At 34.8% G+C, this 72,089-nt stretch overlaps 2 protein-coding genes and 3 long non-coding RNA genes across 5 annotated transcripts; 4 read left to right on the forward strand and 1 right to left on the reverse strand.

Annotated features, from left to right (window-relative positions):
* Positions 1–10,059: 10,059 nt before the first annotated feature.
* LOC110939012 (GDSL esterase/lipase At4g16230) lies at positions 10,060–12,368 on the forward strand. The gene is made up of 5 exons (XM_022180926.1): positions 10,060–10,419; positions 10,559–10,689; positions 10,982–11,227; positions 11,608–11,863; positions 12,023–12,368. The coding sequence occupies exons 1-5, from the start codon at positions 10,161–10,163 to the stop codon at positions 12,244–12,246; spliced, it is 1,116 nt and encodes a 371-aa protein (XP_022036618.1). The 5' UTR covers positions 10,060–10,160; the 3' UTR covers positions 12,247–12,368.
* A 21,370-nt stretch (positions 12,369–33,738) lies between these two features.
* On the reverse strand, positions 33,739–34,292 carry LOC110939011. The gene is made up of 3 exons (XR_002591889.2): positions 34,229–34,292; positions 34,012–34,101; positions 33,739–33,922 (listed from the first exon to the last, which is right to left on the reverse strand). It is a non-coding gene; the product is annotated as an uncharacterized LOC110939011 (long non-coding RNA).
* Positions 34,293–45,515: 11,223 nt separating this feature from the next.
* LOC110940977 lies at positions 45,516–48,546 on the forward strand. The gene is made up of 3 exons (XR_004892819.1): positions 45,516–45,705; positions 47,033–48,128; positions 48,283–48,546. It is a non-coding gene; the product is annotated as an uncharacterized LOC110940977 (long non-coding RNA).
* Positions 48,547–50,465: 1,919 nt separating this feature from the next.
* Positions 50,466–54,422, forward strand: LOC110940976. Its single transcript, XR_004892820.1, has 3 exons — positions 50,466–51,582; positions 52,909–54,004; positions 54,159–54,422. It is a non-coding gene; the product is annotated as an uncharacterized LOC110940976 (long non-coding RNA).
* A 1,208-nt stretch (positions 54,423–55,630) lies between these two features.
* Positions 55,631–56,296, forward strand: LOC110940974 (calcium-binding protein CP1). Its single transcript, XM_022182551.2, has one exon. The coding sequence runs from the start codon at positions 55,704–55,706 to the stop codon at positions 56,145–56,147; it is 444 nt and encodes a 147-aa protein (XP_022038243.1). The 5' UTR covers positions 55,631–55,703; the 3' UTR covers positions 56,148–56,296.
* The last annotated feature ends 15,793 nt before the right edge of the window (positions 56,297–72,089 follow it).

The raw sequence follows: 72,089 nt of genomic DNA on the forward strand, positions 1-72,089 counted from the left end.
GATTTTGATATAGGTCGTGTTTAGGTTAGGTTTTCTTTTGTTAATCATTGATGACCTTTAATTTTGTTAACCATCTGTTATTTGATACTCCATACATCCACTTGCAAACTCAACATCATACAGAAGGGTAACCAGAATAACAACAGTTTTATGATGTTAGATTCTTGAATATTCCATACAAGTGTTTCTTTTGATATAATGCATATAACAGACTAGCAGTTTCTAGCGATTTTGACATGTATAATCTTGAGTTTGTTGTTAATTTTGTTTGTTTATTCTCTGTGTTTATTCAAGGTCTGCATCTCCTTCTCGTTCAGGATTAGAGCCTCGTCCACCAGTATGTATCCCAAGTTAATGTTTTTGCTTTCCTGTTAACTGTGTCGTAGTTTCACACCCTTGTTCTCTTATTTATATTACGAATTAAAGTTGATTGAAGCATATGACAGACTATCAGTTTTTTTTTATTTTTGTCATCTACAAGTTATGAATCCTTGGTTATTCTGATTCGCATTTAGAGTATTGTTAGCTATTTGACTATTTTACAGTTTTCGCATTCAGAAAATGGATGAAAACCATCCAAATGTTGTTTGTTGTGAAACACCACCTAACAAGGTTAGATCAAAATTTAAGTGGGATGATATTACGTTCAAGGAGTTTATCAATGCACGCGTGCTTGAAGTTGAAAGAGGGAATAAACCCACTACGTCCTTTACTAAGGCTGGGTGGGTGAATATATTACAAACCATGAACGAAAAAACAGGTAAAACCCTTGATAAAAAACAAATGACAAACAAATGGGATAGCATGAAAAAAGAATGGAAGATTTATGACCGCCTGACATTGTGTTTTGTGTTATCGTTTGACATTATGTGATATCGTTTGACATTGTGTTTTATTTCTACCTTTAATATTTATGCTATCTTTTGACATTGTGGTTTATTTCTACTTTTTATATAATGTATTATTGTTTACATTTTTGTATTAATAGGATGGACAGTGATGACTCCGATTCGTATGACGGTGATGAAGAAAATTTTGTGGATGAGGATATAGAATTCAAAAGGTTATGTGGAATAGCTGTCCAAGGGATAATAATAGCTCGTGACTTTCATAATACAAGAAGGCCATGTCACACGTCGGGTCAAACAGGCCACATGTATATTAATGATCCTAGACGGTGTTATGAAATATTTAGGCTGCACGTGCCAGTTTTTAGACAGTTATGCAGAGATCTTGTTACGAATTACGGATTGAAACAAACCCGTAATGTGTCTGTCGAGGAGTCGGTCGGAATCTTCTTGATGACTTTGGCTCATGGGTGTACAAATAGGTTTGTCCAAGAATCTTTTAATCATTCTGGAGAAACCATTCATAGACATTTCCATGCAGTGTTGGCGGTCGTGCTAAAGATGAGTGCTGACATCATCAAGCCATCCGCAAACTATAATGATGATGTACCTGCTCATATATTAAATAATCCTCGGTATTATCCAATATTCAAGGATTGCATTGGGGCTATTGATGGGACTCACGTGAGGGCATCAGTTCGATCGAAGGACCAACCGAAATACATTGGTCGAAAAGGATATGCGACACAAAATATAATGGCTGTTTGTGATTTTAACATGTGCTTTACATTCGTATGGGCTGGATGGGAGGGTAGTGCACATGACACCCGAATCTTCAATGAAGCCTTACGGAGGCCGGAGCTTAATTTCCCACATCTAATGGGTGGTTAGTATAATGCAATTTTTATGTTTTTAATACTTGTTTGAAATGACAAACAACTGTTTTTTATATTTGTAGACAAATATTACGTTGTTGATGCCGGATACCCAAATACTAATGGGTATCTTGCTCCATACAAAGGTCAAAGCATTCGTTATCATATACCAGAATTTCAATGTGGACAGAGTAGTGCTATGCGTGCTCCTCGCGGACCAAAAGAGACATTTAACTATCACCACTCGTCATTGCGGAATATTATTGAGCGGACCTTTGGAATGTGGAAAGCTAGGTGGGCGTTATTGAGAGATATGCATGTTAATTACACATACGAGCACCAAGTGAGTATTGTGATATCATCGATAGCGGTCCATAACTTTATTAGAAAGACCAGTAGCTTTGATTAAGCATTTAACACGGCCCAACAAGAATCTTACATTCCTCGTGGTACTAGTAATGCACTTCATGAAGAAGTTCCGTCTACAAATCGTACGAATGATGTTTGTATGTATATGCAAGCGAGAAGAGATGTTATTGCGCTAGATATAATGGAATCACGGACATGAGCATATTATGATATTAGTGTGTCATTATGTGGATTTTTATGTTTTTTTAGGAATCGGAATGTAATATTATTATGGTCTAATCAGGAAATTATAAAATATGTAATCGAATTTTATGTTACATGTTTCGTAAAATGTTTTTCAATAACCTAGAGAGGAAAAAAAAATTAAATAAGCTAAACCAAACAATTTTTAAAGGAATGCCCTTTTTGGTCATTTTACATGAACAAGTTAAACCAAACACTCTATAAAAAAGCTACTTATTAACTTATTGGCTTACAAGCTAACCCAAACACTTTTTTAGAAATTCCTTTTAACAAAAGTCCTTTTAACAAAAGTCCTTTTGTAAAAAGTCCTTTTCTTCAAAATAAGCTAACCCAAACACCCTCAACATATAAATTTTATACCCCTTATTTCAGATATCTCTCTCTCTCTTTCACACCAACCACCACCATCACATACACACCACACCACCACCACCTACACTCCTCCATTTCCATTTCGAATATTCTCTCAAATAGGTAACCAAAATCATCATCAAACAACAAATGTCATCTACAATCTAAATCAGGTAAACGAAAAACTCAAAATCCCCAAATATTCATATAAAAATAAATAATCACCATTTCTTAAAATCCCCAAATATTTATGTTGTTACAAATCTGACTTAGTTACAATGTGTAGCGATTATGGATACTGGTGTAGCAGGGTTGGATGTTCGAATTGGATGGTGGTTTAACGGATGATGGTGTGACGGAGGTAGATGATGGTTTGCGGCGGTGATGTATGTTGGTGTGGCGGAGGTGGATGGTTGGAGGTGATGGTGGTTTGCAGCGGTGATGGATACTGGTGTAGCGGGGGTGGATGTTCGAATTGGATGGTGATGGTGGTTTGCGATTGGTTGTGCCTAGTAATTGCTGGTGGTGGTGAGGATGGAGGTTCGTACAGACAGGGGCGGACCTAACTAACACACATCGGGTTCCCAGGAACCCATTCGGTTTTTAATTTTTAGTGTAAATATATATAACAAACTGAAAAGTAACCCATAAACAAAAAACTTTGGTTCTCCACTGGTTAAGTCTGTTTTATTCTTCCTCAGAAACCCGGGTTCGAATCTCGTATGAGGCATCATTAATCATTTTTGTTCCTTTTTTTTCTATTTTTATTTTTTCCTTTAATGTAAAACCCATTTAGGGTTACAACAAAACAAGTTAACAACCCAAAAAAAACATGAGCGAACAAGATCAGGTCTTTCCCATCTGCACCTCAGCGGCGCCTCCACCTTCAGCGAATCAGCAACCACCTACACCTCCGCCGACACCGGCCGCCGTCCTCCTCCACCGACTCTAAACAACATCAGGTCTTTCCCATCTCTTTTACATCTGCAAAGGTTTTGATTTTTGATTTAGTTGAATTGAGAATCCGAGTAGGTTTGCAGTGTTAAACCCAAATTTGAAGTAGAAATGAGTTTATTTGGAGCCCTAGTTAGAAATTTGGTGTGTGATTTGCTTTTGGTATGTAGAATTGGAAACGGTGAGCTTTGATTGTGAACTAGACATCAATGTGCTTTTAGGTTTATTTGTTCTTTTTTTATTTACAAACCCCAAATTTATTTAGGGTTAAACTATAAAAACGCATGTTTGTATCTCTAACTTGTGGATGATTAGCAAAATTTGGGTATCATCTCATTAACCTAAAATTGTTTGTATTGAGAATGCATAGAACCTACTTTAGCCATTATGCTCAGTATTACATTTTTCTATATTTTAGATGAAAGGAATTGTAGGCAACTTGTGTATACATTATTTCTGATTCTCAGCAAATGGATTCGGTTTTTGATTATTTTTTAGTTGTTTTCAAAAATTACATGAAGTGAACACACCAGTTTGATTCTTCAATGCAACAACATTTGGGTATGGTTTTATGGGTTCTGAAATTATTGAAAAGTAGGGGTCAACACAACAATTTCTTCATCTTGTCATGCTTAGACTATTGGAGGAGAGTTAGCTTAGTCATTTGGTTCACTAACTTCCAAAGATGATAGGGAAAAAGTGACTTTAGTGATAAAACCCGACCCAGCCGGACTTGACTCAAATTACTTTTCTAAAAGTTTATTAGAAATCACTTTAGAGAAATGTGTTTCTATGGAGACCAAGATAGATAATAGAATAGAAATCTTTAGCGATAAAGCCCGACCCGACCCAAAAATTCTAACGTCAGGTTGAATGAAATTCGAGCACCTAAAAAAGTGAACCTAGTGGAAAAAATCCTGGATCCGCCACTGCGTACAGAGCGCCGCCTTGGGCTAGAGTGGAGCTTGGTATTGTGTGACGTTGATAGGGTTTTTCTCCGACATCTAGTATGTGTGTTGTTGCTATGTGGTGGCGGTGGCAGGTGGGTTGCGGTGGCCGGTGGGGTAAGTAGTGCTGGTGGTGGTAGGGTATTTAGAGAGAGTGGGTGTGTGGTGTTTATGTGTGTGTATATATAATATTTCTTTTAAACCTAATTGTTTTATTAATTAATTTTCATGATTAATTATTTAGTATGTAGGGTAAAATGACCAAAAAAACCCTTATGTAGGGTCCGCTTGGTGATGCCGGGTTAACATGGTTGCATTTTATAATAAATAGTGTCGGTTTTTAGTATATTAATTGTATTAAGTTGTGTGTCTATTACATACTTAGCGTGTATTGATGTTTTCGTGCTTAATAGGTGTTAAAGAGGGTTACAAGAGTGAACCAGTTGAAAACGCGAGCTTGACAAGTCAACGCGTGGATTGAAACTAAAAAAGTCAACCAGGACAGGCCCCGTGACACGCGGCATCTTTGTGGATCAACTCCGCGACCCACCTAAGCCATCCAGAATCAAGTCAGTAAAAAAAAATCGTGTCAGTCAAGTTATTCACCCTTGTGACATGCGGGGGTTTACCTATTTGCTCCGCAACACGTGAAGATGATCAAGTTCAAGAAAAATATGGAAGTAGGCTAAGAACATGCATTTAAGGATCGATCTTTCATTCATTCATGCAGCCGTCAGTATACAAACATCAGGAATGAATCAAGCATCTCTCTTTCATTATTCTTTTGATCTAATCAACCATTGAAGTTCGTTCGATGATATCTAACCTATTCGTGATGACAACTGATGCAGTAAGGATCACCATGCGTGGCTAAACTTCTTGTGACTTCCGCCCTGATGAACGATTATTCGGTTTGATGTATTTATTTGTTTTCTGATTCGTAAAACTAGTATATCTTGACTATTTGTGTTGGTGATTTGATAAACATTTATTGTATTTGAATTATTTGTCGTTTATCAAGCGTATTGGCAACATACTTGCGTTGTTAGCGGGTTGGTAATTTTGTGGGTAGTTGATACAATTAAACGAGTTGTTAGGTTGAATGGTGAATGTTAAAAACTATCTTTAACTATTAATCAAAACCATTAATTCCAAGGCCATGTCTATGTTGTGTTTTGAATCAGTAAACGGATTTTTATGTTAAAACGGATATTCGGGATTCCAGGTGGAGGTTACTTCTTCTCATCTTGATAACACTTTTTGTGACAAATCGTGTTTTCTTTGCAATTGAACAAACAAACCCCCAATTTAGATAGTTTAATTTTTAATTAATTTCTTTGACGCTAACCACAAATTCCCCATGGATACGATACCCTACTTACGCTATCTACGTAGTTTAATTAGGTTTTTGATTGACCCTAATGACAATCTTCAAAATGGCGCCGTTGCCGGGGAATTCGTGCGCTTAGCGTTAGTTTAGAATTAGTTGTTTTTATTGTTTTTGAAAAAATCTAAAAAACCCAAAAATATTTCTTTTTGTTTATTCTTGTTTAGTTCAGTATTACGCTCTGTTTTCTTGTGTGCAGGTGATTTCTTATTGCATGCATACTAGGTTTTCAGGAAGATCTTCACCGCTTTTGTTCGATCCTGAAATTGAAAAGACCGCACGCCAAAATCTACTTCTTCGTTCCGCATTCCGCATTGAAAGGAAAAGCAATTTCCACAATGAATTAGTTAGAAAACCAATCGACCCCAAAGCAGTAAACACCACAACAAGCACCAATTACCAAGATGCCACCAATGCCACCACCCCGTTTACATCTGAGCCACAAAATCAATCCCACAATCAAACTCAAACTCAACAAACTCCACCCATTGCACCACCATCAAATATAACCACCCAACCAACATCTGCTCCAACTTGAGACTTTCACGTGATTGGTGGACCACTTTACTCGTTAGAAAGCCGATTACCACCACAGCACAATCCGTCGCGGACCGTGAATCAACCGAATTTAGTGCCACACCCGAAGTGGTCGGGTGTGATGTTTGACCAAGTGGACAACATGGCTAGAACGGATACATGGGATGACGGGTATGGAGATGAAGAGTGGGGAATAAACGAGGGTTACAATCAAAGGAGCTATTGGAAATGAAGGTGGGTGGCGGTGGCCGGTGGGGTAAGTAGTGGTGGCGGTGGTAGGGTATTTAGAGAGAGGGGGTGTGTGGTGTTTATGTGTGTGTATATATAATATTTCTTTTAAACCTAATTGTTTTATTAATTAATTTTCATGATTAATTATTTAGTATTTAGGGTAAAATGACCAAAAAAACCCTTATGTAGGGTCCGCTTGGTGATGTTGGGTTAACATGGTTGCATTTTTTAATAAACAATGTTGGCTTTTTGTATATTAATTGTATTAAGTCGTGTGTCTATTATATACTTAGCGTGTATTGATGTTTTCGTGCTTAATAGGTGTTAACGAGGGTTGCAAGAGTGAACAAGTTGAAAATGCGAGCTTGGCAAGTCAACGCATGGATTGAAACTGAAAAAGTCAACGAGGACAAGCCCCGCGATACGCGGCATCTTTGTGGATCACCTCCGCGACCCGCCTAAGCCATCCAGAATCAAGTCGGTCAAAGTAAATCGTGTCAGTCAAGCTATTCACCCCCACGACACACGGGGGGTTTGCCTATTTGCTCCACGGCGCGTGCGGTGATGATTAAGTTCGAGAAAAAATATGGAAGTCGGCTAAGAACATGTATTTAAGGATCCATCTTTCACTCATTCATTCATGCAGCCGTCATTATACGAACATCAGGGACGAATCAAGCATCTCTCTTTCATTATTCTTTTGATCTAATCAACCATTTAAGTCCGTTCGATGATATCTAACCTATTCGGGATGACAACTGATGCGGTAAGGATCACTATGCGCGGCTAAACTTCTTGTGCTTCCGCCCTGATGAACGATTATTCGGTTTGATGTATTTATTTGTTTTCTGATTCGTAAAACTAGTATATCTTGTCCAAAACCAGCCCAAAACCATGCCCAAAACCAGCAACAGAAAAACACCCTTCAGCCTCACTTACGGCTCGAAAGTGGTTATCCCAGCTGAAATAGGCCTCCCTTCACCACCTATGCTCGCCATAAACTCCATCGATAACGAGGTTGAAAGCCGACTCGACTTAAACTTACTTGAAGAAAGGCGCGAAAAACGCGGCCATCAATGAAGAAAAATTTAAGTCCCAGCTCGAGAATTACTACAATGTGCGAGTCCGTGTATGTACGTTCAACCCGGGAGGTTGTGTCTTCCAGTACAATGAGGCCTCTAACATAGAGCGCATAGGAAAACTTGCCCCCAAGTGGGAAGGACCTTAGATGATACATGAAGTCCTGAGAAAAGGCACGTACAAGCTGCACAAGTTAGATGGCGACATTGTCCCACGTATGTGGAACACCAACAATGAAGAAAATGTAAAGACACAGTTGTTGTAATCAAGGCCTTGCGCCAAAACTCTTTTTATCAATACAAAGAAGTGTCTTTTTACATTGTTTCCGATTTACATCTATACAAACTAAATTACAAATGCGTGCACCACTTTGGGTATACACAAAAACATATTGGCTAACACTATAACTTCATAAACACTATCGATCTCCAAGGCGAGCTGCAACCCCTTGCACAACGCCGGATCATACATTGTTCCAGCATGAACTTGCGCTAAACTTCATTCGTGATGCCTGCACAAAGTAGTTTAATACACACAAATATTGTAACATACAGTTTAAAATCCTAAGTTATGATTTACTTGTGCCCAAAGGGCCAAAAAAATTTATGCACCATGCGCCACAGTATTGTAATGCACAATAACATGCTAAGTTACAATTTACTTATGCCCCAAGGGCCAAAAAATTACTCACCGAGCGCCAAATAACTAGTTTTTCCCCTAACCAACAAAGGTTAAGGGAAAGATGTAACTTGTTCACGCCCATATAGGGCCAAATCCTCGGCACGTAGACCAAGCAAATGTTAAAATTGTCTGAAAACCAGCGCCTAACAAAGGCAATGTGGGGGTAAAACATGTTTATGAAGCCTACAACTTTTACATGGGTTTACAACCTATACACGACGCGCAGGCCGGATACTTCATTCCTCAGGGACATCTTCTTCTTACAACTTACAACCTGCACCCGCATCTTGGCCTTCAATAACATAAAATATCTATGGACATAGTCATCATGTTGCAACGCTTCAGTGACCAAAGCCATGACAGGAAGGCGAAGATGCTTGTATGCTACCTGCGCAGTTGCTAGTTCATCCCTAGTAGATTTCCCATGCGTGGTCGAATATTGATCGTCCCACTGAACCTTCAGCACCTCTTTCACATCCTCCGCGCACTCACGGTATCCCTCGACATAACCATCGGTGCACGCGGTGGTGTCAACTTTCACTGAGTTCAAAACCGCATTCGCCACTTACACACATCAGAACCAGGAAGTTAATATAAATTTAAAGGTGCAAGTAATGACAAAGTCCAAATACTTACAAACACAATGCCATGCTGCTGCAACCATACTAAGTTATTCATCAAATGCTCTACCAAACTCTCCGCCTGTGCGCACGCAACTTAATTGAGCCTCGTTCAAAGAGGATTGAGCAATATCTCGAGCTTCTTCTGTGGCCTCCGCACGCGCTTTCTCAGCTCCAACGTCCAACTCCAAGGATTCACATCTATCCTGGATCTCGAGCAAGTGGCGTTTCAGTTCAACAATCTCAGTATCCTTGCCCGCTAGATCTCCCTGTCGAGCAACTAAATGCTCCTTGGTCTCATCCTGCTCAAACAAACTAGCAGTGAGGTATGCAATTTCTTTATCTTTCAATATAGAAGCGGCTTCAGTTTCAACCTGGTGTTGCGCCGCACGCTCTAGGCGAGATCCAGCTTCATCCAACAAAGTTTGAAGCTCAGTGTTTTGTTTCTTTAAAGTCTCAGCTTGAGTGAGCCTTGAGATTGTTGTTATCTTCACAAATCTTAAGCATTATCACTAATTACAATTTGTTTGATAGATTTCATTCACTTTAAATTTCTATTATTTTAAAAGTTTAAAATTATAAATTAAAATCCAATTCCTAAAACATTAATTTAATCAACCTTGCAACTTGATTTGGTCCACATTTAAGTTTTGGTTCGTTTGCAGGTTGTACCCTGGTGTCGTAACTCTTTTCACATGTAATTCACAGTTTGAGTTTCCCAATGCAATAGAATTTGTTGGCGATCATCTTGTTCCTGTAATGTATATACTTTTTAAGACTTTAGCTATAGATCAGAATGGGCTTGCGAAGCGTTGAGGCACAGATTTAATGCACCCTCATTTAATGTCAATCATCTATTATCTCCCTAACCGTTTGTTTATTTCTCTATAAAAGGGTAAATATTCCTATATCTTCGTACAGCATTCATAAGTTCTAATCTGTCTGTCTAAATGCTACGTGTGTTCTAAGTGAGAAAATAATCTCATTTTTCATCTTACACAATTCACCATTTTTTGGGTTATTATCTTGTGTTAGTTATGAGACTAACAGCCATGCTTCCTTGTGAAAACTATAAAGTTAAGGTTGTTCTTGGAATGGTGGCAGTGTTGGTCTTTTCAGGAACTTGCTTGGCCGAAACACTTTCGGCTAACTTTGTTTTTGGCGATTCTTTGGTCGAAGTAGGCAACAATAACTACATTACATCTCTATCCAAGGCGAATTATGCACCAAATGGGATTGACTTTGGGATGCCAACAGGACGCTATACGAATGGAAGAACCATAGTAGACATTCTAGGTAAGTGATTTGTTTTACAAATTATTTATGTTACTTTAGACGTCACTAGAATTGAGTGTAAAGTAAAATGTTGCAATTTCCATGGGACAAGAATACTATCATGTATACATTGTTGTGATTTTTTTCTTCCTATTTTCAGGAGAGGAATTGGGTTTGCAGAAGTACACGCCGCCATACCTCGCTCCAACCACAGTCGGTCCATTACTTCTTCAGGGCGTCAATTATGCATCTGGTGGTGGAGGGATTCTAAATCAAACCGGACAGATTTTTGTAAGTATTTATTACAAGTTGGAACTATAGTCATTTCACTCATAAAAAGCAAGTATAATGCTTCACCTTCATGGTCAAATTCAGTCTCTCATTTCCATAGAGAGATTGCAACAAAATATGTCTCATTTTGAGTTAAGCTAGCTAGTGTAGTTACATATCCACATCAGATCTTTTATGGGTCATGCCACACTTCATTCTATTCTGTAAAATATGCGACGATAATGTGTAAATCTTGGATCCGGTATTGATTATAGTGGTCGAAGAATTTATATCGTACTTATATATCTTGAAGGTTGGAAGAATAAACTTGGATGCACAACTCGACAACTTTGCAAATACGAGGCACGATATAATATCAAGAATTGGGGCTCCAGCAGCACAAGATTTGTTCAATGGAGCTTTATTTTCTGTAACTATTGGTTCAAATGATTTTATAAATAACTACCTCACACCTGTTGTTTCAACAATTGAGCAAAAATTAGTTTCTCCAGAAGCATTTGTTGGAGACATGATTACAAGATTCAGAGGTCAACTTATGGTAACATCATCCTACCCAACTCTATAACTTGTGACAAAACACAAGATCATATACACCCATCTTCATTTTTCCTATTTTTTATTCAAATTGTCAAAAAGTTTAATAGGTATGAGATTTGGTTTTTGTAATCGTATTTAATGTACTAGTTTCGTATAAAAACAAAAAATAGAAAGTTTAACCGGTCTTTCTATCGCTCATTTAACCACCAAAAACCTCAACTAATATTTTATGATTTATTGACCCCAAGATCTTTGGACGTAGTTTTTAAAAGACTTAGTTTTGCTATTCAGAAAGGGGTAGCGGTGCAGCCTATTGCCTGTTTACCATATATCTCGATGTAAATTTATAACATGTGATTTAATTGATTGATATTTATTTAGAGACTCTACGATATGGGTGCTAGGAAGATTGTCGTCCCGAATGTGGGACCCATTGGATGCATTCCGTATCAAAGGGATATAACTCCGTCTGCAGGAGATAACTGTGTAGCATTGCCAAATCACCTCGCTCAACTCTTCAATTTGCAATTAAAAGGCTTGCTCCAAGAACTTAGCAACTCACTTCAAGGTTCAGCATTCATATTTGCAGATGTCTATCGTATTGTTGCGGATATTGTTAAGAATCACAAATCATATGGTAAGTGAATGGTAAAACTAAAAAAAAGACACTATTTTCAGTTTTTAGAAGATATTTTAAATAGTTGATGTCTTAATTATAAATACCACCCTTGCCAACACAAACCACCATTGCCTCTTGAATGCAAGTTTTAAGCGAATCATGTGTTTTTGTTTATAGGTTTTGACAATGCGGATTCTGCTTGTTGTTATGTGTCTGGTCAACATGGTGGTCTAGTGCCATGTGGACCGACATCTAAAGTTTGTCCTGATAGGTCAAAGTACGTTTTTTGGGATCCGTATCACCCGTCAGATGCCACAAACAGTATCATAGCCAAGCGACTTATGGATGGAGATATCGAAGATATATCCCCTTTAAACTTGAGAGCACTATTTAAATCTTGAATTAACAAAACTGTTTGTTTGCATGAAAAGCTTATTGTTTCTATGTACCATTTCTACGAATTTGTATCCGGTTGTAAATCGTTAAAGGTAAAACGAGTGTATGAAATCACATAAGTTGAATACATGTACACTATACTATATGCAGTGTTATCTATACATTTGGATTCGGTTTGAGTTTAATTAAACTAGTGGGATTCCTTCGCGCTACGCGGCGGGATTTCGATGGTATCAGTTTGTTTCGTTACGATATCGACACTCGTTGTAACTAAATGAGAAAACCCAAAAAGTTAAGTTGTGATATGCCCAAAAGATCACGTATTTTACATCGATCGAAAACCATAAAAGCAAATACAGGTTCGAATAATACTGATACGGTACTAATGTTTGGTTGATACCGGTACCAATGTTCGGTTAGAATCGTAACAATACCGTCACCCGTATAGCTTACAATATCAAAGTATACTTCATTTCAATACAACTCCGCTTCAACAAAATTTTTATTAGAATGTTGGGAGAAAATAATTAATAATAAATGTTTATATAACTTTATTAGTGCAATATTATCAAAAGTTTTGTTTATTAAATAAATATAATATTTATATTTTAAAAGTAGGGACTATATTTCCTCTTAAAAAACTGCTTAATTGCGTATTTACCCAACTTAAAATTGAAATTGCATATATCCCCTGTCTTAACTATTAAAATTGCATATATCCTCTTCCTTAACTAATAAAATTGCAAATTTACCCATTTTGATTTATTTCATTAAAAACAAGTTATATAATGACTTTTTAACCTTATTTTTACTAAATTTTTACTAGTTTCTGTAGATTTTTACTAGTTTAGCGGTTTATTTCAGTGTTTAAGTTTTAGTAAAAATAGTAAAAATGAATAAATATTAATTTTTTAAAGAATTGTGAAAAATCCACAAAGACTAGTAAAAATGAATAACTTTGTATTTTTTTAAAGTTTTAGTAAAAATAAGGGTAAAAAAGTCATTATATAACTTGTTTTAAATAAAATAAATCAAAATGGGTAAATTTGCAATTATATTAGTTAATGAAGGGGATATATGCAATTTTAATAGCTAAGGAAGGGAATATATGCAATTTTAATTTTAAGTTGGATAAATACGCAATTAAGCAGATTTTTAAGGGGAAATATGCAATTATCCCTTAAAAGTAATATATAACAACTATTAGAATTATTAGATTTACTCTTCATTAATTAATCATAGTTCACTATTCATGAGCAGTTATTATTAATATGTATAAAATTAATCATAGTTCATTAATACTATTTATGAGCAGTTATTATTAATATGAATGAATATGAATGTGTATGAAATTAATCATAATAATATAAATTAATCATAGTTCATGAATACTATTTATGAGCAGTTGTTTGTTATTAATATGTATAATGTGTATAGGATAGAGTTATTGTAAAAAGGGTGTGTTTTGTGAGAAGTGTAGGAAGGAATCTACACAATTACAATGGCAAAATTGTAAATAGTGTTTACCATTAAAATAATTAATTTTCTATATTAAGGGTATAAAGGTAAATTTAACATTTTTAAATTCAAAACTCACATGCAATGCACATGCAAGTTACCCCCGTCTTTTTTAAACGTGAATAACTTTTTATACGTAATTTTTTTTCAAATAAAATACACCATAATAACGAGTGTTTTTTATCTTTAATATGAGTACCATATTTCTATACTTATATAGAGAAAAAAAATTTTACATTTCAATCGTATGTTTTAGTCCATGGTGTTTTGTCTATGTTGTTTTAATTGTATAGTGATTAAAGGTGTTGTGTTTTACAGAAAAACACCATGAACGTATATCAGACACCATAACATTGAAAATACCATTTACATTCAATTTTGTTTTCTAAGGTGTTTTATTTTACAAGACACCATAATCTGTTTTAAATTCCTAAAATAAAACACCATAAAAAACAAGACTGAAAGATTGAATGTAAATGGTATTTGCAATGTATGGTGTCTTATATACGTTTATGGTGTTTTACTGTAAAATATAACGCCTTTATTTGCTATACAATTAAAACAACATAGAGAAAACACCATGGACTAAAACATCCGATTGAAACGTAATTTTTTTTCTCTGTATAAGTATAGCAATATGGTCCTTAAATTAAAGATAAAAAAACACTCGTTTTTATGGTTTATTTTTTTTCTTTTTTTTTAAAAAGTTACGTATAAAAAGTTATTGACCTTTTAAAACGATGGGGAAACTTCCTTGTGCATTGCATGTGAGTTTTTGAATTTTATCTTTAATTAAGTTTTTTTTTATTAAATTACTTATTTGCCTTTATTCTAATAAATTAAATAATGATATGTGTTATCATCATGTTCTTTCTTATCCGTCTCACAAATTTCATATTTTTTACAGGATCCTAAACCAATGTGTATAAAATTAATCATAATAATATAAATTAATTATAATTCATGAATACTATTTATGAGCAGTTGTTATTAATAGGTATAACTAGTGAAATTCCCCGCGCTGCGCGGCGGATAATTCGAACGTTACTGATTCGTTCTGTTTTGTAACGGGATAAGCACGATACCCGTTCAGTTCGTTACTTACCGGTGTTCTACCCGTAAATACCGGTATCATACCGGTTAGTTATCAAAATTACAAATTTAGAAGCAGAGAAGACAATGTAAAAGTGAAAAAAAAAGAAGAAAGAATAAATCACGGAAAATATTATTAAGAATAATAGATACTCAAACTTTTATTTAGCAGCAGGTAATAAAAAATTTTCTTTCTCATGAAGGGTATCGAACCCGAGACACTCACTATATTTGAATGTTCATACAACTAACTGAATTGCAAAAGTTTTTCTTAATAGTTTCGCGCAATAATAACTATAATATATACATAAAGCGGAAAAAGAGAAAAAAAAAGAAAAGAAACAACAAAGCAAGGAAAAACGATGGCAAAATGTAAATTTAAATTGAGGACAAAATCGTAATTTGGCTGGAAGGAGAAAAATAAAACTAATTGCAAAACTGTAAATCTAAATGAGGCAAAATCGTAATTTTGAACCGCGGGAAAAGTTGTAATTTTTAGTTGTGGGCAAAACCATAATTTTATTTTGAACCGGAGGTAAAAATGTAATTTTGAACTGATGGCAAAATTGTAATTGTAAAGCGGTGATAAAATCGTAAATTGGTTAGGCCAATGGGGGGGTTCCAGGCAGTGGCCTCACACTATGCCCCCATCTTGCGTCTGTACTTATACACTGGGGGCAAAATCGTACTTGTGAGGAAGAAAACAAAACTAATGGCAAAACTTTAAATTTAAACGGGGCAAAATCGTAAATTTGAACCGAGTGCGAAATTGTAATTTTTCACTGGGAGCAAAAACATAATTTTATTTTGAATTGGAGGTAAAAACGAAATTTTAAACTGATGGCAAAATCATAACTTTAAAGCGGGCAAAATCGTAATTTGACAAGGAAAGCAAACAAAACCGATGACAAAAATGTAAATTTAAATTGAGGGCAAAATCGTAACTTACCTGAGAGGAGAAAAACAAACAAATGGCGAAACTGTAAATTTAAAGGGGGTAAAATCGTATTTTGTGAACCGAGGGCAAAAGTGTAATTTCTCACTGAGGGCAAAAGCATAATTTTATTTTTAACCGGAGGAAAAAGCGTAATTTTAAACCGATGGCAAAATCATAATTTTAAAGCGGGACTAAATCGTGAATTAGTTCGTCCCCAATTTCATACTTAAGGACATATTCGTAAATTCGATATTTGAAATAATAAATATATATGTACTATTCCTCAGACTTCGTAAATACTATAGAGTAAATAATAAAAATAATAATAATAATATATTATTAAACATTTAAAACAAATACCTAAATAATAATCATTGTTAATCGTAACTTCAAATTCATATGTATAATTGGTTGGTAACATCTTCATATTGTGTAACATCAGTTATTTTTTTCATTTTGACCAATTTATTTAATTGATAAAGTGAATGTAACAATTATCCACTGTGAAATCAATGTTATAATATAATAGCTCCTACCATTAACATACGTATTTTAAGTTTTCAAATTGTCAAAGTCAAATCGTTAGTTTAAATATAATAAAGGTAAGGTTGGCTTTTCAGCAATTTCATTAAACACACACTTAAAGAGAGGAGGGATGAAATAACAACCAATCCTGAGAAACAATCAAAATCATTATTTAATAAAGAGAGGAGATATTATTTTTTTTAAATAAAACTTTATTAAAACAAACCTTCAAATCAAACGGGTAAAAGGCCAAACAAAACACCACCTTCGATCCAAACGGACAAAGGGCAAAATTACAACGTATAGAAATTTACACCACTCCTACCAACTAATATATTTACATGAAGATCTATTTTTAACGAACCCAAAACCTCTCGACTTAATCTCTACCATAATATTTTGCGAACTTCTCCTTATTTGATTGAAGACCAACTCGTTCCTACTTTTCCAAATACACCAACACGAAACAATAACCAGCCCCAGGATAATCTTTTTCGCTCTCTTTCCAACCTGAATAGAATTATGAATATTCATTAAATCTTTGAAATCGAACGCGTAGATCGGGGGAATGTTGCCCCACGCACTAACAGCCGCCCACACCCTAATAGCCACCGAACATGCAGTGATAAAAGATCCACCGTTTCCTCATACTCGTCGCAGAAATGGCACATAACCGAAGTAATATCCACGTTCCTTCTTCTCAAATTAACTCTAGTAGCAAGCTTATCCAAGTTATCTCTCCAAGCCATTATATTAAATTTGAAGGGCACCCATTTGCACCAATCGAAGTTAGGGAGATGGCTATTTCTCCTATCTGCGATTAACGCCTTTTTCATTGAATTCACCGAGAAACCTTCCGGATTGTCAACATTCCATAACCACACGTCCTTATCATTGGACAATCTCACCATGTTGATAACGTCTTGACATTCCTGCCATTCCTTAAGCTCAGTATCAGACTCGGGTTGTCTAGCCCAACTCGAAGAATAGCCATCATTTCCATGATCCGTATCAATCATGTCTGAAACCCTACACGTTTTACACAAATCCAAAGCAAACAGATGTGGCCATCTTTCCATGAAAGGATGATCGCTCAACCAGGTGTCTATCCAAAAACGGATATCAACAAATAACAACTAACTTCTGAAAAACAATCAAAATAATTATTTATATTTTTTTTATAAATATAAGATATTAAATGATTTAACTTTCTACATTAAATTATATTTTGTTCCTTATCTTATCTCTCAATTACATCTAACATGTTTTTTATAGGAATGTAAATAGTAAAAACTTATACATTATAAATGATAAATTTAGGGGCTGCTTGGCAACTTCTAAATGGGTAACTGCTGAACCAGTAAGAGGTTTAAACCATTAAGTGATGAACCAGTAAGAGGTCTGAACCATTAATCGCCTGTATAATGCTTAACCGTTCAGAGGCAAGTGTCTGACCAATTCAGATAAGAGGTCTTAACCATTCAGACTCGGTATAATGTTTAACCATTCAGAGGCAGATGTCGAAATCATTCAGATATCTGCTCGCGAATCATTAAGTGCTGAACTAGTAAGACGTCTGAACCATTAATAGTGTCATTAAAAGCTAAACAAACAGCCCTTTAGTCATATGTAAGTTTTTCTAATACATTAATACATGTAACTCTACACATAAATTCATATAGAAATGTTACTATTTATATAATATAGCTAGTATACAAGACAAAAAAGGGTTATTGGATTTTATCACCCTTAACTATTAGGTATTGGTTTTCGTCACTCTCAACTATCACTTTGCGTCCCACCACTCCCAACTTAACACTTTGTGTATTCTGTCACTCAAGTTATGTGGTTTTTGGCTCCTCTTTTGTTTTTTAGGAGCAGATGCACCTATAGTCATTAAATGTTAGCCTAATATCACCAATAACACTAGTCAAACACTAAGAAGTGTTCACCCGCGGGGTGACACAACACACAAAGTTTAAAGTTGAAAGTGGTGAGAGTCAAAGTGATAATTAGGGGTGACAACGACCAATACCCAATAGTTAAGAGTGATAAAATCCAATAATTCATTAAAAAATGACTTTCATTGTTATTCAAAGACTTTCATTGTTATTCAAAGACTTTTTGCAAAATTTATCAATCAGTGAGAAGAGAAGAAATTAATCTACACCATACATTTATATCATTAAGAGTTCTAAATGATTACTCTAACTATGAATTATGTTTACCTTTTAAATAGAAAATAAATTAAAAAGGACATGATTCTTGACATTTGGTGTAGGAGACTTAAGAGATTGTTTGTTTAGCTCTTAATAGTTCAGACCATTTTTTACTGGTTTAGTATTTAATGGTTCAGACTGTTTGTTTCACGAGCAGATATCTGAACGATTCAGTCATTTGACTCTGAATGGTTAAGCATTATACCTCTGTTGTCAAGGCTCACTCAGGCGCATGCCTAGGCCCACTTTTCAGGCCCATCCCAGCCTTCTCGCTTTGCTTCAAAAGCCCCACTTTCAGACCCTCTGGCGTGTTTTCAAGCCAAATTCCAATGAAATTCCGATCAAAAATCATTTGAACATGTTTAAACATTATAATAATCCTAAACAAACCTGGGAAATAACTAAAACAACTTAAATTAGCCCAAAAGAAGCCTAAAACATGTCTAAAATCCTTAAAAATTGTATTTTTATACTAAATGACTCGCCTAAAAAGCCCTGGCTTTTTAAGCGCCTTGCGTTGAGGCCCTAGGCTCATCCTTTGTGCCTTGAGTACGCCTTGCGCCTTTGACAACTATGCATTATACTGAGTTTGAATGGCTAAGACCTCTAATCTGAATTGGTTAGACATTTGTGTATGAACGGTTAAACATTATGCTGGCTCTTAATGGTACAAACCTCTTTTTGGTTCAACACTAGCACTTAATAGTTCAAACCTTTTACTGGTTCAGCACTTAAACATTCAGACGTTGTCAAAAAGCCCATAACTAAATTTAACGAGGGCTACTTAGTTATGAATTCTCCCAAACACTTTTTCTCCAACATTGTAACTTGTAACGTCCTCCTACTATCCATCTTCCTAAATCAAACCAAATGATGTTTTTTTTTCAAAAATTTATTGAATAATTTTTTACTATACACTGTATTATATAAGGTTTGTTTTTCACTATTGGACCACATATGTTTGGGCCAAAGGGTTCTCTTGGTGGACTGACGATCTAACTGGGCCGAACTCTTCATGTGGACCGATTTAAACCGCACACTTGAAAGCACATGTAATAGACGAATTATATTGTGTTCTAATAAATCTTATGAATAAGTTTCCTATGTGGCCCAATTGTTGTAAGGTGATATGTAATGATATGCCCTGTGTTACACAACAGATCACAATATAAATTTATATGTAGGATAGGATGAGATGCATGAACACCTTGTGTGCTACTTGACTAGTGATACGTATCAATACGTGAAATGTTTGTATACAAATCTAACTAGACGTGATAACTATATTAGGGCGTGATTGACCAAAGTCGTTTAAAGTAAACCTTCTGCCGAGCAAAACAAGGTGAGTTCACACACTAAAACCATGCGTCACGGGCGGACACGGACGAACTACTATCCTGGGGAAGGATATTTTTAAACTGCTATTCCCGGGGGGGGATACGTTTTTATTCATAAATCATGTCTTAGCAAACTAAATTCAACTCTATCATGAAGTCCCCACTCTACGATGCCGATTAGTCGCCGGGGGCGAACGAGATATTAGTTGATAGCGCTATTAGGTTTGACAAATCTCACACCATGACTGAGGGGATCGGGCGTGAACTAGTAGGCCTTGCAACTTGGTCAAATGATGATAGACATTGACTTGGGGCACAACAACACAACGTCACAGTATTTGATATTTATAGTTTAGCGAGCTTACAGATAGGATAGCTCCCCATAACGTGATTATAAATACTTTATCTAAACAACTTACGTTTTCGAAATTAAAACCGGATAACTTGTGAACTCGCCAACTTTATGTTGACATCCTACTGCATGCTTTGCAGGTAATCAGTGACGACAGGAGCTTGCAGCTTGAGGAGTGTAGTGGTTGCATTAACCCGTGTTGGGTCTTAAATAAATCTAAACTTTGGACTTTGATTGAACTATTCAAACTATGCTTCTGCAATTTCCTTTAAACGTTGTTTTAAATTTAAGACTTAGATGTGGACTTTAGTAGTCACTAATTTTATTTTGATAAATTGTTTTATTTGGGTCTTAAATAAATCTAAACTTTGGACTTTGATTGGTGGCTGGATCCTGGTTAGTCACACGCCTCGCGATAGTACTTCACATGTGGAATTTGAGGGTGTGAAACACTCAATTTTTTTTTACCTAAACTAACATAATCCTTTACAAGAGAAACTACAATGACTAACGCCATTAATTTGTTTCTCTATTAGAATCTGTTGGTCGTTAAATATTGACCCTAAGCATGTTGAGTTCCTAAAGATTTCTAAGTTCAGTGGGAGCAGTAAAGTCTTTATCACGAATACAAGGGGCGGGGGGAAGAGAGTCATTAAATTTTACTCCGAATTTAACTTCGATTACACCTCTTGTACACCATACTTCACCAACTCTTACACACTTAGAGTTCTGAAAATGAAAGCAACCTAACCAAGAGCTAATCCATAAAACTGAAACTCCTAATATACCCAATAATCAACTCAAGAGGTCATCTAGGTTTAAAAGCCTACTAACTTTGATGATTACATATCCTCCCTGACTAAAGATAAAATAGATTTGGAAAGTTTATTGATCCTTCTTCTTCTAGTTAAGCTGTTAGCGTCAATCAATCTTCTAAATAGAATAAAACGATTTTCTAGTAAAATTGATTTTATGTGCTCGAATAACGTTTGAGATTTGATTGAATTACCTAAGAGTGTTCATAACCAAACCAAATCCTAATATAAACGTTAAGACACGAGGAAGTATGATTGATTGTTAAAGGTTATACTTAGGAAGAGATAAATTATCAAAGAATCTTTCTTACCTATCTTACAAAAGATTTCTTTAAGAATCATCACTGTTCTAGTAGCTTATAACAATTTAAAGCTACATTAAATGAACATTAAAACAACTTTCCCTAATAAATGACTTACATATTCACATGTTCATAAAACAACCTGAAAGTTCTAAACTGAAGGTCAAAGAACACTTTAACTATAAGCCATAAAAATTCATATAATGGTTAATGCAAACATCAAGAACGTGATGAAATCTTGATGCAATTATTTCATTAAGAACCAAGTGGATTAATGTACCTACCTCAAGATGAGTGGGAGCAACTAAAACAAACTTGCCCTTATATATATGATATTCTTTTGACAAGTATATGTTACATAAGTCAAAGCATTGCTAACACAAACTTTGATATCATGGTTCTCAGAGATATCTATTGAGTGATAGATATCATAACATACCGAGATAGACACAATAGGACATTAGTTTCATTCCATAAGTTTTACCTTAAATGGCTCCTTACACATATAACAAACAATATTGCTCTCCTTTAGAGGATAATAGGATCAATGAGATTATTTCCTTATGCTTCACTAATTAGAAGCCTTATGTAAGTTCAATTCTATACACGTTTAGGTATTACTCAATTTCCAATACATTAGATATGTCTAGATTAATGTGAACCATCTAATATAGTATAACAATATTTTTAAAGGAAACGAGTGACAATAATTTAAAAAAAAGTGAGAACTCCAACCGGTTGATTACTCTAACTTTGTAAAATTCAAAGATGACAAAATATAATTTCAGGGTATTTCCATATGTCAACAGACAAAACCGTTCTCATGAAGGAGTCATAATGAACTGATAACAACAACCTAAGTTATAATGACATAATATGTTGCTAATCACAAAGTAATAGCCACTAAATGTTGTTTAAAATTTATCAGTGGACTCATAAGGTTATTAAATCCATATAAATAATTTATTGTGATAAAGTCAACTACCATGTTTCCTCGAACAGTAACAGTGCAAGAGGTGTTGCATTACATTTCGATATGAAATTAATTATTCGCTTACGAACAAATTGAGGAAACTAAATTTTGTATTGAATACATTCATGATATGCTTAAGGATCTTATAACTCAAGGTCGATTACCCATAAGTTTTATTAAGAGCGCTCATAATAGAGACGAGTTTTAATTAATGACCATGTACAACTGCACATCGAACTATGAATGATAAACTATTAATCAAATTTTCCTCATCAGTTTTGATTTTGTATGTCTCTAAGATATGTTCTGCTAGCGTAATGACATATAGACAAATATAAATATAAATCAAACGTTTAAAGGGCTTACTTATTTTGATCATAACTGTTAGGTCTTAACTTGAGACTGTAGTATGACTAATGGAGATCCTGAGTTGAATGATGACTCAACAGCTGTATTTCTCTGCTACGGTTCTTGATTTAAACCTAAAATGAGTATTAACTTTTGATCAGACTTATCTAATGCTCATAATAAATGATTATTCGGCTAGGTGGGAGAATGTAAGATTAAATATATAAATTATGTATTTAATCATGTAGCCATCATTATCATTTATATTATATGGATCAAAATGATAATAAAATCTTATAATATATTAGTTGCTGATAATTGATGGGCCGTATTACCCTTATTAACTAATAAGGTTTCCTCTTGGGTGTATTTAAGGAGATGACTAAAGAGGGTTTTAGGTTAGACTCTAATAATAACATCACACATATCGACCTCCTCTCTCTCCATAATCACGAATTCCTAACCCTAAGGAATTCGATGTTACCATCATTCATATACATCCTAAAAGGGAACCAGATCAAGATCAAGCTGACTGACATGTCGAACTCCATGACTGCTTCTATTCTTGATTCTTTGCTGGCCTGAATGATGTAATATGTGTTGGTGCAAAATTGAAATTGCTTAATCTGTGATATAGTTTAATTATCTCTTGAATAATAATAATTTATTTAACCTTGTTGAAAAATTCTTATGTTTTCTCGAGATGTTTGTTTTATAGTATAGAGATTGAAGCAATATGTTGCTGAGAAGTTGCTGTGTTGAAAAGATGAGAGTTTGATTGGATGCATGGTAGAACCTCCTTTCTACATTGCAAACAAAGTTGAAGAGTTTGAAGATTGCTATGCAAATTCCGAACTAGAGTTTGCTCAAGTGCTAACGATTTTGAAGATTTGGTGATTGGATACATCAGCTTAGGGGGAGTCTGTTGCTGACAGAAGCGATTAAAGCTGAAGCTATCCAAAGACCAAATATGTTAGTGCATTTATGTCTATCGCCTCCGCCAATCTAGTTCGTAGCAGAAACTAAAGAAATCTAGACTTTATATTGTTATATTAGATAAAAAAGGGCAAGGTGGCATTTTGGTAATTAATGAGAACTCTCATTAATTCCATGGCCTATATAAAGAACCTTGTGCCTTTAGATTAGGACTTTTAACTTTTGACTGTTGGCCATTTTGGAGATCTAGAGCTAGAGAGAGAAAGTCTAGAGAGAGAAAGTGACATCGTGATTCAGGTGCTTGTACGTTTTCAGATTTATCAATAGAATCACAGTTTTTATTACGGCGTGTGTGTTCGGTCACGTTCGTGTACGGATTCCGCACGTTATACGAGTCGGTTCGCAATCGTTTCGGAGTCGAAAACCCGGTCCTACAAGTGGTATCAGAGCAGGAGCTCGATTGCACAGATCATACACACTGATTCACACAAGATTTCATCAGATTCAGATCAAAATTCATCCAGATTTGTCAAAATTCTTCACTTTTCTACTTTCTTCACTTTTAAACTGAAAATCACAAAATTGACATGGCTTTTACAGTTAAAATTGGCTGATTTTTGGATATTATGTGCGAAATCATTGATCTATAAGCCTACAAAATTTCAAATCAAAACTCCAAGTAATTTGAGAGAAATCAAGATTTTTCTGTCCGATTTGCTGAAAATGTTCGTCATTGTTCTTGGTGATGTTCACCGATCGGATGACCATCCGATTCGTTGTACATGATTTGTTAAGCACATAAGTGTCAACTCTCGGATTGCAATCCGATCGGATCACCATCCGATCCATTGCAAGTTAGTAAATGTTGACTTTGTTGACCGTGACTCGATTGGATCACCATCCGATCCACAGCACATTGTTCTTTCAGTTTTAAGGATCAAGTGTCGAGTGGCAATCCGAACGGATTGCCATCCGATTCTAAACATTTCATTTGTTTGTGATTCAGGTCAAAGTGTCGGATACCCACTTGATCGGATCCCCACCCGATCATCAACACAAGAGGTTCAAGTATCAGATACCCACTTGATCGGGTCACCATCCGATTCAAAGCATATTGCCAAGTGTCGGATCTCCACTCCATCGGATCACCATCCGATAGTTGGTTGGTGTCACTCAATCGGATCATCACCCGATCCATAGCACATTGTCAAGCATCGGATCGTCACTCGGTCGGATCACCATCTGATCCGTTGTCATCCAATCATTGTTATCTGTTGACCATCGTTGACCTCACTCGATCGGATACCCATCCGACCCAGTTGTTTGATATTTTTTTAAACAGATTATGTTTGTTCGTTTTCAGGTGCTTGTGATTCGAGGTAATAAAACGAGAAACTTCATGGCTGAAGAGTTTTACAACACGTTCTACAAAGCTTTCACATCAGAATCGTCTGAAACCTCAACTGTTACACCTAAAACTATAACAAAAGCAATTAATGATAATATCCAACACGATAACTTCTATGGAACTTATTCAAAACCACCTAAACTGGAAAGTATTGAGGACTACACATGGTGGAAAGAACGAGTTTATCAACTGGGCCAAAGCTTACGCACATGAAAGCTGGTTTTGCATGGAGTTTGGTTACGATAGACCTATCAACGACAAAAATGAAGAAATTCCACTCAAAAGCTTATCCGTTGAAGACAAAAAGAACTTTTCATATGAACAAAGAATGATTGCTCTAATCCAACAATCGATTAGAGATGATATTTTTGCATTACTTGATCATGACGGTTCATCTAAATTGGTTTGGGAAGCTTTACGGGTGAAAGCTGAGGATTGTAAACAAATCAAAAAGAATAAAATAGCGTTACTTAAAAAAGAATTTGATTTGTTTGACGGTTTAAAAGGTGAATCTGTAAGACAAATGATAGAAAGATTTTGTCACCTTAAAATCGAACTCGATAGGTTTGGAATTGTCAAAACATGTGAGGAGATCATTGATAAAATCATTGAAGCGTTACCATGAGCTGATCAGTGGAAAATGTTTGTTTTTATTTTGAAAAATGATGTGTTGTATGAAACAATTACTCTCGATGTGTTGATTGAAAAGATTGAAGATCATGAGCTTGAATTGCAGAAACAGAACAAGATGAGTAGCTCTTCGCATCAACAGAATGTCGGTCTTTACTACAAGGGCAGTGTACCTCAGGTGACTGTAAATGAATCACCAAATACGGCATTCAGTGTTGAAAAGTCAAAAGAACCTTAGAAAAGCTCATCAAGTTATAATCCAGGATATCACTCATCTTCTGCAAACGCAAATTCTGAAGAATCAGAAGAAATTCTTTGCAACATCGCTCTAAAGTTGAAAAATTCTCCTGCAATGAGCATCAACTCTGCTAAGCAGCAAATGAGCTTCCTTGCATCTGTCCTAGAATCATATGAAGGTCTAGTAGCTGGTAAAATCGAAAATTCTGAATTAACCAAGGAAGACTACGACCAGATTGATCCAGAAGTGATGGAACTCATTGACATACGTTGGTGTTTGGCAAGCTGTATTCGAAGAGCTCAAAGGTATATGGAGATTACGGGCAAACAGTCAATCGGTGGTCCATCAACGAAGCTCGGATTTTATAAATCCAAAGTGACCTGCTTTAAGTGCAAGCAAAAAGGTCATTTCAAAAGAGAATGCACAAATTCTGTAGTTGATGAAAATGAAAATCCGTTCAAAGACGATTATTAACAGAAAGCAATATACCACCGCAGTAAAGAAGAGTTAACAAATTTGAAACAGATCGAAAACAATACGAAAGAGAAGTCAAGAGCATGTGCAGTTATTCAAGATGACGAAGGATTTTACTGGAGCGAATTTCTTCCAGAAGAGGATCTTGTTGATGACTGTCTCACAGCTCATGGCAGAATTGTATCAAAGAGCAAACATCATGCTTTTGTTGCTGAAATAAAGGAGAAAACGCGGGAAGAGATTTTGAACGAAAAGACATACAGAGAAAGGTGTATTGCTGGATATAGAATTGAAGAGATGGAGATGGAATTTGAAGAGGCTAGGAATTATAAAAGATATGACAAGAAAAGAGATTGTTATGTCAACAGGAACGGAGAACCAGTGGTTCATCCAAAAGAAGTAGTTTTTGATGATGTTCTTGCTGTAATCCCTCTGTCCGTGAGTATTACTCAAATGTTGAAAAAGATAAAAACTATAAGAAAAAGTTGGATAAAATCATCAGAGATGCCATGATAGTAAGTCTAAAGAAGAGGGAAGAAGAAAGAATGAAGAAGAATGTTGAGAATTTGGTTGATGATTTGAAGAAGGTTGTTGAGGAAGTCAAAGTTGAAGCTGTGAAAGAGGAAGATATGAGGATAGAAGAGGAAGAGAAAATAAAAGAAAAAGTTGTTGAAAAGAAAGTTGTTACTGAAGAACAGTAGGCTGGAGAAGAAGTTGATGAGAAGGTTGAACGTTCAGTTGAAGATGATGGTGCTGATGTTGGTGAGGATCAGAAGAAAGAAGAAGCTGATCAGAAGCAGACGGAAGCGAAAGCGAAGTACCAATCACTGAGGTAAACATTTCAACTGAATCTAAATTCTTAAAAACTGGTGAACAATGCAAGAAATGCATGGAAACGTGCAATGCTTGTACCGAAAAAGACGAAAAGTTCAGAACAAGAGATCTAGAATTTACTAAAATCGAAAATGTTTTCAAAGAAAAATGCAAAGAATTGCTAGAAAATGAAAAGGTTTTAAAAGAAAATGATGAAAAACTTTCTCAAAAATGTAAAAATTAAGAGAAAGAAAATGAAAATTTAAAAGAAAAGGTTTCGAAAATGACAGAAGAATGTTTACAAAAAGAAAGTGTATTTCAAGAAATGAAAAAGGAATACGATTCAATAAAACTTGCATATCGTATTACAAAACAATCATATGAAGACGTGAAGAGTCAAATGAAACTTGTTCAATCCAGATTGAAATATTGTTCTGAAATAACTGATACGCTTAAGCGACAGTATGAAATAAAGCAACAAATTGTAAACTCTTACATTGAGGATGTTGCTAAGCTAAAGCGTAAAATAGCTGATTTAGAACAAGATAACAACAAGTTACACAGTTATCACGCTTCATCATATGTGCTTGAACGTATTTTCAATCTAAAACCGGATGGTAAAGATTCTGAGCAAAATAAGAAAGGTATTGGCTCAGAATATCATCAGGTTCCACCACTGTTTGAGGACAAATTCACATTCTATGATGACGAGAAGGTGGAAAAAGCTTTCAATATGGTTGATCAATTGCCAGACAACATTGACATAACCTATTTCAAATCTGATGATCCTAGTGATTCAAAGGTGGTAGGTAAGGTCGTTGAAAATGTTTTGAAAGAAGAGTCAGTTGAAACAGGTAAATCTGAATCACAGGATGAAAATGAAGGTAGTTTTCATGAAGGTTATCTGAAAAACTCAAAATCCGAGAAAAATGCGAATGATGATTCAAAAGGATTGGTTTATACCATGATTGGATCGGACAAATTATTCTCAGATTTTGAAGTCCCGATTCAGAATGTGATTTCAGAAAAGATTGACAAAGTTTTCAAAATGGTTGAGATTGAAAAGTCTGAGATTTCAAAGTTTGCTGGAAAGAGTCACGAAACTTTTTATAACAAATCTGGTTACAAAAAGAAAAACATTAAGGCTGGGTTAGGTTATAAAAAGAAACAGAATTGGAAAAGAAATGAAAATCCAAATTATCAACAAAAGATGAATTTTGTTCATGGAACAAGTTCAGAAGAAGATAAAGAACTCCAATTTAGACGACAGTCTAATGTAGAGTTCCATGCTCAGAAAAAACAATAACAACAGGTCAAAGATGTGTCAAAGAGAACATGTTTCAAATGTGATCAAACTGGATATCTTGCTCGCAAGTGTCCAAATCTAAAACCTGTTGGTGTTGAAACGAAAACAAAGTCTGATGTTGTGAATCAAAAATCATCCAAGTTTGATTCAAAACAAACTTGGAAGCCAAAAATGTCAAAGGCTGACTCACAACAAACATGGAAATCAGAGACACCCAGACTTAGAACAACACAAAGTTGGAAAACAACTGTTGATGCAACAAAACCAAAAGTTGTTGTTCAAAATGAATCACGTTTTTACAAGAGAAGTGCTTCAAAAGGACAAGGTTGGGTGGTTAAGACACAACCTGTTTCTGAATAGAAAATTGATGAAGTAAAAGATGAAAAGTTGTTTGTTCAAAACGATGATAACTTTCCGAAGTTGAATGAATCATATTGTGTCGAAATGCCTAAGGTCAAACAGACCTGGGTTAACTTGTTCAAGTGATTGAATTAAGTTGAATGTGCAGGTGCTTCTGAAGAAAACCGAATGTCATCAAGAGGAGTGTCGGAGCAGCCTGGCACGAGAAGAGAAGGCTGCTGAACCCTGCAACTGAAATAGGGATTTTATTTGTTTCTGTACATAAATAAACCATATCTCAAAAACCCTAAAAATTGATAAATTTGAAAAATCAAAAATATGTTTGTTTTTAAATTTTGTTAAAAAAAATATGTTGAGTGAATATGCCGAAACCCTCACGGCGGAACAAACATGATTAATTTCACAAGATTGAAAAACGGTTTTCAAACTGTAAAATATCAATGTGTTGTAAATCATGGGGGTATATTTTCTGCAAAACAGAACATGTAAAGCAGAAAATGGATGGCGAGACAAAGTTGTCTACATCGGTCTATCAAATTTTCTTTAAATGTTTTAAATTTTAGGAGGAGTAAGAAAATTTCAGAAAATCCAAAAGCATTTGAAAATTTGAAAAAGCCAAAAACATGATAAAATTCAAAGTTGTGTGTAAAAAGAGGAAATGACAGTACATCAGTTAGACAGTCACAGTACGCTAACGAATTGGGAAGTTAAAATGTGATAAACGGTCTCACTGATGATATGCCAGTAGGTTTTTACACGCTTAGTAGATTGTTTTCGAGATATAAACCTAAATATCAATACTTACTTATCTCGTGGGGAACATCTCTCGGATATATGGGTAACCCCCGAAATCTTGTTTGAGAGATTGCCTGATTCTGAGATACTAGGTCTTTATACTGTTTGATATCTGGGGTATTATACCTGGTCTTCTGATATTGCGGAAGCAATGGCCTAGACCTCATATAATACTTTGCGCGCTTTAAAAGCTTACCCTCTGCATAAAAATTGATAAATATCGAAAGATATGAATCAATCGCAGTTGAAGAAAAGATTCCCTAAATGGAACACACCTAAAGTCGAGCCTTCATCTCTTTGACTGAACGGAAGTTCATACCTGAGCTCTCAAGGCCTTGCACTAACCCAGAATACAAATATCAAATTGGTATACTCATCTGTAAGACTAAATCTAGGGAATCTTAATACGTGAGTATATTCTGAGGTGGGACACGCGAATGAGTTAAGTTCTTTAAAACATTAATTCCGTATCTCAAATCGATTGAACTTTGTGTGAAAATTTAAGTGGATCAGTATACTGACAATCTAAGTGAATTGTTTAGAACTTAAAGTGTTAAAAGCTCAACGGTGCTAGTGATTTGTCATAAACTGATATGATCCTCTGATACGAACTAAAACAAAAATATTGTCTGTAAATATTTCTTTACTGCTTTATTTTTCAGAAAATTTCAAAAAGATTTTGATTCCACTTTATTTTCGACAACCGATGTCTAAGAGCTGAGTTTCAAAGTCTAAGTACGCTGATCGTGTTTCTAAAAATAAACAACTTCATTAATTTGAAACTTGAAGTTTTAAAATCAAAAATCAAAAACAGTTTGTGAAATCTCCAAGGTCATTAATATGGACTTGGATGATTAACTGTGAGGGATTTGGATGCTTATATTGTTAAAATCTGTTGTAAAAAGCCAGTTTTCGATCTTGGATACTTAATACTGCCACATCTTTAAAGCAATTTGATAGAGAGAGAATCAAGTAATCCTGGATATATTCATATTATTATATTTTAGAGCCAGATTCTTGATTTAAGAAGTTTTAAGAGCCAGGTAACCATTTCTGGACAACCTAAAATGCTTTCAGTGTCAAAATATTTTAGCTTATGCTGAGAGAGCCAGGATTTTCAATCCTGAATGCTCAAAACAGTTTTAGTTATAAATGTTTGAGAATTTGCAGATGTTATTCCAGATTACGATCCCGATAGCCGAGTCTAAGGGGGAGTCTGAAGACAAGCTCAACGTAAGGGGGAGCTTGTAACCGGAAAGCCAGGTGATGAACCCAAAAGCACGGAAGCTTGATGAAAGGGGAAGCCTGAAGAAAAAGAGTTTACTGAAAGGGAAAAGCTAAAGCTGAAGACAGATCCACGGGGATTCTGTTCAAGAAAGAGGGAGTCTGTGTCTGCTGAAGACATTAAAGCTTCAAGAAGACTCAGAGAAAGAGAAAGACAAGACACTACGAGATTGACTGCGGCAATATCCAAGGGGGAGTCTGTAACATATCCATTTTTTTTCCATATAAGAATCATAAATTGTTTAAATTTATTAACCACTAGTAACTAGTTTTATTTTTAATATAATTATTCGACCCAAATAGTTTTAAAAACTATTTTATATATATTTGGTTGGAATATTATACTAATTAATTAGCCTGTATATATGTGACATTTCTATTTTTTATATTAAAATAAAGTATATAAAACTTATATTATTAAACGGGTAGATTACGGGTAAGTTGAATGTTAGAAATATGAAGTACCTAGACGGGCCTAGTGACCGTTTAATAATTAAATTATAAAAATACAATATATTTGAACCTACTCTATTTTTAATGAAACTTGGTTCAAAATGTAGATACAAATATTCTCGTTCTAATGACATATTTATTGTTTTATAAAACATCATATTTTATAAGTTATAAACGCCAAATGAGTGAAGCAGATGAATTAATTATAATATATAATAAATAAAATAATAACTAAATTTACAATGAATTGAATTCAATGTTACGTGGCCATGCATATGTACAACAACTTTCAATTTAAATTAAATGAAAGATGGATACGTGTCCTCATGCTGTGCATTCTAAGATTTAAGGAGTGAGTACAAAATTCTATCTATTTGAATTGTTCTTTCTGATTCCTTTCTGTCGCCCCTCTTCTTTACATATATATATATATATATATATATATATATATATATATATATATATATATATATATATTTAGTAATTCATCCCATAATAATAATAAAGCTCTGCCCTGTTTTAAGTGTTTTAACTCCCGATCACTGATACCCTTTCCGATTGATCTGGAGCCCCATAACGCATGTTAAGGCTTTGCCCGACTAAGTTCGTTGAGGTTCTGTCTCGTGACATAGGGATAAGGTTGAATTAGGGTTATTATACTTAACACGAGTGCAAATATATATATATATATATATATATATATATATATATATATATATATATATATATATTTAAAATAGCTCAGAAGTTATACCCAAGATTCTACCAGGAGGCTTTCTAGTTGAACCCTAAAGTTACAAAGTGAGTCATTCTCCTTTTATCACCTTTTTTTGTGATATAAATATATTTAAAAACTAGTCTAAGTTCCCGTGTAATACACGGGTGGCTAAACAACAAAAAAATTATACTTTAATACGTAAATACTTTATTACATCCTGATGATATTGAGCTATAAGAGAGTAACTGAGTGCTTCTCTTTGACATCCTAAAGTTATGTATATTGATCGTAAACATAATTTTTCCATAGATATAAAATAAATAATGATCCAATCTCGAATTAGTGTTGAAGGCCTTCCACATTACATAAGCAATGATTCCCCTAAGAGTAGAAACAAAAAGGCCCCAACATTGTATCTAGTTGAAATATCCGATGATCGGAGTTGTGTTTGCGTGTCAACCCAACCCGACTCATCCCATACCATAAAAAAAAATCAAGGAAGCCTATTTACAAAGAAAACCTCAAATTAAATTATTTTGAAAGAAATAAAGGTTCAAGTACTATAAATTAAATTATTTAGAAGTGTTGACTTAATTTTTAAATGAAAAAAAAGTTTGAGTATTCTATTTGCAAATGATGCAATGAAAGTGTCTTTTGATCGGTCAACTCTGTCTTTCCTTCCATCTTTCGCCCAACTGCTACTGTCACATAGGTTGCTCCCCACAGTTTGCCTTTGAAGAACTCTTCAACATACCCACAAATTCTTCCAATCCCCAATTGAGTCACAAGTCCACTCCACCAAGGACCGAACCAGATGACATTGTAAGTGCATATCGTTAAACCTTTAATTTTATTATTATAGCTTTAGCACTTTCATCTCACCATTTTTCTAAAAAAAATAAGCTGTGTACAGTCTAAATTGAACATACATAGAAAGAGGGTGATATCTTTAGGAATACAAAGATAAGCATGTAGGGAGTTAGAAATACTGTTGCCATTTCCTATGTCTTTTTGAAGTAGAGGTTTCCTGATCACAATCATGAACGTCTAAATGAGAGGATGAGTTAGGATTCAATTTAGGACACAAAAATTGACGGATGTGTGAATTTGTCTCGGTGACTATCCACATTCAGATGCGTGTGAATGTGCAGTTACATGTGAACAAACTATTTTTGGAGCTAGACCAGATTGTTGCATACGTCTTTCAAAAGTGGACATTTCGTAATAAGGCGAAGTGTCTATGCAAGTAAAAGGATGTGTGCAAGGCTAAACACTATTAGTACAGGTGCACTTCATAAAAGCAAAATGATTAAGGGGGCACTTGATATTATATTCATTTGAAAAAAAGAAATACATTTCACGACAATACATACATTTTGAGTTAAATAAAAAAAAACCCATCACTTGCAAAATGCGATAGAGTAAACCCACTATTTGAGCAACATGGTAGAGATAATTGTTGTAATTTAACTTTATGTATAAATATTTTCACAAATTTGAACACTTATAAGTTAAAAAGTCTTTATTATTTTTTTACTCAAATATCTTTCTTAGATAGTTTTAGTTAATAATTAATTTACAAACTTTTCCAATTGTTTTGTTAGAATCATACATAGTTTATACTTGGACAAGATCATCCACATGAAGGTCCGATGAAAGGGGTCCGTACCAATTATCTACCTTTTCTTTTCAAAACACTTGCAAAACCCTTGATTTTTAAGACTTCCCGAGCTCTTTCGACCTCCCACAATACCTCGGTAGCTCCAACAATGCCAAATCTACCATTAATCACCTGAAACTGTTACAAACTCAGCTCCAACTGCACCCTATGGGATCTCTTATGGGTCCCTAATAATACAAAGAAACAAAAAGTCCATTTAATTGAAGGTAAAAAAGAATTCTTAACAGATGGTTAAGAGTCTTCAAACGGATTTTACCTGACTTCAAAAACAATGATTGGCTTAAGCATAGGCATACCTATCTCCACACATAGACTTCTAAGGTTTCTATTCTTGGCAAACCATAAACTGCTTCAATGAAGAAAACAATTTTGAACATTTATTTTTAAGATCATGGCGTTAGTCTACAATCTACACAAGTACAAAAATTCAGCAAAAAAATACATGTACATGAAACTAAATTAATTAGAATTACCATTGAGCAAAGTCTCAGGAGATTCAGTAAACACTCAACACTTTTCATCTTTATCATCACCACGACAACATATCAATCTACTGCCAGCAACACGGTATCCCCTATTTACAATCCTAATCATTTCGCATAATTTCTCCAAACAAAGAAGTTTAACATTAGTTATTCTACATCTGAGCCAACCTCATTGCATCCTCTTTCTTAGATGTGACCTGAAATAGAAACCCGAATAATAACTAATTATAATAGAGTGCTTCAAAGGTTTTTACTCTTTGAAAACACACATCCAAACACCCTTTTCTGTGCATATCATTGATTTGCACAGAAAACTCATGTACTTAGAACCAAATGCAGCATAAAGAAGTCAATTAAATAGAAAACAAAAACCTTAGAGAAGCGTGAACAACTTTATCCAATTGAACAACTAATTACCTCAATCTCATTACCTGAATTGATAGAATCAATTCTTCATATTAAGTTAATAGGTTGTTAGATTTAAAAACTGCATATATAAATCTCATCTGTTCATAATCATTTACCAATATGTAGATAAAGTCTTTTAAAATATGGACATAATCTTTGAAATGAAAGAAACGATTAAGGCAAAAACATGAATACTGAAAAAAATCACAAGTCATTAAAGAGTTCTTTATACCCCACTGTTCTTGAATTCAAGCAAGACACGTCCCCAAGTTACATTTTAATACCCAAGTGTCTTCTTGCTAGAGTAACTTGTGACGAAAGAGAACTTACATGCAGTGGCTGCATACTAACAGGTTAACACGTCATAGCAAACTCAATGACATAAAAGCTCAGTTGCCCCGCTAGTAGACTAAAAAATATCACCTATGTTTGAATTACAATTGATCATCATATCTTTTACTCTTGGTTTTTTCTTTGTACAGTAATTAAGAACCCAGTTCTTGTTTTGATCATTTAGCTATCTAGTTTTTCTTTTTTCTTTTTTTAAAAAAAAACATATATATCCACATGTCTATGTACAAAAACTGACAAATATGCCTAAACACATAAGCAAAATGTTAGGTGACGGGTCAAAGATGTTAGGCTGATCTAAAACATATAAACGAAAGAACAAATGTAGCTAGTAAAATCCCACTCATCGCAAAGCTAGTAGCAGAGTCTGGGAAGGGTGGGATGAGGGGGAACTTACCTCTATACCAGGGGATAGAGAGGCTGCTCCCACGGACCCCAGCTTCAAAAACCTTTTTTTACGTGAACAATATCTAATGTAAAACAACATTCTATAAACAATTAGTGTGATTTGATAATCTAACTTTTGGAATGAAAAAGGATTTAGCAAGTTTTATGTTTTAAAAAAAATCTTTGGAAGACTTTTGACTGATTGACATATTCATTTTCTTATCTATATATTTTACCCAAATCAACCCAGGTAGTAGTAAATGGAGTGTTAAATGAACTACCTGAAGACCAAGATAAGCAATAGTACTTCCCTTAATAGATATGTTTCACATCAAGATCGATGAACCATGACCCAACACTCAAACCATCATCAGCATACGCACGAAGTATTGACCTAGCAAGCAGAGGATTAGACAACTAAAGTCAGCTAATTGTAATCACTTATCATAGAAAGATCACAATAAATGACACAAAAATAGGCATATTAAAAAAAATTATAACTTGTTTATTGAGATAAACTGATCCAAGGCTCGAGATATAGCAAATATTTCCCCGGAAGCATGTCGAAATTATATGTGGGTAGAAACAGATGCAACTTAATCAGTAAAGTATACACACACACGTGAACATTGCAGTCTAATATGCAAAGCATCACCGCCAGTCCACCACACTACTGCAGTGATAATACATTGTTGAGAACTTACGACTTTTTATCCCAAATTTCCACCACTCGATTAATACCATTTATCATTCCTGCAAAATATCAGAGGAGAACAACTAATGAAATTAAACTTTTGGATAAAAGTATCAATACAAACAATAATAGAAAAAAAATTCTTTAACTAACACACGGTTTGGAGAAAACACCACCAGATTTCGTACACCCAATATAGGCCGGAGGTGTGTTCACATGAAGCATATGTACAGACCTGGCGAGCGAAGATAAAACAAAGCAACAACGACAACAAAGCGCTCAAAACGCTAAGAAGCCAGCTTCAAAGAAATGGGTCAATTAAAGTAATGCTCAACGAAGAAAGGTAATTTAGAACTAAAGAAGTAAAGATCATACTTGATACCAAAGACCATCAAGTGCTTTTTCCCTTATAATCCTTTAAGTTGGCCATGAACTCGAACATACACTCCTTCCCTAAATACAAACAACGTTAAGATTCTAACCAAACAACATCGACCCAACTTAAACATCGATTCACAAATTAATAAAAAAAAACTATAACATACATAATCGGTTCCATCTCCTTTATGTCAACAGGCTCATTAACCCTAAAACATCAAACCAAAACAAAATCACGTCATAAAACTACATAAATAAGCCTCTGCTACAATCGTATCTTGCATGTGACTCTCAACTGAATCAGAAGGGCACAAAACAACACTAACACCAAGTCTTATTTTAATTAATGTAAATCGAACGTGGACCCTTTTTTTGCAAATATACTATAACTTCAACGAATCAAAATCTTTGACATCTTGGATCAAAAGAATGAATTTTAAATAACTTCTGTGAAAAAAATGGACTAATTCACTACACATGCCGGTAAAATCAAACCTGCCATCAAAGGTCAGATAAGCAAACTATAATGGAAAACTGAAAGTTCAATGATCATGATTCAGCACGTGACCATAAGAAACCGAAACCCGAATTATCACGAAGTGGTGGTGACGGCTCAATATCTGCTATATTGATCTGATCCATTGATTTGGAGAGGTCAACAAAAGAGAATGGTATGCTACACACCAAATGTTTCATTAAATAAAAAAATATTAGCTAAGAGAAACACATATAAGATTTTAACCTTGAATCATCATCCAGCAAGGATGAGCTTCTGACAGCATTGTTTGAATCTTCCGTCATCAGCACCCTCATTTTGGAAATTACCTGTCAACAGAATACAAACCGCACCGTTTACATCTATTAAGTATCCTTACAGGCTCAGCTCCATGTCTTTAATTCACAGGTGGCAAGTGCTTTAGTTCTAACAGGAACAATGGGTCAGACAGATTCAAAGTTGCCCAAAGTTTAATGTTAATGCGAAAAAAGAGTAAAATCTTATTGCGCCACTATCCAATACATCTGCAGCACCCCAGTTTTTCATTAAAAATGTTAGAAAGTGAACAAAAGGTGTTTCATGGTGAACCAACCTGATCCGGTTTGACTCATTAACCAACCCGCCTGTTTTGACGCCTTTAATATCTTGATACAGAAATGAGATTTAAAAATGGGTGTGCTTTTTTTTAACAAAAATATTTAAATGATAAATACATCTGGATGAAGACTATGTGTGCCATATTTGTCATCCCAATACATACTACTGATTCTGTAGATCTGTTGTATGCTAAGAACCTGCAGGCGAAACGGTATTACCATCAGTTTAATATTGAATTAATGATTCTCTAATAATATATGGGAACTGAAACTTACTGGGCACACATCATAAATTATTTAATCAAGTGTCTTCTTTAACAGAGAATAAAATAAATTAGGTTAATGTCATTCATAGACCAAGAATCAACAATAAGAAAGTATTTATACATTTTTCATCACTATAAGAAAGTTACCTGAAGGAACACCTTTATAACTAATCCAGAACCGTAATCCTGCATCAAGCCGTCTGCAACACCACAGCCTTTTAAGGCGGAACCCTAAAACCGCAACCGAAGTTACACACTACAATCTAACAACAAATTAGAGTAACCTGCATTTCTTAGTTACTCGAACAACGCTACTTCACTCCAGCAAACCGAATAAATCTGAACACTCATGAACTTGTATATCCATCTTCAACTTAATCCGCTTGGGAGATGACTCGACTCTACTCATAAGCAGCAAAAATACAGACCAATGAGATTCTAATTCTACTTCCTAACAAATATCGATTCGTACCTGAGAAAATTGAAACAAAAAATGTCAGAAAGGTAACATTCAAGATTAATGAAATAGGAAGTAACGGACGATTATAACAGAAATCAAACAATACAGATGAATGAACCCTAACTAACATTAGACTATTAAAGAAATCAGACGAATGAAATAACAAAAAAGAATGAAACAACATCAAATAATTGAAGAAAACCCTAACGAATCAAAGCATAGAATAATCGATTATAATATCATCGATTAAAACCCTAACTATAATCATCATCAATCAATAATCCAAAAAAACATAAACAATCTTGAAAGAATACTAATAAATATTACTATTGACCATCAAATAACATTCAAGATTTAAGAAATCATAAGTCATCAAACGATTATAACATAAATCAATTTTCCTTCCATTGATTGAGAGAATTGAATAGGTTACCAAAATTGAAGAAGCGTATGTAGGAAGAAGGAGAATGGCGCCCAAATTTACAATTATCTGGCCAAAGAGAGCTGCCACATCATGGTCAAATGGTCAACCTTTATTTTGCTTTAGTATAATAGATAGATGCTTTCCAAAATCCTAAATGTTTACCAGTTATGCTTACAGTGATTAAATTTTTATATTATGTAATAACTACCAGTATGGGAGGTTTTATACATTGCTTGACCCTCGTTACTATTGGCCAAAAAGTTAGCCAATAGTAACATGACCACAATCACAGGGGGAATTGTGCCCCAGTAGCCATAGCCTATAACTAATATTATTTTAACATTAAATCATTAATAAATTTAATGTATGATTGAAATAAATATAAATGATGTGTATATAAAATAGAGCTTTATTAATCATTATTAAAATATATATTAAAAAAATATATTTAATAAACCTAAATTACTATTAACATTATAAAATAATGTTTAGTCCATAAATGTATACCATAATAAAATAGTCAAAAATAATATATTGTACTATACTAAGATTATATTTTTAGTCTTAGTCACGTTAATATATTAAATAATAATATTACAATTATTTAATTAATATATTATATTTGATAAGTTATAGATATTAGCTTGACAGAAAATGATATATTTCATTTCCTGGGCTAAGTGGTTTTGTGTCATAGAAAATATTATTGACAAAGTAATGTTACGGGACACTACTAAGTCCAGAGTCACTAGTTGAGAGAATGATCAACAGTGATATGACCAGAAATATGACCAGAGTCACTAGTTGAGAGAATGATCAACAGTGACATGACCAAAGGCACTAATTGAGAGAACGATCAACAGTGTTGTGACCAGAATCACTAGTTGAGAGAACGATCAACAGTGATATGACCACAATTACTAGTTGAGAGAATGATCAACAGTAATATGACCTGAGTCACTAGTTGAGAGAATGATCAACAGTGATTTGACCACCGTCACAGGAATCGCCTAGTGACCAATATAATAGTAAGATATACTATATCTATTACTTGATAAATTCACTATTGGACGAAAGTGAGCCAATGAGTGATATGACCACTGTCACATCGGAACTGCCACCATGTGAAAAATAATGATTGAGTTTTTGGGTAAAAATAAACAAATATAAAAACCTTAATGCTGTAAAGTATAACAATATATTTTATAAAAATGGAATGAACTCACCAGTATTTATTACTGATAAAAAGTTTTCAAAACGTGTTTCAGGTAATTTGCTATAAAGATAATAGAAGCCAGCTATGGAGCACTGAAGGCTTAAATAAAGTGGCTATAAACACCTAAATAAAAGAAGAAAATTATGTTTTATTTATTTGGGTTTATCCCTTTAAAAACAATTGAATTAAATATGGTTTTAAGCCCATTTGTTTAATATTAAAAGTTTGGTGTTTTATAAACTCTGAAATTATTTCCTAACTATGATCCTGATAAAAAAAATTCCGCTGCGTAATTAATAAACACCGATACCATCTGACTGGTTCACGGCTTCCGCTCCCAGGGTGGGGTCGGGAGCTGTGACAGAGTCTGTTAGTGCGTTTATGTCTATCGCCTCCGTCAATCTAGTTCGTAGCAGAAACTGAAGAAATCTAGACTTTATTTTGTTATATTAGGTAGAAAAGGGCAATGTGGCATTTTGGTAATTAATGAGAACTCTCATTAATTCCATGGCCTATATATAGGAACCTTGTGCCTTTAGATTAGGACTTTTAACTTTTGACTTTTGGCCATTTTGGAGATCTAGAGCTAGAGAGAGAAAGTCTAGAGAGAGAAAGTGACGTCGTGATTCAGGTGCTTGTACGTTTTCAGATTTATCAATAGAATCACAGTTTTTATTACGTCGTCTGTGTTCGGTCACGTTCGTGTACGGATTCCGCACGTTACACGAGTCGGTTCGCAATCGTTTCGGAGTCGAAAACCCGCTCCTACAAAAGACAATGCATGATTACATGAAGAATGCAAGATGACTGAAGACAAAGTTTGTTTTATGAAGCTTTTGTCAAGGGGGAGTTTGTTGGTGCATATTTGTGACAACAGCTTTTAAATTTGGTCTTTGGATATCTTGTAATTAGTAAAACGATAAACGGTTAGCGGGTTTAGCTTTGTATTAGTCAATTAATAGTGTTTGGGCTAAACCAAACCCAGATAGGGTGATGAGGGACGAATTGGGCCTAGCCCATGTTGGAAACCCTAGCTCAAGTTGCAACCTTGTGTTATATAAATAAGGCTTTGCATTAAGGTTTAGGTTAATCAGCCAAAACAGTTTTAGATAGGAATTCGTGAAGGCATTAGGGCTTGGACGAAATCAGGGATCTTGATTGATTGTAATTCTTGTGATTGATGATCAATAAAGATCGGTTTAATTGGAATTCTGCTTTCTACTTGTTTCTGTGCTAATCTGATCCAGAGGATTCCGCACTCTAGGTTGGATTGACAATTATGTGACGATCCGTACGAACCAGGGGACCTACAACATATATCATATTTACATGTTTTCCATTACATATTAACATAACTGGTCAACACTATTTATATCGAGTCTAGTTATTTGTTAGATATTTTTTACTTTTATCTTCTAACTCACACATCCACTACTTCTACATCTAATTATATACATATGCCGATTATAGGACTTAAATCCTCAACCTCATAGGATGACACCATTACATCACACTTTAGCATCACTTGGCTATAAGCCTACAAGCCTTTTATGATATCGAGTTTAATTTATTTTCGGTATTCTGAAATTGTTTTATGTTTTGAGATATGTATGATTTCTTTATAAAAAAAGCTTTACGTTACTGTTTTTGTTACATGCTCAAATGATTTAGAATATTGATTTTTCTTTAGCTTTATTGGTTATGACTAAGGGGCTGTTTGTTTAGCTCTTAATGGTTTAGACCTCTTACTGGTTCAGCACTTAATGGTTTAGACTGTTTGTCTCGCGATCAGATGTCTGAATGGTTAAGGCATTTTCCTCTGAATGGTTAAGTTTTATACTGAGTCTGAATGGTTAAGATCTCTAATCTGAATTGGTCAGACATTTGTCTCTGAACGGTTAAGCATTATACTGGCTCTTAATGGTTCAGACCTCTTACTGGTTCAACCCTTAATGGTTCAGACCTCTTACTGATTCAACACTTAACCAATCTGAAGTTGCCAAACAGCCCCTAACTTAAATTCAAATGAAAAACAATTAATAAGTAAAGGCAATGTGAGGCATCCCACTTAGTACACATATATGCCTCTTAAATGTAAGGTTTCAGGTTTAAATCTGGGTAAGAGAGAATACTTTAGAATTATTAATACGAAGAAAATGATAAAATCAATTGGGTTTGTTGGTCGAAAATCACATCTCCTTTGGAAGAGGGTGGATTAAGGTCTCACTTCGCTAAAAGATGCTAATTTGGCACTTTTGTCAAAATGGTGGTGGCGTTTTAAAGTGGAAAAACAATCTCTTTGGAACAAAGTGTCGTGGCTATTCAAAGTTCCTCTCGGGTATTTAGTGTTTTGCCATATTTTAACAGATTTCCTGGTGTGTGGGGTTCTATTGTTAGGCTGGGGAATCAACTTTCTTCTCTTAATACTAAACTCTAATTAAAGGAAAGGTTGGTAATGGCGAATCAGTTCGCTTTTGATTGGATACTTGGGTGGGTTCGCAACCTCTTAAGCCTCTTAATGAATCGGTTGCTGATTGTTTTGACTCTGTCACCAGAACTTGGAAATGGGGATGGAGAACTAATGTACCAGAACCGGTTTTTTCCACTGAGATTCATTCGCTAGTGGATTTGGTACAGGCGCTTCAGTTAATAGGTGACATGGATAGATAGACTTGGACCAAAGAACGGGATGGTATCTTTACGGTTGCCTCAATGAAAAAAGTTCTCCACAAAGCGGTCGTGACAAGTTCGGTTAATAGGCAACCCACTTTCTGGAACAATTGGGTGCCTAAAAAGATTAACATCTTCTCTTGGAGAGCTAGCTTGGATCGCATCCCGTCAAGGGAGAACCTCGTTCATAGGAACATCAATTCGGATTCGGATCTATGTAGTCTTTGCAACTATGATATCGAATCAACCTCTCATATGCTTGTCTCATGCTCTATGGCCTCTTATGTTTCACAAGCAATTTCAAATTGGTGTAATGTGACTCTTATTTATGCCTTTTAAGTTCTGGATCTCTTGAATTTGCATAAGCTCTGTCATTTTGAAAAGAAGAAACGTAAAGTTCTTCAAGGGATTATTATGATAGCTTGTTGGTGCATTTGGAAGGCGATAAACGAGACAATCTTCTCAAGCAAAGAGACAACTGGTGCAAGGGTGATTGAAGATATAAAGTCGCTATGCTTTTGTGGATTAAAAATAGACCCCTTTTTAAAGTTTTAAGGTGGAGTCAGTGGTGTCTTACTAGTATGCTGTCTTTATAAAAGTTTACCGTTCGAAAAAAAAATTAATGCGAAGAAATAAAATTTGTTGTTTTTAGAAAAGTATAAAATTAAAACATTGATAACTTCACAGTATTAAACACAATATATTCATGAATTAATTAAATATACTAACATTTATTAACATTAATGTATAGTGTACATTTAATTTTATTTAGGTTAATTTATTGTGTACATTCATATGTGAACTAATATAAATTCACTTTTGAATTTCTACTGTAAGTAAGATTGTTTTTTTTTTTTTAGAAAGGCTAGGAAGTAATCTAGACAATCAATTGATTTAGTTAAGGGCTAAGATTAAATGAGTGAAATTTAAGAGAAAAAAAGAGGCGCGTGAGTTTGTGTAAGGGCATTCTAGTCAATCCAGTACAATAGTTTCTCTCTCCTCCAATTCCCCAATTTTTTAAACATTAATAACTTTTTTCATACGATATTAATTTTTTATAAAAATTGGACCAAAAAAAAAACGAGCGTTATTTATCTTTAAAATTAGTATACTATTGCTATATTTTCGAATTTTTTTTCGAAAACCCAGTTGCGTAAAACGCAATAGACAAAAAACGTAAAAAAATAATTTTTTCTAAAACGCAATGCACCAAAAACACAAAAAATGTCTTATTTCTAAAACGCAATGACCAGAAAACACAAAGAAATGTCTTATTTCTAAAACGCAATGGCATAAAAACACAAAAAAGTGTAATTTCTAAAACGCAATGGACTGAAAACACATAAAAATGTGTTTTACCTAAAACGTAATAGACTAAAAACACTTCAAAATGTGTTTTTCTCTACGCACTTGACCATAAAACACTTAAAAATGTCTTTTTTTCTAAAACGCAATAGCTTAAAAACACAAAAGAAAGTGTTTTTTCTAAAACGCAATGGACTGAAAATACATAAAAAGATGTTTTACCTAAAACGCAATGGAATAAAAACACTTCAAAAATGTGTTTTTCTAAAACGCAATGGGCAGAAAACACTTAAAAATATCTTATTTCTAAAACGTAATAGCCTAAAAACACAAAAGAAAGTGTTCTTTCTAAAACGCAATAAACTGAAAACACATAAAAATGTGTTTTACCTAAAACACAATGGACTAAAAACACTTCAAAATGTGTTTTTTCTAAAACGCAATGGACCAAAAAACACATAAAAATGTCTTTTTCTTTTAAACACAATGGCCTAAAAACACAAAAAAAAAAGTGTTCTCTTTAAAACGCATTGAACCAGAGTATGTTTTGTCTATGAATTATCTGAACTAGGAAGTAGGAGATCAAACACTGTATACGAATTTTTGTCTACGAAATGAGGTAATTTCTAGAAAATTAAATTTTCTGATGAAGTTTTATTAAAGCAGTTTAATAAAAAAAATTAAAAACTCGACACCGCCAGGGGCTGCCGTCCCTTGGATCCTGCTCCCAAGGGAGCTACCACCGGACCCCAGCCAAGGTTACTTTGTAAAACGCAATGACTCAATTCAAAAAACCCAGATCGTAAAAATACAATTCAAAAAATTCTTACATAGATCGAAGCCGATTTCTTCACTGATTGACGAAATTTGAATGTTAGAAACACTTATCAGCGATCGAATTGAACGAATCGAGTGATTTGCTTCAAAATCACAGGAAAAAAAATGAGACATTGTATGAAATTAAACTAGGTTTCTTCAAAAAAGTTGAAGAACACTTTGATTGGGTGTTTGAATCGTTGATTGGTGACGAAAATCGCATTATAATGTAGTGATTATTGAGATAGAAAGTGGAAAAAAGGTTGAAGATTGTGGGTTTCAAAGTTAGAGAGAGAAGAAGAAGTGAAAAGATTGAATAAAATTGACTAAAATACCCTTCCTTTTATAATCTTATTATTTTGTATCCTTTCTAACCAAAATAAAGTTCCTATTTATACCTCTCCCTTCTACTGTAAAACAATATTCGAACTAATGGCAATTTACGGTGTAAATTTAATGTGAATTTGCACATACATTCTTTCAGACGTAGTAACGAAATAAATTTTTTTTCCCATAGTGTATTTAAAGAGAAAATTTTTCTTTTTTCAGAACACATTTTCTTTAATTTAATTATTAATTCTATAATAATAACTTTTTGTTAATTTTTGACGAGTTGGATTGTTGCATTGTTAAGTGACCGAATATAATAAAGAAGTATACTAAAACTGTAACACCCCAAAAATGATAAATAATAAATAAAGAAATTAACTTGGTTAATGAAAGTCATGATATAATGATAATTAGTTAAATAAAAAAGGCTAAGTTAAAAACTCTCCCAAAGTGGGAGGGCTAATTGTATAACTAGTGAATAAAAAGGGTTAATTGAGAAATTAACAAAACAAAAACACAAACACGGTTGTGTTCGTGCGAACCAGGGGAGGAAGAAAGGGGAGCCAAAAACCCTAACTGCTAGATATCAAGAAATTGAAGCCTAAATCACAAGAAAATTCGATGCATGGGTCCTCTTTTTCGAAAATCTAACCCTAACTAATGAAGTGGTGAGTTTAATTTTCTGAAATTATGATTTGTAGAATGAGGGGTTAAACCCAATCTCGATTTCTTGTGTCAAATATGATAAATCTGAGTTAGAATTGCGTTTTAGAACAAGAATCATGCTTGAATTTAGATTGTATGAAAGATGTAGTAAAAACCCACTTTGTAAAGATTGTGTTATGAATAGGAAGCTTATGATGATTATGATTATGTGATAGTTTGATATATGATTTTGTTTGTAATACTTGAATGCTAGACAAACTGATTTAGGATGAAAAATCTATGTAAATCCGAATGAATATGAATGTTGTATGATGATAAACTAATAAGAATGTGCCTTATAGTCTTGTACCGAATACCATGATTATGATGCTTACAAGGTGTTTGATAAAATGCCTACAAAGTTTGTGTAAAATAGTTACTTTTGACAGCCTTAGATAGTCATCTTGTAAAGGTCGTATCTCATTCGTTATTAGGAGTTAGACAACGAGCCTTATATCGTTGAAAAGGTTATTTCGCATATTACATTTCATATTTGGTCATAAGAGGCTGGTTATGAGATTTAGTGGGTCAAAACAGCATGAAAAGTTAGTAAATTCGTTTTGACAGCAAGCTGTTTGGAAGCATTTCAGCTTCTGTGCTGATTTTGTAAAAATCATATAAAATCATAGGAATGTCCGATTGTTACGATCTTTATATGCTTAGAAAGATCTCTGAGTGTAGATCATTTCATATTTGAACATGAAGAACTGAATCAGAAGATAAATGGGTTAAAATGTGTCGTGAACAGCTGCTGCGCAGAAAGTTGCTGCACATTTTTAGTATAAATATTAAGTAAAAATAGTTGTATTGTTATGCACACTTGTATGAATCATGAACTACTGATTTTAATAAATTATTAGTAAGTTATTTGATTGTTTTAAGTGCCTAAAACACTTACCAACTAGTCTATGCATATGATTGCACCAACGGGTCGAAAACGGGTTGTTGATAGAAAATAGTAGAATGGATGTGTAAAAACCAAGGTGTTAAGAAATGGTATGAAATGTTTAATGTATGAAACAAGTTGCCTAACTTAGAGAATGTTATCATTCTAAGTATGGAATTTTGAAAGAATAATGAACATGATGTAAATACATAATTATGCATGCTAGAAGCTCATGTATGACTTTTGTGATGATGGAATGATAAATTGTTAGATTGATTAGCATTGTAGTATTATGATACATGTTGAACTCGTTAAGCGATTGACACGTGAATAGAAGTGTGATTAGTGATGCGTATGATTACGTATACTAACTATTGAATGGATGTAATGGAATGAGATAATAGGAACGTGTCAAGGAGAGCTCAAGCATAGGAGGATAACGGGTCAAGATAAGGCAAGGTGACAAATACACTTATTGGAATACTCAAGGTAAGTGATTTCTATAATCACTTCTTTAGTTGTTTAAGTAATATAATGTTTTAATTATTAAGTTCATATAAAGTTGAGGTTAAATCAATGGATTATTTTGATAAATGCACGAATGGGTCGAATAATTCATAGATGAATAACAAGCCGAATACGTATAAGTTAAGAAATTCCTTAACTCGGATGTTGGACTTCAAGATCACGTGATAGAATATTATATTACAATCATATAGGAAGAAACGTGACGCAAAACGGACGAAAAATGAGAGAGTTGTGTCCGTTTCAGTAAGGATTAATGGCTAGGAAAAGTGCAGAGTTGACACGGCCGGGTGGTGAACTGACACGGCCGGGTGAAGGTTCTGTCAAAAATGTTATTTATGTGATTTATGCGCCGTAGGCTTCGGTATATTATCCGTGAACTACGACGGGCCTCCCAAACATGATTTCGAGTGTTTCCTTGACGATTATAAGTTGTAAACCCAAGTCTAAGCCTCATGTAATTTATATAAGAGTGTGATAGATGTATGTAATGAAGTTGGACATGTATTACATGTAAATGTATACAAAAATACGTACGGAACACGTAGGTATGAATACATGATTGTAGGTATGATTAAATGTATATTAGGTATGTAGATGTGTATGATTGTAAGTTTGTATGTGTGCAAGTATGTGCGAATGCATGATTTGGATGCATTTGAGAATTAGCGTTACTAATAATGCCCTTGGGTTTGAAATATAAGTTGATTGGATGCATTTAAATGGTTAACGTCCTTTTTATGAAGATGTAGTAAATGAATATGTTGAGATTACGGGTTTGGCTAACCAAGTTATTATTGAGTATGTTTGAAAGTGCAGGTTATGAATGTCGGACTTTCGAAGTGTTGATATAATAATGAAACGGTTGAATGTTGAAAGGATAATCGGATTGAAGTAACTTATGCGGTTAGAATATGCTATGGACGTTTTAGTTTATACAATATTATATGTTTGGTCGTCACCATCTACTAACAGGTTAGTTGTATGAGAGTATATGTCATACCCATTTAATTGGATAATCGAATGCGTAAGAGAAATGAAAGTACGCACACGAATGGAACTAAAATGACGGTTTTATAAGCAAACAAGTATAATGACTAACTTTTTAAAGCTTTGTTGTTGAATGTAGGTAATTCCTCAATTTTGGCGACTTGGAGAATCGGAGCGAGCGCGTGTTCGTGTTATGCGATACCAAACGCTTCCGCTAGCTTGTTCAAATGTTTTTGATCCAAAATTTGTTGTATTGGTATTTAGTAGTATCTTGTTGAACGAATTGTAGAATTGTATCTAGTTTGTTTATGTTTAAAACAGGGGTATGCTCGTTTTATGGACGGGTCATGCCCGATTTTTTGTTAAATTATAGTTTGATAATATCACATTTAGGAAGGTGAAATTTTGGGCGTAACAAGTTGGTATCAGAGCCTAGGTTTGAGGGATTCGAGCAAGAGTATCAGTGCTTGAACTCAAACCGATGGCTCGTGCAAAAGTGTGCTCGCTCCGAGATCGCCAATGAGGTAAAATTTTAAATTTTTGATTAATATAAGTATGTATAGTGTGTTACGGTATAAGTTTTAAGGTTCAAGTAGGTTATGGGTGATAAGGCGTGTAAAATAAGAAGTCCCGGGACCCGTGTAGCTGAAAACGGACCCGGTAAATGGTCGGAACACTCAAAAGAAATTCAGCAGCGTTTCAGCAAACGGGAGGCCGTCGCCGACGGGCTCCTGGCCGTCGCCGACGCCCCCTTAGTCCCGACGCCCTAAGTGTCTGCCGACGGGCAAAAGTGGCCGAAGCCACATTCCAGGACCCGTCGCCGACGGGTGTAAGGCCGTCGCCGACGGCTTGTGGAGTAACAATCTGCTAAAAAATTTTATTTTAGTATTATTTTCGCGTTTCGAGTTACCGGGTTGTCCGAAGGCCCATTCGAATGTTTATGTAGGGTCCAAATAATGCCTAATAAGATGTATCTAACCACAATTAGTGGTTACGATGGAAAGAAACTTGTAAAGGCCTTGTTTTCGTACTTTGAGTTTCTAAATTGTCTAAAAGCTTAATGAATGTTCGTGTAAGATCTATATAAGGCCTAGTACGACATATGTGACCATGATTAGTGGATAAGATAGACGGAATATGCTAATCATTTATTTATATGCTATTTATAAGGCCAAGAGCACGCGGGTTATGTGAAGGGTAAGCGCCAATTGTTCGGAAGGAATGATCCGTGAATGCGGTCTAGGACCGGCATCAAGGCAAGTAATAAGACGAATTGACCCCTGGTACGTATACTCAACGCGTTGATGTATGAAATAGTATAATTAGGCAAGTGAAAGAAAAATCTAAATGAATATAACAACGACATGGTAAAGGAGTTTTAAAAATGTAACACGTGCCGAAACTTAATTCTTCGGGCATAATGTGGCGATTACGCGAAGACACGAAACTAGTACGTGGATTGTGTACCTGGCCAGTACACAAGAAACGTATGACGTTCGTGAGACCGCGATAATTGTTACATGTATGTCCGTTAGAATTGGGTAGCAGGTGGGCGTACGGGTGAAATGAGTAGTAAGACTCTCGGGAGATTGAGAGTACTACGTAAGAGTACAAAATGCAAGTGATAAGAATAAAATGTTGAATCCGTAAGAAGTACGGACCAACAATGTATGAATGCAATGCTTGAATCCGCGAGACGGATTCAAGGAATGAAAGATATGAATGCAATGCTTGAATCCGCGAGACGGATTCAAGGAATGAAAGATATGAATGCAATGCTTGAATCCGCGAGACGGATTCAAGGAATGAAAGATATGAATGCAATGCTTGAATCCGCAAGACGGATTCAAGGAATGAAAGATATGAATGCAATGCTTGAATCCGCGAGACGGATTCAAGGAACGAAAGATACGAATGCAATGCTTGAATCCGCGAGACGGATTCAAGGAATGAAAGATACGAATGCAATGCTTGAATCTGCGAGACGGATTCAAAGAATGAAAGATATGGATGCAGTGCTTGAATCCGCGAGACGGATTCAAGAAATGAAAGGCATGAATGCAATGTTCAAATCCGCGAAGCGGACTTAAGGTATAAAAAGGCGAAAACTAGTCTACATAAGAAGAGTCAATAGTTTGACCATGATTGCGTCAAACAAGTCATATAAGTAAATGTAAAGCAAATGAACAAAGGAATGACAAGAATGAAGATATTCGAATGTGAAGTAATTACGTACCAAACAAATAAATGTTCCTTAAGTGATGTGATTCAGTTTATGCTTGAACTTCTATATATATATATATATATATATATATATATGAATATATTTATGCAAATGCGTTTTGTACAAGAATGGTCGAAAGGACAAATGGGTCATACAGGTCAGATGGCGATCGCCATTTGAACTCGGTAGCTAATGTTTTGGTTGTTAAGTTTTATACTCATAACTAAACTTGATGAATAGACGCGCAATGTCACTAACCGGAAAGGAATGATTACCGTAAAGTATGGATAATGAATCAATGGAATTTACTTCCGTCAGGTACGTATAAAAAGGGTTGTAACTTTAGTATGAGGTTATGACTCGACTAGAGAGGGATGCGTCAGAATAGAATATGTGTATACAAAACCGTAATGAAAAATGTGAAGTGAACTTCTAAATGTTCGTAATGATCATCGAGTGGTATTGAACCTGAATGCTCATAACTGTGGAAATTCTGATAGAATATAAGAGACGACAAGTATCGTTAAGAAATGCTAACTTTGATGTTCGGCTTGTCGGCCATGTTCATTTGAACAACAAATTGTAGGAAAGATACGCATGGCACGTATAACAATAGTAACCATGGAAATGAATAAAATAATGATGACTAGGGATTGGTTATCGCAAGAAAATTTAAAATCTTGATAAGTATGAACAATACGTTAGGATGCTAGTTTCAAATTGTGGACTATGGGATGTGTGATTAGTCAATTTCTCACAACATTCTTATGTAAGTCGTCCAATGTAACTTGAATGAGTGGATGAACGAAGAATAAGACTAGACGGGTTGTAGAAGAAAAGAAAGAGGTTTCGGGGACGAAACCTTCTTTAAGGGGGGTAGACTTGTAACACCCCAAAAATGATAAATAATAAATAAAGAAATTAACTTGGTTAATGAAAGTCATGATATAATGATAATTAGTTAAATAAAAAAGGCTAAGTTAAAAACTCTCCCAAAGTGGGAGGGCTAATTGTGTAACTAGTGAATAAAAAGGGTTAATTGAGAAATTAACAAAACAAAAACACAAACACGGTTGTGTTCGTGCGAACCAGGGGAGGAAGAAAGGGGAGCCAAAAACCCTAACTGCTAGATATCAAGAAATTGAAGCCTAAATCACAAGAAAATTCGATGCATGGGTCCTCTTTTTCGAAAATCTAACCCTAACTAATGAAGTGGTGAGTTTAATTTTCTGAAATTATGATTTGTAGAATGAGGGGTTAAACCCAATCTCGATTTCTTGTGTCAAATATGATAAATCTGAGTTAGAATTGCGTTTTAGAACAAGAATCATGCTTGAATTTAGATTGTATGAAAGATGTAGTAAAAACCCACTTTGTAAAGATTGTGTTATGAATAGGAAGCTTATGATGATTATGATTATGTGATAGTTTGATATATGATTTTGTTTGTAATACTTGAATGCTAGACAAACTGATTTAGGATGAAAAATCTATGTAAATCCGAATGAATATGAATGTTGTATGATGATAAACTAATAAGAATGTGCCTTATAGTCTTGTACCGAATACCATGATTATGATGCTTACAAGGTGTTTGATAAAATGCCTACAAAGTTTGTGTAAAATAGTTACTTTTGACAGCCTTAGATAGTCATCTTGTAAAGGTCGTATCTCATTCGTTATTAGGAGTTAGACAACGAGCCTTATATCGTTGAAAAGGTTATTTCGCATATTACATTTCATATTTGGTCATAAGAGACTGGTTATGAGATTTAGTGGGTCAAAATAGCATGAAAAGTTAGTAAATTCGTTTTGACAGCAAGCTGTTTGGAAGCATTTCAGCTTCTGTGCTGATTTTGTAAAAATCATATAAAATCATAGGAATGTCCGATTGTTACGATCTTTATATGCTTAGAAAGATCTCTGAGTGTAGATCATTTCATATTTGAACATGAAGAACTGAATCAGAAGATAAATGGGTTAAAATGTGTCGTGAACAGCTGCTGCGCAGAAAGTTGCTGCACATTTTTAGTATAAATATTAAGTAAAAATAGTTGTATTGTTATGCACACTTGTATGAATCATGAACTACTGATTTTAATAAATTATTAGTAAGTTATTTGATTGTTTTAAGTGCCTAAAACACTTACCAACTAGTCTATGCATATGATTGCACCAACGGGTCGAAACGGGTTGTTGATAGAAAATAGTAGAATGGATGTGTAAAAACCAAGGTGTTAAGAAATGGTATGAAATGTTTAATGTATGAAACAAGTTGCCTAACTTAGAGAATGTTATCATTCTAAGTATGGAATTTTGAAAGAATAATGAACATGATGTAAATACATAATTATGCATGCTAGAAGCTCATGTATGACTTTTGTGATGATGGAATGATAAATTGTTAGATTGATTAGCATTGTAGTATTATGATACATGTTGAACTCGTTAAGCGATTGACACGTGAATAGAAGTGTGATTAGTGATGCGTATGATTACGTATACTAACTATTGAATGGATGTAATGGAATGAGATAATAGGAACGTGTCAAGGAGAGCTCAAGCATAGGAGGATAACGGGTCAAGATAAGGCAAGGTGACAAATACACTTATTGGAATACTCAAGGTAAGTGATTTCTATAATCACTTCTTTAGTTGTTTAAGTAATATAATGTTTTAATTATTAAGTTCATATAAAGTTGAGGTTAAATCAATGGATTATTTTGATAAATGCACGAATGGGTCGAATAATTCATAGATGAATAACAAGCCGAATACGTATAAGTTAAGAAATTCCTTAACTCGGATGTTGGACTTCAAGATCACGTGATAGAATATTATATTACAATCATATAGGAAGAAACGTGACGCAAAACGGACGAAAAATGAGAGAGTTGTGTCCGTTTCAGTAAGGATTAATGGCTAGGAAAAGTGCAGAGTTGACACGGCCGGGTGGTGAACTGACACGGCCGGGTGAAGGTTCTGTCAAAAATGTTATTTATGTGATTTATGCGCCGTAGGCTTCGGTATATTATCCGTGAACTACGACGGGCCTCCCAAACATGATTTCGAGTGTTTCCTTGACGATTATAAGTTGTAAACCCAAGTCTAAGCCTCATGTAATTTATATAAGAGTGTGATAGATGTATGTAATGAAGTTGGACATGTATTACATGTAAATGTATACAAAAATACGTACGGAACACGTAGGTATGAATACATGATTGTAGGTATGATTAAATGTATATTAGGTATGTAGATGTGTATGATTGTAAGTTTGTATGTGTGCAAGTATGTGCGAATGCATGATTTGGATGCATTTGAGAATTAGCGTTACTAATAATGCCCTTGGGTTTGAAATATAAGTTGATTGGATGCATTTAAATGGTTAACGTCCTTTTTATGAAGATGTAGTAAATGAATATGTTGAGATTACGGGTTTGGCTAACCAAGTTATTATTGAGTATGTTTGAAAGTGCAGGTTATGAATGTCGGACTTTCGAAGTGTTGATATAATAATGAAACGGTTGAATGTTGAAAGGATAATCGGATTGAAGTAACTTATGCGGTTAGAATATGCTATGGACGTTTTAGTTTATACAATATTATATGTTTGGTCGTCACCATCTACTAACAGGTTAGTTGTATGAGAGTATATGTCATACCCATTTAATTGGATAATCGAATGCGTAAGAGAAATGAAAGTACGCACACGAATGGAACTAAAATGACGGTTTTATAAGCAAACAAGTATAATGACTAACTTTTTAAAGCTTTGTTGTTGAATGTAGGTAATTCCTCAATTTTGGCGACTTGGAGAATCGGAGCGAGCGCGTGTTCGTGTTATGCGATATCAAACGCTTCCGCTAGCTTGTTCAAATGTTTTTGATCCAAAATTTGTTGTATTGGTATTTAGTAGTATCTTGTTGAACGAATTGTAGAATTGTATCTAGTTTGTTTATGTTTAAAACAGGGGTATGCTCGTTTTATGGACGGGTCATGCCCGATTTTTTGTTAAATTATAGTTTGATAATATCACATTTAGGAAGGTGAAATTTTGGGCGTAACAAAAACGCTTTTCACTATAACACGTTTTTAATAATTAAAGAGCATTTTCTTTTTTAGAGACCTTATATTTAAAAAAAAAAATACTTTCCCTCTGTCTCTTTATATTAAAAAAAAAAAATACTTTCCCTCTGTCTTTTAATATTTCGTGGACCTAATAAAAGAAAACCACCCTTATGGCTAACACCATAACTTTCCATACAATTTATTCTTTTTATCAACTCTCTCCGTGGAAAAAGAATAAAGCACAAATATTAAATCATAACTTTTATAAAGAACCATTCTATACCCTATACCCAAACATTTATTTTCTTATCTGATACCATTTCACATACACAGAAACGGCTATTAAAAATTCAAGAGGTTACGATTTAACATTCAGACGTATAAACTCCCGTTTAACATATACACAAACAGTCATTTAAAATTAGCGTTGGCAAATCGTGTCTTAACAGGTTTAACAAGTCTTTGACGATGCGAACAAGAAAAGTTCTAAACATTAATACGACTCCTTTAACTGTTTTATATCTAATATCTATAACACAGTTGTGTGTTTTATATACCAAAAAGAAGAAATGATGCATCCTAACCTTCTAATTCTTTTTAAATTAATTAATTATGCTTTTATTTATGAGTTTTAGTATAATATTTGAAATTTCATCGAGATAGAAGGTAAATAGTCAACAAGATACGTCGCTACCCCTTTTTGAATAACGAAACTAATTCTTTTAAAAACTACATCCATAGATCTCGGGGTTATAACATTACTAGGCATGACCCTTTGAACTTCGCTAAATAGGTCCACAGCATCTGGCACAAATAACCCAAAACTATGAAAAACAAATGGAATAAACTCGTGCTGGTTGTCAAGACACGCTTTCTCGTGTTTTGGTCACTTTACCTGAACCAGCTTTTAAGGCATCCTGTCCCACCGAGAAAACACTAATTTAAATTATTTAAAAAACTAAAAGTTTACATAACGTATTTTTTAGCAAACAAATTTAATCGTGTTTTATACATGTTACCTCTTACCTACCCTACTTAAAATTCATAGTAACCACGAATTAAAATATAGAACAGCCGTTCGTGAAGTGTGTGGGTATAGTCAGCCCGTTATAAACTATTCCATGGGCCCCCAAATAAAACCCGATTCCCGCCTATATATACGCAACGAATCTCCCACCATCCCATATTTCCTACTTTCTCGTACAACAAACACTTTCAACAACCTTATTTTCGTCCAAATCCCAAACCACAAAAACACCGTCACTATGTGTCCAACAGGATCTTCCGTATGGCCGGCAAGACCCCTCTCGGACCTCCGGTCCGCATTCGAGATCCTGGACGTCGACCACGACGGCAAAATCAGCCACCAGGATCTCAAAACCTCCTACACCGATGCAGACGACGATGTCATCGGCTCGATGATAACGGTAGCCGATTCGAACAACGACGGTTACGTTGAGTACGAGGAGTTCGAGAGCGTGTTGAATAGTGATGTTGCAGGTAACAACGGCGTGTTGGAAGAGGTGTTTAAGGCGATGGATGGAGACGGTGACGGGAAGGTAGGGTTTAGTGATCTTAGGAGGTATCTTGGGTGTGCTGGATTTGAGGTTGATGATGATGAGATTAAGGCGATGATTAAGTTGGGTGGTGGAGATGGGAATAGAGATGGAGTTACGTTTGAAGGGTTTGTGAAGATACTTGCTGTTTGATTGTTGATGATGATATTGATGAATATAGAGACAAGTTATATGGTTTATGTTTATCGGTTAGACCGACTATTTTCATTGTTGTTGTTATTATACATGTGAAAGTTATTGGAATTATTCGATGAATTGAAATCATGAATAAGTTTTTTGGATTTTGAGTTTCTGATTGGGGTTTTTATTTATTGCTGTTTTGATGATGATTAATACCCGGAGGATAAAATGTAGTTTCTAAATAAGGTTAAGACAACGTACGGTTTTCGGGGAACGCCGTAACCAAGTCTGACCAAACCAGTGCGGATCTTTGATCCGGTTAAGACAACGTAGTTTAAGTAGATCTTGGCTAGGTCCGCCATTTAGACGGTGTGACATTGGATCACTGAAAAAGAAAGTCAACGTTAAAAAAAAATAAGGTTAGAAAATCAAGAATTTTGTAGCTACTATGTTAGCCATATGCTTTTTTTTTTTTTTGGTATTTGAATAATGAGTTGATAGCACAAATGGAATATTTGGTTTGATGATATTACATGCTTGGTCTTCAGGAATGAAAAATTGTAAATTTAGTCCAAATATATGGCTGGGTTGCACGTTTAGGACTAAACACTAAATTCAGCGGCTCATGGTTTAACATTTATTATTATTATTATTATTATTATTATTATTATTATTATTATTATTATTATTATTATTATTATTATTATTATTATTATTATTATTATTATTATTATTATTGTTATTGTTATTATTATTACTATTATTATTAGTATTGTTGTTGTTGTTATTATTATTATTATTATTATTATTATTATTATTATTATTATTATTATTATTATTATTACATATACATTACTAAAATGGGGGAATAGTGTCAGGCAGCTGTCTGACACTCTCTCATTGGACCAACACGTTTATTATTTTATATCCATTATAAATTATGTTTTTGCCCACAACTCAAAATAAAATTACGCTTTTTGTCCCCATCTCAAAATTACGATCTTGCCCTCAATTCAAAATTATGACTTCGCCTGGCACTCCCCCATTGTACCAACCAGTTTGTTATTTTATATCCATTCTACAATTACGTTTTTGCCCCTCTTTAAAATTACGGTTTTGCCCTCAGCTCAAAATAAAATTACGCTTTTGTCCCCAACTCAAAATTACGATTTTTCCCTCCATTCAAAATTAAATTGTAGTTTTGCCCTCAGCTCAGAATTACCTTTTCGCCCCCCCCCCCTTCAAAATTAAATTATGTTTTTGCCATTAGTTAAAAATTACGATTTTGCCCTCTGTTAAAAAATGTGATTTTTCCGCGTTTAAAAAATTGTGATTTCGCCCTCAATTCAAAATTACGTTTTTTCCCCAGTTCAAAATAAAATTGTGCTTTTGCCTCCAGCTTAAAATTACGATTGTGCCCTTAGTTCAAATTTATATTACGCTGTTACCCCAAGTTCAAAATTACGAATTTGCCCCTGTGAAAATTTACAACTTTGCCCCTGTTTCAAATTTACAAAACTGCCATTACTTTAGCTTTTGGCAAATTACGATTTTACCCCAGTCAAAAAATACAACATTCCCTCAGTTAAAAATTACAATATTGCCATTGTTTTAGTTTTTTTTTTCAAAACTATAAAAGTGTTTTGTTTTAATTGGTTGACTCGATTTAATTGTTTTTCGTGTCAATGAGCTGCCTAACACTCGCTCATTATTCGGCTATCGCCCCGCAACGCGCACGGGGCATCAACTAGTTATGTATATTTGCAAACGGCCGTTAGATATATACGCAAATAGACGTTTCAAATTTAGGGACCCATGATTTGACATAAAGTATCCCAAACACCTTTGATTCAAGCTTAAACAACGGTTCTACGAGGATGTGGGATTAGAAAACAAAGAGTGTAAATATAGATAACTGATTTCAAATTTGTTTGAATTTTGATTTTCCCGTATTATGAATATTCTTACATGACTTGTTTTGTAGAGTTACACTATTTGGTGAAATCATTGCCGATTTAGGTAAGCATTTCGCGATAATCTATACTTTTACTAAAGCAAAACAAGTTGAGGCAACGTGTCAACTCCTTAGGCCAAAGAATTGTAGTTTAGGCGCTAAAACCTTTTGGTGCAGAACACTGTCTACAAAAAGGCTGATGTTGATGTGAACAAGAGACATTTTTGTTATTTGTTCTTTTAGGGTGTAAGGAGTGGACGGCAAACCCATTTGGCAAAGTGAGTTTGCCACTCGGTAACACCACTACCAACAAAATTTTAGTCATCAAAGTTTACCAAATCGATAGGATGATGCCGAGCGGTGAAGAAGTGTGAGTGTGTATAAGGAGTGGGGTCCATGCCATCTCAACCAATCACAACTTTTTCCTTTTTTTTTAAATAGTTTACTATTTCACCAAGTGTCTAAACCATTGCCAACACTTTTCACCAAAGTTTAAACACTTTTGACTGATTGACATGGCGCGCTCTGATTGGTTAGTTTTTTGGTTTGCCACTCCAAAGTGTTTAACCACTCCTTACACCCTTAGTTGGTGAAACACCCTAACACATAATAACCTTGAAAAGACGCAGCGGAAAACGAGCCTTAAAAATTTCTTTCTTATTTAGCTTCATTACTTGCATTAAACCTCAAATTAAATTATATCAAACATTTTTTTTTATATACTACAACATACATTCTTAAAATTTATACTTTAAGTCAATACATAAATCAAGCTATATAACTGCTCTTTTCCGTACAATCCTTGCTAACCCGACAAGCTCATACCTGCATTGCCTTCAAATCTCAAAGCACAACATTAGTAAACATCAATGTCTAAATATGTTGAAAACATTCATCCATGCCTTTAAAACATCTCAGATTCACACATGTAAACATTCCTAATTCCTACATACATACAAACATACACACCTGCATATATATTTACGCACACAATCACATATCCACACATACATACGAGCTCTCGCTTACCACTTTTAATCACTTAAATGCATATACCTTTACATAATCACGACTTACATGATTTAAATTCTATACTTACCATCCTGCACATCCACTCATTCTTAGAATCGATTACTTATAGACTTCTTTCACTAACACGAAAGGAAAATCCATACTTTCGTTATCCGGAGGCTCATAACATCACTTGTGTTCTAGTTCGGCTTTAAAATAAATTATGGGACATTGGAAATCATTAAACATCGAGTCTAGATGCGAAACTAAACATGAAATGGTTTTGATAACTTAATAATGCATAGAAACAAGTTTCATGAGTCAAAACAACAAAATTCAAACAAATTTCGGAAATTTAGGGCGTCGCCGCACGCGACGGGGTGGGCGTCGCGCGACGCCACGCTTCGTTTTCGACAGAAAGTATGTCCTTTGCTGCTGAACATGCCCAGCTCCATTTTTGACAATTTTTCAAACTTATAATTGCCATATCTTTCGTTCTAGACGCCCCTTTTGTGTGATTCTTTTTCCTACGCGTCCGTAATTAAAATACGGATCTGTTCATCATAATTAATTGCGTAAAAACCCAGTTTATAAGTTAAAACCTTAAAATTTCCTTTTCCGAATATTCGACCCGTTTAGTCTCTAAGTACATTACATGGTTACTATCTACAATCGATCTAACATTCTTATCCATTTAGGCTTACCAAGCATTTGCATTTTCGCTCCCATTACGGGGTTCACGTCCGCGTCTACGTTCACCAATATATTTGTATCTTCCTAAACACTTAATCCACATTTAACCTCTTAATTTATTCGATCCGTTCAGGGGACTTTTAAGTATTTAAGCATCAAGCTCGCTCTTTACTTTTCGCATTCTTATATTAATTAACTACTTTCGGTCACAACTATCATTCTTACCCTAGTAATCTCAAATTTTACCTGTTCATACATAACTCCCTATACATGCTAATAAGTGAGTCAGATGTCACTACCTTGTGCATCCGTGTTCGTAACCGCTTCCTTGCCTCATTTTGACCCGTTAGCCTTCCATGATTGGTCCATGCTAGTGTGGTTCCTATTTTTTCATGACGTCATGCCATAATAATGTTAGTATTCATGCTCATTCATATTAACACACATTTTCCAACTCTTATCTACATTGACTTCCACTAACACGCATACGACATGAATTGTCAACCACATAGTTCAATATCTTCGAAATCCAAATTCGTTATCAAACATAACACATAATTGGTCTAACACATATTCCATGATCTCTCGATTCTTATATTTGTGTCAAAATGCCTAACCATGCTATAAATTCTCGGTTGACTTTCAGAAAGTCAACTTTCTAGCATATAACTTCCAACTTTTGAATCCGCATTCATGTTGATATGGTAGACCATATTAATGACATCATATTCATTTCATACATAATGTTGTATGACACATATAACTACATGATCACCTAGTAACATACACAATATACACATAATCAATTCACACATACTTATGCTTTCATGATTCTACATTCGACAACCACATTGCTAAGTTAGACAATTAACGTAATTCATAACATCATCCTTTACTAGTAATGGTCATATGCTATACATTTAGTACACGTTCACTTTTGACCGCAATTAAGGGATTAGTAGACCACATAGCAAACCTCACCCGTTCAAACACAATGAACAAGCTCCTAATGCATAAACTTGACCAACACATACATTCAACCCGAATTCTTGTACGAGTTCCATCTAAAGCACATTCTTCAAGTTAGTAAACTACTAATTACATCATTATCATATTTCATTCGTTTATGTCAAGCCGCTTCGTACAATCTCACATCCTAACTTTACTTAGACATTTCATTAAACACTTGGCGGGTTTCGCATTAATAGAGCATATTGTACAAGCATCTTATGTTCATCTTCCTACTTTTGCCTTTAAAAATCAAATACTATTAAAATCGACCTAATACCACACCATACTCGAACTATCTAACAAGTATTCGTCACATACAACATGCTACATCAATTTTTTTTAACAAGGATTGGACATGGGTGTTATACCCATGTCGCCACTTTCACTAACCCAAGTGGGTTTCACCTTCAAACATCAACTATCATCAAAATCTTGTATAATTCACATTCCATCCGATAATTCTAACATATATTCGTGCTCAATTTCATACAATTTCATGGATTGATCATAATCCAATTCATACAAAAATCATCAAATCCAAAATTACAACTTACCATGTGTTTGTTAGGGCTAGATGATCATGTATTTAGGTCCATGCATCATATTAAAGCCAATTTCCCCTTTCAATTTGAAGACTTTTCCTGAATCAGGGTTTGCACCCCTTTCTCCTTCTTCCCCTGTGCGATCGTACGCACACCCACACACACTCAGTGTGTGTTTTTTGGGTTTTACTTCTATTTTTAATTAAACATAAACTTTCCCCTTTTTTGACAACCTTGGCCCCTCTAGTTATTACTTGATCACAATTGTAGCAAATTCCTTCCCTTGATTGTTTTGTTAGACATATAACCAAGTTTAATAACTTAGTTATTATATTTATTTAATTAAACATGGTATCGTTCTAGTGAACTTTAAAATTCGCCCTTTGGGATGTTACAGTTGGGTTTTTGATGTTTTGGTTAGCTTCTTAGGGTGTACGGGGTGGAAGCGGCCAGGGGTGCGGCAAGCCCCTTTGCCGCAAGGGGAACACCGCCACCATTATTTTTAGCCGTGCGGGGAGGTCTTGAATCGGGGAAGAGTTGCCGCATGCGGGTTAATGAGGGAGACGGGGTAGTGATGGGCCCAAGTATCTTTCAACCAATCATGTTCTGTTTTGTTTTTTTTTTAAATGGTTTGGAGGAAAACACCCCTATGTTTTTTGGGCAAGAGGGGAAATAACATGGCATATTATAATTAGGTGGGTGAAATTTTCCCCCAAACTCATCAGGGGTGTACCCGTTACATCGTTAGGTATGGTATATAGTTGGTAGCAGGTAGTTGTGTATTTTTGTCTAGATTTTTGCAATTGTGTAATAAGATATTCTAGGGTTTGATGTTACTTATGAAGCTATATATAATAGGATTAAATTGGAATAGTTGTTAGATCATCCATAGTGAGGCAGTATCTGGGCGTGAATTGCCTAAAAAACGCCTCAAAACGCGCGCGCACCGCCCCTGGGGGCGTTTTTGTTCAAAAATTGGGTTGGGGCGTGCAAAATTAAATGTCGGGTGAAGATATTGTTGGCCAATCACAGGTAACCTTCTTTTTCTTTGGCCAATCACTTTTTTTTGATGGTTTTTTGTTTATTTAATTCTTTACACCTTTTTTAAAATAATGCCCCACAATGCCCAAATCCTCATTACATCCATTTTAGAAAAACGCCCCATAATGCCCCATTGCTGACTGGAGCGCCACATGGCGGATAATACCCAAGGGTCTTCCTTTACCACTACACATGGTCTTATTGTTACAGAGGTGTATGTAATGCTTATTAGTGAGGCCTCTATTTATTATAAACAAAGTTTATCATATACATTTACATGTAAATCATGATGAAGGTTAAGATTAGTTTTCAAGCAACATGGGTTGTGCAATTTAGGCTTGTGCATATAGGTTATATGTATTAAATCTATATGTAAATCATTCTTCATCCTTCCAGTATTATTATTTTATTCGGCTAATGGGTCAGAAGGCCTCTCAGCTTGAACTGGAATGCACACTTTAGTCACATAACAACATGGTCACATTCTTTCCTCTCATAACAAATATTCTACTACATATTTATTTAATTTTTTAAAACTTTTTATGTCTTCTTTTTAGGTTATTCTTTGTGAAGAAGGTGTTACAAGCCGAGGCAGAAAATTGTTCAATACCGTAATGTCATCTTACGCCTGGAAGGACTTATAATAGGCATTTTTGAAATCAATGCATTGTTGTGTGTAACTCACTAAGCCTAAAGGGGCAGATTGGCCCAGTAAGCTTTGTAACAACTTCAAACTATGGTAGAAGTTATTATTAGGTGTGTTTCATTCTTTTATAATACTTATATATTAAATGTTTATTGGGTTGATGCTAGGTGTGTTAATCGGGTCTGGTTAGTTGGGTTGTGGGGTTTTGAAAATGTAACGGAACACTGACTCAAATAATCTTGGTTCAATCAATGTTTGGGTTTTAACGAATTGGGTCGGTTCGGTATTTGGGTTGTTAAATGGGCTGCTAAAAAGTCTTTGAAAGTTTAATTTAATCATGCTATGTATTGTACTTCATCTTATGGAATGAGTAGTATGTCAACAACCCTAATTTTGACTTCCAATTTTAAATCTAATTAGTACTTTGATCTAGTGTTCCATCTGGTTTTAGTTTTTGATCCTTGTCTATTTAAATTTGACTAGTTTTATTTCTACCGACTTCATATTAATGTTTCTAGATGAGGTGTTTGCAAAGGTTGCTGGCAGATGAGATGTAGCATGAGTTTGTGAAGTAGCATATGTAGTTGTGAGATTAAGTTGTAGTTAGACTGGTAAGAGATGCAGTTTAAATTGTTGTAAGCATGGCCAACTCCGTGTAGAAAGTTTTTAGGCATGGGCTTAGGGTCCCCTATTTATAATATATAATCATCATCATACTCAGTATATCCCACCAATAGCAAAGCTAAGGTAGGGTCTAAGGAGGGTGAGATGTAGACAACCTTACCTCTACCCTATCGGAAGAGAGAGGCTGCTTTCAATGAGACCCCCGACTCGATTGTAGTTTTGCATCAAGCCTTAGACATAAGGTACATAACACTCAACAATTTAGACAAACGCCGATTAGTGCATGTACCCCCTTGTCTTTCGGCTATCAACGCCACCACATGATGCATGCTTAACCATCCCCCTCTTTTAACGTTATTTTCATGAAATTAATAAAATAACGTTAAAATTAGTGCACTTTCACTCCCCCCCTCGAGCTCCCACACATATATACATTATATGAGCATACCGCAAGCGGGGCGTTATCCATTTATAATATATATACAGGATTATTTGGGTTAACTACATTGATGGGCTAAAATATTAAAATTGTTTATTTGTGCTTAATTTTATTTGATATATGTTTTTTTTGTTTGGTATAGGTTGTAGGCTTTGAAGGGATACGATAGACCAGAGCAGTTGCAAGTTCCCGAGCTACAGAAATTCATGGACTAAGCAGGTATGCTTTGATACGTTCATTATTCATATTCTTTTCTTTTTATTTATTTTTAATTTTTAATAATTGCGGTAATGGATTTTGAATAATTGTTTAGGTGATGGGACTGCTCATCTCATTTCAAGGATCTCTAAGTCTTTTGGATTTTGTTATTTTATTAGCTTAATTTTGTAGAATTTGTAACTTTATTTTGCGATATATTGATCCATAATGGGATGTATAAGAACTGGCACATTCTCTGTTTAACTTCTTATCTTTATATCATGTTCATATATTAATCTCTACACAATATATTAGATGGCATGCTTGAGGATACAAGAACAATTGTAATTAATTATTGGGTAAATTACACTTTTCCTCCTTTGTGTCTGTATCAAATTGCAATGGATAGCCTTTAAATTTAATAATTACAGTCATAGTCCTTTATTTGGTAAACTCGGGACATCTTTCGTCCTTTAGCACTAACAAAGCTAAAACTTTCAGTTAAATATGACATGTGCATTGCACATGAGGGCAATTTGGTCATATAAAGCATTAAAAATATATTATAATAAATAAAATAAAGAAAAATAATTAATTAGTTAATATATGTGTATATATAATATGTATAAGTATGTATTATTTAAAGAGAACCTACACATCAACAATGAGCATCTCCATCTCCACCTTCACCACCACTACCCCAACTCTCTGGCAACCACCACCAACTTCGCAACAACTACCCTCACCACCACTTCAACCTATGAAACCCTATCTCAGATCTGAAATCCTTATACATCTCAAGCATCTATTCCCGTATCCGAGTGCTAAATGAGTACAGACCTGAAATTACGGCCAGAAATTGGTGGTGGGGTTTAAAAGCTTGAAATTATGGTCGGAAAAAGGTGACTTCTTGTTAACTGCCCCTGTTGCTACAATAAATATGAGACTAAGTATAGTGGAAGGACTGGTCAGGCAAAAGGCTTCACGAGTCTCGTTTTGCCTAACGCAGGTTACGAGCCCCCTACGTATGCAATACGTAGGGTTGGATCACTTCTTTATCAATTGCTTGGAATTCAAGGCCGAAGATAACTCAACCCATATTCTGTGCATGCAATGTGATAGTTGTATTGAATGTCAAGAATAGAATATGCAAATTGCATATACTAGACAGAGAGTCAGAGATTTCGGAATGTTTTGTCAAATGGCCAGGGGTGGTCATTTATAGAGAAGGGTAATCCCCAAATGGGAAACCTTTGACAAAGTGATCCGGGTATGCAGATAGGGGGTTGCCCGTTTTGGAGGGTTGAAGGCTTTAACCTGCGGAAAAAAAAGTGCCTCGTCCCACATGTTTCTCTCTTGCGGCTGAGCGAGGATGTCAGACGTATAGTGTGATGGGATGTGACTCTGCCCCATGCTTTTTGCTGTTCACCACAGCTGGGTCATCAATTGAACCCTTTTAACCTTTTAACCTTTTAAGCTATATGTGACAACTGGCACAAAACCGGTTATTTCTGTAGTATTTAATTATTATTTATTAACTGCAATTATGTGCTTAAACATCAACATTGTCTGATTACTTGCTATACATATGAATTCATGCATGTTTTATACTTCAAATATTGCTTTGTGCATTACTTTAAGCATTGCGCCAAAAAGACTAGTAAACTCACTGGTAAGACACACTGTGTCAGCTTTTCTGCAGAAAGCTGTCAGACAATAGAATTAGGGCCTAGGAGTAGGTCCAACATCTGAAATGCATTAAAACCCAAGTAGGATACAAGGGTTAACATATAAACTTTCCGAAAGCTAAACTATGCACTAAAAGACACCCGAAACTCACTTTAAATGCTGAATTCTGCAGAATTCAGCAATAATTCAGCAATAAACAACATTTTAACACTAAAATAAATGCAGAATTGATGCATTAATGTCTAGAATAACTTACAAAGTGTCGGGAATTGAAACTGTCACAAAAGGTGCTTCATACTTAGTGAAACTGTGCAATTTAGCACTTTAACGAACAGTAACGAAACGAATAACCGGACACTATCCGGAACATCAAAATTTGACTAGACGTAATGTTTTAATGATATTAAGCTAGTATTGGTGATAGAACACCTTAAAAATCATAAAAACACCTAAACACATTTAAACTAACTTAAACCTTCTCGTTTGCACTTTAAACCCTCAACTTCCAAAACTTGACACTTTACCCCCCTCACCATAACCGGCCCCAAAGGGCCCCACATACCCTTTGATTATTTTATTTTCCCTTGTCCCCTTGATATTGTGCAAGAAATCAAATGGAGATTTATTTGTTGGAAAAGCTTATAAGTGAAGGACTAAGACTCATCATTCTCATTTTCACACTTCATCTTCACCATCTTCTTTCCCCCATCTCCCTTTGGTCTCGGCTCACACACCACACACTACCACCATCATTTTCACTTCATTACAAGGCAATCCAAGGTCACAACAAGGTGTATGGAGGCTATCTAGGAAGGTTTGAAGTGCTAGAACTTGAAGGACCTCTTTGTGGAGCTTTTAACCACTCACTTTCTTCCATCTTCATCATCTACCTTCTTGTGCCACTTCCCTAGCCATTAGAGCTAGTAGTAAGCCTCTTGATCACTAATTTAGTCCATGTTTATGTTATCTACAAGTCTCACCATCAAAGTAACTAAACTTTTAAAGATGAAAATAAGAAGATCTAACATATTCATGAAGAAAACAAGTGATTATAGTAATTTTTGGTGTATGTAATGAAGTTATTGATGTTGAATCTTGTGTGTATGTTTATATCTAGTATGTTAAGCTTGTTAGAATATTAGATCTAACAAGTTTAAGCATGGATCTTGAAAGATCCATGGTTAAACTTGAAGATGAACATATGAAGCATTATGTGAACTTGAAAAATGAATTTTTATTCATAAACTTGTAATCTTGAAGTAATAAAGTGTATGTAAAACTAACTTTTGAAACTAAAACCCATGAAAAATTTGTTAAAAAGTTCAACATAAAGCTTGTTTATGAAAAATCTAAAGATGTTAAGCATGGATCTTGAAAGATCCATGGTGAAACATGATGTTGAACATAATGATCTTTCTAATGAACATAAAAGTGGTTTTAGAACATGATTTACAAACTTTGAAACCATTAAACTCATGGATATTAGTAAATTAAAGTCTCATAAAAGTTTGTTTAAAATACTCAAGAACATTTGTTTTTGGAAAAACCGCTATATGTTAAGTGTAGATCTAAAAGACTACACATTCTTAACAAAAATCAAGTTCACCATAATGTTTCATATGGAGAAACTAATATATGTTATTGTTGAAAATTGTTGGAAATTGTTTTTGGTGTTGAAAAGAAAATAAAAACATGTTTTGAAAATATGGGAAACCTCCATTTTTAGGGGAAACTATGTCAAAATTTTTATAAAATTTTGACACTTAGAAAAATATAAGTTTTGGTGAAACTTATTCCCTAAAAATTCACCTAAAAATATTTACCAAGGTTTCTCTAATTTTTGTGTGAAAGTTCAAGTTAAAAGATAATGATTTCTTCAAGTAAAATTTATATTAAGTATATAACTTTTGTGTGAAAGTTCAAGTTAAAATATATATATATTTAGAGATCACCAAATTTTGGGCTAAGTGTATATTATGTTTATTATATGTAGTAGTGTATTAGGGACTTGAAAATACACTAAATACTCGCAAGGAGTATAAATACCAAAATACACATAAAAATAAATGAGGATACTCAAGTATACAAATATACAAAAATCCTCACAAGAAGAATATATGTACAAATACAAGAAAATATATTTATGAAAATATATTCCTTAACATATTATTGGACTTGGACAATTTATAGACATTTTGGACAATAAATATATATTTGGACAAGCACATATAACTATTACCAAGTAATAGAAGTTATACAAAAATCGGGTGAATGGCAAGAACAATTATATATATTTTATGGCATGACAAAATATATATTCCACACAAGACTTAAAAATATATTATTTTCAAGAAATATAATTCCAGGAAGTAAAAAAAAATCAAAGTATTGATTTTTTCGCAAATAATACAAAATACACAAGTATTTACATAGAAATACAAGTATACTTTCCTAAGTATACATGTACAAAAATAATATTGAGAATATTATTTCACAAAATACTTATATTTATTTTTGGGAAAATAATATAAGTGACATATATGAAAAGTTAAAAATATAATTTATTTTTAAAACTTCTTACCTTGAAAAAGACTACACAAACGAATATATATTTGAGAGGTAAAATATATATTTACAAATAAACATCGCATGTTCAAAGTACAAGACACAACGTACGGGCAAGACCCGACAAACAAGGGCACGACCCTCACAAAGAATGAACATACAAAGAACAAATATATAAACAAAAGATGGTGACTTGTACTTGTGTGAAACAAGTCTAGTGACTAACAAATAAACAGAACACATATAGGTCACGACGCTACAAAACCAACCGGTGAAGTTTACGACGCAGGATATGCAAGATTGTGAGTTCATGTCCCCACTTTTAAACTTTTACTTGTTTTCTAAACTTGGGGTAAATACATGTACTATGGTATGTAGAATACAAAACTAAGGAATGACACATAGATCATGTGACGAATAGGGTGCCATAAGCACCATTAATCAACTATATACCTAGACCACGGAACAAAAGGTTAGGTCTAATGGGTTTCACGAAGCCACACTCTTGGCCACACTTTTATCAAGAGTGCTTTTGTGTCTCTAGTCGTGAATCGACAAGTAAAAAAATGCCTATAGTGTGGATGCTTCCTATGTCGTTGCATATGTTAGTGGCCTCGCGAACCATTAGCGATCTTGTTTTCCTTATATTTACAGAAATACTTGTTTCAGTACAATTACATACCATGTTTTTCTACAACGAATGCTTAAATGTTTTACACAAAACTGCATGAATTCACACCAACATTTGTTGACGATTTTCCAAAACTTACATGTTATTTCAGGTAACTAAAGTGGATGTATGTGCGGTTTCACTCTTGCTCAAGGATGTCATTTATGTTATTAGTTATGTTGTGTCAAGACTCCAATGCCTATTTTGTGGGATTTGTTCGTTATATTCCACCTCACGTGGTGATATAATGATCAAAACCTTGATGTTTGTCTTGGGAATAAAGTTGTAAACTTTCAAACAATTATCTATCTTGTGATGTAAACACTAATCTTTACTTATGTTTTGAATATTTAATGTCAATGGCATCTTGGGGTTTGTTTTATGATCATGTAGTATGTTTACCATTCGTATGCAATGAGAACCTTTCAGGATCACAGCTCGTGCTTCCGCCTTAGAAAGGGGTGTGACAGATTGGTATCAAAGCTGCGATTGTAGTGAACCAGGATTCCTTCTTGAGTCTAGACTACAATCTTTAGGATCCTCTCATGAAAACAATTTTTCAAAAGTTTTCATTGCATAAAACTTTCCGCGACATCCACTTCCTGAAATTGTTTTCAAAGAGTCAAGTAAGGACACTACGAGACTTAGTATGCACCGGGGTAGCACTTGTCTTTAACTAGGAATTACTTGCAACAATGTGTATAATTATTTGTATATTAATTAAGTAGTAGTAATTAATATATACATATACCATGGATAATATATTACAGGTATACATGTCTTCGTCTGAAAGCAGCGCCCTATCTGAAAAACGTGACCCGATGATGATTGTCTCTGACGACGAGATTGCTTCAGCTCCAAAGGTTTTCACGTCTGACTCCGAGACCGACCCTGGGATGATATCTGATGATGATGATCTCGACGTTGTCTTAGCCTTACCTTTACCCTTCCCTGACCAGCTTATCATCGGACATCCCAATGGTGAGCATCTCGTTGAGCCTATTCCCATTCATGCTATTCTTTTTTTGTCGCTATCCCTGTTGAGGACTGGCCATTCGTTGATGAATTGGATAATGATGTGGCGTCTCCTGTTGTGTCCGTTGCTGATATCCCTTCCGACTCTGACCTTGCGTCTGATGCCGATTCCTTCGATTCAATGATATCTTCGGCCCTTTTTGCTGCTGGGCTGAGAGTTTACCCGACTACTGATGACGATGACGCTATGTCTGTTGCACCATCTTCTCCTGTTCATGTCTCTACACCCACTCGTACACCTCCCCACATTCCTACTCAGGTCAGCTCCCTCATCCGCCGAGTTCGTGAGCTCGAGGATGAAGTGACCCATCTTCATAGTTTGATCTTCCCTACACCCCCACCCTCTCCACCAGCCCATTAGGTTTTCTTTGCAGGTACATTGATGGAGTAGTATTTTTGGGTATGAAGACTACAACCTAGATTTGGGTACAACTTGAAGACAAGGACCGCCAATGTGAAGAAATATATTTTGTCTTTATATATATTAAACTTGTACTATGGGGTGATGTAACCCTTATGCATTTTGTTTTCTTCACAAACAATGATGTAACAAGTTGTCCTGATATGTATAAAGACTCGGTGAATATCTCATGACACATCAGTATTTATCTGTTTATGCATGTTGTTTGCTGTATAAATTGATTTGTATGTTTGGGGGATTGTTTGATATTACTTATGTGGGTATATGTCTGTGTATATATACTACTACTATTTCGTATGATGGTGTCAAACAAATCTCTAACTCTGTTGTGTTGTGTTTTGAAAGAACATGGCACCTAGGAGAGCTGTGAACACACGAGACTCTGATCAACCCCCTCCTCCTCCAATGTCGAGGACTGCTGAGGAACTAAACTCTCTGCTGGAAGAAAGGATTTCCGAAGCTATCGCTCAGTACGAGGCGAACCGTACTGAGCACAACGGAGGATCAGGCGGTACCAGACGAAATGGGAATGGAGATTCATCTGGAGGAACCCTGACTTAAGGTAACCTTAAGCTGATTTGCTAACACATGATGAAATTATGAACGGTCTTTGTTTCATTGTTTCATTAATTACTCACCTGTGAATTGGTTGGATAAATTCTAGCCTGCACCTTCAAGCAGTTTCTCGACTGCAAGCCACTTAATTATGACGACACTGGAGGTGCAGTGGCTTTTGTGCGCTGGACGGAGAAAACTGATTCCACAATTCGCATGAGCAAGTGCACCGCGGACCAGCAAGTCACTTTTGTTACTGGGTTGTTTGTTGATGAAGCTTTGACTTGGTGGAATTTACAAGTCTAAACTCTGGGTGATGATGCCGCGTATGGTATGACTTGGGATGAGTTGAAGGAGAGAGTGAGGGAAAAGTATTGCTCACGTGCTGAACTCCAAAGGCTGGAGACTGAGTTTTGGAACCTGTCCATGGTTAGTGCGGACATTGTTGGTTATACTCAAAGGTTCCATGATCTGTCAAGAGTGATCCCCTATCTGGTGACTCCTGAATTTAAGCGCATTGAGTGCTACATATGGGGATTGGCTCTAGAATTTCGCAGCTTGGTGACTACGGCAGAACCAGCGACGATCACTCAGGCTATAACTCTGGCTGTCAGCCTAACTTTTGAAACTAAAACCCATGAAAAATTTATTAAAAAGTTCAACATAAAGCTTGTTTATGAAAAATCTAAAGATGTTAAGCATGGATCTTGAAAGATCCATGGTGAAACATGATGTTGAACATACTGATCTTTCTAATGAACGTAAAAGTGGTTTTAGAACATGATTTACAAACTTTGAAACCATTAAACTCATGGATGATTGAGTTAGTAAATTAAAGTCTCATAAAAGTTTGTTTAAAA

This window comes from Helianthus annuus, chromosome 5, assembly GCF_002127325.2.
Source record: "Helianthus annuus cultivar XRQ/B chromosome 5, HanXRQr2.0-SUNRISE, whole genome shotgun sequence".
Taxonomy (NCBI): Eukaryota; Viridiplantae; Streptophyta; class Magnoliopsida; order Asterales; family Asteraceae; genus Helianthus; species Helianthus annuus.

Excerpts from the sequence above, each read along its gene's own strand:
- LOC110939012 (XM_022180926.1), top strand. The coding sequence starts at position 10,161 with ATGAGACTAACAGCCATGCTTCCTTGTGAAAACTATAAAGTTAAGGTT. Across the intron at positions 10,420-10,558 it reads AACCATAGTAGACATTCTAG|GAGAGGAATTGGGTTTGCAG; the intron begins GTAAGTGATTTG and ends TCCTATTTTCAG. Across the intron at positions 11,228-11,607 it reads GATTCAGAGGTCAACTTATG|AGACTCTACGATATGGGTGC; the intron begins GTAACATCATCC and ends ATATTTATTTAG.
- LOC110940974 (XM_022182551.2), top strand. The coding sequence starts at position 55,704 with ATGTGTCCAACAGGATCTTCCGTATGGCCGGCAAGACCCCTCTCGGAC.